Source organism: Akebia trifoliata, chromosome 11 (assembly GCF_017979445.1).
Source record: "Akebia trifoliata isolate Shusen 1 chromosome 11, ASM1797944v1, whole genome shotgun sequence".
NCBI classification, from domain to species: domain Eukaryota; kingdom Viridiplantae; phylum Streptophyta; class Magnoliopsida; order Ranunculales; family Lardizabalaceae; genus Akebia; species Akebia trifoliata.
This window is the reverse complement of record NC_141385.1, coordinates 18,816,035-18,888,123: the sequence shown is the minus strand read 5'-3', so window position 1 is coordinate 18,888,123 and position 72,089 is coordinate 18,816,035. Positions and strand designations below refer to the sequence as shown.

Genomic DNA, 72,089 nt, shown 5'->3' with positions numbered 1-72,089 from the left:
AATGAAAATAATATATATAAGTAGCTATTTTGTGAGCTGTTAAAGAGTTTGTGAATGCCTGAAGGGATAGTGCATCATATCATCCGGAGTGGTGTACTATCCTGGGATGTACGGTAGGGACCACCAAGCTCATACGTGGTATGGGACGCGTATGAGAGTGGAGTCACAACTGGAATCCGGGTTTATTCCTCTCTATCTTTACCAGTGAACTTGTAATGTAAAGGTGGTCGTATACGAATGGTTTGTATATTTGGGAATCACATGTACGCCTGATAGGCATAGACGAAGATGATTAGTCAGTGATCACTAACAATCTATAGTAGTCGAACGTTCTGACACATCGAAAAGAGACCCATTGCTTACGGTCACGTCAAACGGTCAGCCTGAGCCGGATAAATGGTCAACCAAGCGTGGTAAACAGCGACCAGCCACAAAATCAGGAACTAAAAGCCCGAGAAGAATTGTAACATCATGTCCCGACTGGGAGCGATCCAGTCGTGAATCCCAACTCTCTAATTCCAATACTCCACCATTGTGTATTATGTATCTATTGCTTATTTTGATATATAAGATGAAATGAATGTTTATTATTTCCATTTGATCAATTAGATTTGTATAAAAAGAGAATGTTATAGTGAGTACTGCTGATCGATGTAATGTGAGTTTTAAAATGTTTAGTTGCTCATCCCTGGCTATATGTACCAGTTAATCGTAGTTTTCTTCTGTAAAATTTTGTTTATTTTAAAATGATTTCAGTATGTTTATTCGTTCATGTTAGGAGAGGTTATTGGCAGAAATTGTTGCTTCCTTACTGGGTAACCCTTGTTACTCACCCTTTCCTTCTCTATTTTTTTAGTTTCAGATCTAAAGCTTGGCGAGACAAGTATAGAGCACGAGTGAGAATCATCTGGTGGGTCAAATAGATAGCCAGACTTTGTCACTTGGTAAGTATTGGAGTTATACTCCATTTGTCTAGGAGTATTATAGATTTGTATTGAGCGTTAGGATTCTTGTTAGAGTGAGAAAATTTTGTATAATCCCGTAAATTTTCTTCTTCCGCACTCTGATAATTCGTACGTTATTAGACTTATATAGGCTTTCGCTAGTATTATATTTTGTATATGTATGCAGGATTGTATGTCGTTTATCAGGTGCAGGTTGAACGCCTTGGAATGCTAACATAAACAGAGGAGACCATGCCGAAATTTCGAGGTGCTACATAATACCTCGAGATCTGACATGGGGATTTGTGTTAGCGTTCGGCGGGGCGCCACAGATGCCAAAATTTTGATGGGACTATCGTTGTCCTTCTGATAGAAGTTAATATAAATGTAAATTCTCTTGACTTGTGGGGCAAGTAAGGGATCGTATCCAAGAGAAAAGGGGTAGAATCAAGCTAAGATTATAAAATTAACTAAGTCAATAAATAAATCTATTTTTATATTTTTGAAGTAACGGAAAGAAAATAAAAGTTGCTGAAAAGTTAAACTAATAGAAATAAAATTACATAAAAAAGTTATGGAGGGAAATACCACTAGAAAAGAATCCACCTAGAGTAAATTATTAAGCCAAAATCTAGTTTCTAACCTCTTTAATAACTCAATCATAAGGATTTGGTATTAGCTCCTTAGATCGAAAGATTTAACAAGATAAAAGTCATATTTAAAGAACACTACTGTAGAATTCTCACTCTCTAATATGTGAATCTCTTACTACAAAATATCTATATTAAACATATTACATCTTGATCTTATTTAAGTATGAAGCATCATGGTTAAACATAAAAGGTGTAAGAATTCATTTCTAACCTTAATCCATATGAGTAGACAAGTCTTGAAGAAAACTCATGAACATTAAAGGAAATTAAGAGGTTAAAAAATTAAATATAGTAAAGTAATCTTGTTCTAGTCTTCTCCACTCTCCAATGGAGAGGAGATTAACCTAAAATCATTGCAAGTGATAAAAAAGATAAGTGGAGAAGAACAAGCTTTGTTTCTTTAAATAAAATAATTACAATTTCTTCTCATTCTCTTACTTACAAGAATTATAAAATTTTAATGAAAAACCTAAGTTAGAAAAAGATAAATAAAAGAAAAAAAATCAAAGGTTTTAGGTTAAAGGAAGAGGGGCAAAAAGTCAAGAGGGACCCAAGAATGGGGCCAAATAAAGGGCCCAAAGAAGGGACCAAAAAAGGGGCCCAATGATAGTCTGATATTTGATTTGCATAATGAACACGGTAATTAGAATTTTTCAACAAATATAATTATTTATGCATAATTAAGCTTAATCAGCATGAAAAAACATGTAACATGATATTTCGAGGCTTACATGATTATTTACTTAATATAGAAAAATAGGAATAAAAATTGAGATAAATGCTACGAAAAAATGTGGATAAATCAGTGTTTTGAAACACTGCTCATCATGTTGAGGACATGGTCTTGTATTCATCATACCCCATTATACTCCATAGTCGCCAACTCAGCCATTAGAGTATATGTAAATGAATTATCAATAAACTTAAACTTTTCTTCCACATTTTTCAAATACTCTTGTACACTGTCAATCGGAGGTAGGGAGGTCTTGATGTTCTTAGTGATTATCATCCTCATACACATCAAACTAAGCTTATTCGATTTTTCTCAAGTGAGAAGCAAGTTCTCTTGCTCTATCGTACTACTTTCAATTAGGTCTGCATGTTTTGTAGAAATAAGTGCTGGGTCAAAATTCTTAACACTTAGAGTGAATTGGACGTGCTTATACCATCTCAAAAATTGATTTGATAAGGATTGGGACGGTGGATGCATGAGAAGGTAATGAATCGGGAATTGAAATAAAATAAAGACAATGTTTTAATAAGTACTTTGAGTTTTATTTAATAAAGATGAACTTATTAATATCACCTGAATTTATCCTTTGGGTTAAACTAAGTATATTTATTGTTCACTCATGTTAGGGTAATCACTAATTTATTTACCTTACTTTAGGGTAAGGCTAACATAATTTATTCCGTCAGTTTTATTACCTATGGGTATTCAAACCTAGTTCTGTTAAATTTATGTAAATAATATTACCTTACCCAAAGTTCAATTAGTTAAATAAAATTCTCATTTGGATTAATCCCGTTTACATAATTGAGTCTGTAATTGTAAATATTATTGTTATTTAATGTCACCCAGATGATCAAATTTAATATAATTAGATATTCTATAAATTTTTCTAATTAAGGCTACTTTGACGACTACAAAATTAATAGAATTTATGTTCCTTTAAATTATTTAATAATATTTACTTGATCCTTGGATTGTTCTTTAATGTTCCAATAACATGATATGGTGCAAAACTTTAGCCAATAAACCAAAATCTAAAACCAAGACTGAAATTCAATGAATCGAAATCCATAACAAAATTTGAAATTCAATTAGACCAAAATTTTGAAAAAATCTGAAATTCAATTGGACTGTAATCTAAAAACAAAAATCGAAATTCGATTAAATCATAATCCAGAAACAAAATGAAATTCAATTGGATAATAATCTAGAAACAAAATCGAAATTCAATCTATAAACAAAATATGAATTCAATTGACTAGAATCTATAACCAAAATCTGAAATTCGATTAGGCCTAAATTTAAAATGGAAATTCATAAAATTGATAATTTGGATGTTTAAACGAAAAATATTGAAATTGAATTTCAATCATAACAATCATGGTTATATATATAACGAGATAAAAAAAAATTGGAAAGAGAATTTTTTAAATCATAGCAACCTCATGCATGAATAGTTCGTAACTAAGATATGAAGATTCATAAAACCTAGTGCTCTGATATCACATGTTAGATTTTATGCATTCAAAATATTAAACATAACTTTAATAAATTATAATTTTTTCCCAATAAGATATGAAGATTCATAAAACCTAGTGCTCTGATACCACATGTTAGATTTTACGCATTAAAAATATTAAAAATAACTTTAATACAATATAATTTTTTCCCAATAGGATTTAATCTATCACATACCTCAAGCATACCATTCATACAATTTAAATCAATTTGATGGTACTTACCTTGTGTCATCATAAAGTCGATGATTCAAAATCATTACAGGTGTGGCTTGCAGTTCATGTGTTCCTTGAAGTTTTCGAAACCCCAATCGAGTTGATCTTTGCATTTTAGACTTACCTTCTCCCTTCTCTCTATATAAAACAAATAGAGTACTAGTGATTGATAGATATCACTGATGTTAGAACTCTTTTCTTATGTGCTTCTTCCACACTTTTATTCGTTTTCTCTCTTACTTGTCAATATGGGGTTGCCAATCCTCTTTTATAGATAAAGGTTGAGGGTCTAGAGTTATTCTTTTAATGAGATTATTTATCCATCAAGATTTTTATCCATTGGTTGGTTATCATTTAGGAAACACAACTTTTTGGGGAATTATTTGTTATAGATCTTATTCAATTATTCCCCATTAGTACAGAGAAAGTCTAGTTCCTTGCAACTTCAGTGACAGGAATAATGGTATTTTATAAGTCTTATGGCATCTTATTTTTTTCCAAATGGTGAATGTATGCTTTTTTTATTCATAGACTTTGGGGTCATTGCTTATTAAGTTTATAAGATATAGGGAAGCGTTCGGAGGCCCTAAAAAAAGAGCCAAACATTGTGCCAAGCATTTTTTAAATAGGGTTTAGAAGTTTCGGAACGAGTTGATTGTTTGTGAGGATGATCTCTATGGTGAAAAGATCAACCTAACAAAAAATCAGCTCTTTCTGAAACTTCTAACCCTATTTTACAAGTTGAAGAATTGTGGACCGTCCGATTTTTGTAAACCACTTTTGATAGGGTTAGAAGTTTTGTAATTGGATGATTTTTTGTAAGGATGATCTCCTTAGCATAAAGATAATTCTCACAAAACATCAGCCCATTTTGAAACTTCTAACCTATACATTGAAAAAATGTTTGGCATAATGTTTGGCTCTCTTTATAGAAGGATGGGGCTCTAAAGAGAACCAAACATTGTGCCAAACATTTTTTCAATGTATGGGTTATAAGTTTCGGAATTGATTAATTTTTTGTGAGGATGATCTTTGTGATGAGAAAATCATCTTTACCAAAAATAAGCCAAATATGAAACTTCTAAACCCATCAAAAGTGGTTTACAAAAATTGAACGGTTCACAATTCTTCAACTTGTAAATTAGGGTAAAAAGTTTCAAAAGGAGATGATTTTTGGTGAGGTTGATCTCTTAACCATAGAGATCATCCTCACAAAATTTCAGCCCATTCTGAAACTTTTAACCCCTATTTTGAAAAATATTTGGCACAATGTTTGGCTTTCTTCAAGGTCTCTGAACACTTCCCATATATATATATGGGAGTGGTTCGGCAGCCCTAAAGTTTGCCAAACATTGTGCAAAACATTTTTTGTAAATCACTTTTTATGGGGTTAGAAGTTTTGGAATAGGCTGTTTTTTTTGTGAGGATGATCTCTACGGTAAAGAGATCATCCACACCAAAAATCAGCTCATTTTGAAACTTCTAACCCTAGTTTACAAGTTGAAGAATCGTGGACCGTCCAATTTTTGTAAATCATTTTTGATGGGGTTAGAAGTTTTGAAATAGGCTGATTTTTGGTGAGGATGATCTCCTCATCATAGACATCATCCTCACAAAAAAACAGCTCATTCCAAAGCTTCTAACCCATGTTTTGAAAAATGTTTGGCAAACTTTAGGGCTGCTGAACTGCCCCTATATATATATAGGTTAGAGGTTTAGGATTAAGCTGATTTTTTTTCTTTAGATTGATCTCTATGATGAGAAGATCATCCTCACAAAAAATCAGCTCAATTTGAAACTTCTAAGTCCATCAAAAGTGGTTTACGAATTATTGGTAAAAAATCGATGTTCCACATTCTAAATCACTTTTGATGGGGTTAAAAGTTTCATATTGGACTGATATTTTTTTAGGATTATATATATATTGTGTATGTGTGTGAATGTTATTTGATTCAAATGGTGAATATGCTTTCCTACATTCATAGTGTTATATATGTTTAATTGAAATGGGTTGATTATGTATCAGGAAAGTGATATGTACTTGCACATTTATCAAGTTTTTTAATCTAATTAGGTTTGCTTTATTGTCATCCAATTATTGAGTATAATTAAGTTAGTTTAATTGTAAAAAAGTTATTGGGAAATGGAGTCCTACTAGGTTGCTTGGATTGCAAGGAAAGTCTTATAAATGTAGGAAAAAAGTTTGTTTAATCAAGAATTCCCCTTGAAATGAGAATTTATCTTGTAAATTGTTTTTTTAAAAATTGTGATATGACCATTATTAGTGTTGCAAAAATGATTATTCTCATCATAAAGTTGTAGACACCCCAATTTGCACGAACCCATTAGGAATTTTCAAAAATTTTAAGTTGATTTCGATTAAAAGTCCAAAACCATTCAACGAGCCCACATCGCATAAGAATTGTCACTTGACACATTTCTTTATGCATACATGCACCCATGCATCATCTCATATTATATTTGCATACTTAAACTTTATCCTATCCCATCCAATTACATATCCAATCCCCCAACCTATGAACCAATTCATTATCTATATCTTAACCCAACACCAAGCTCATTTTCAAACCTTACCCAAAAATCCAAACCTAAGTCCATGCCAAGCCCATTCTTTTAAAGATGACACATGTTGGTCTCTCATAAGTCCCCAATGCCCAATATTCCAACCTAATTGGAGAGTCAACTCCCCTTGAGAAAACTAAATAATACTCTTCTCAAAAAGTGTAGTCAAATAAAAAATGTATTTTAATCTTTGGTAAAAAAATATAAAAGTTGAGATAACTCCCAATCCTACCATTAAAAGATAAGAATCTTCAAGTACATACATGAAGTGCTTCAATTAGTCTATTTCAAAAATATACATCCACCTTTATTTTATGAGTTATTTACAAGTGACCTAAGATCTACTTTTTACCCACCATTTCACTTTTCATACATGTCACTCCCCTACCCACCCTTCCAAAAGTACTTTTATTCTCTTACATCTATTTACCAAAAAATTAAAGACCAAAAATGCTTTTAAAATTTTATCTCACAAATTTTACATTTATCCTCATAAAAATAAAAAACCCTAAAAGAAACAATCAAAACATCATTTTCATTCTTTTTATTTTGAAGGTTGGACCATTTTACCCCTAAAAGTTCTCTAAAAATACTATAAATAACCTCATTTCCTATGAGCAATTCATGCTCTTAAGCCCTCATCTCTTAACCCCAAACTCTATCAAAATCCCTACTCAACTCCTTCAACCATCTCTTAACATTTAACCTTTCAAATAAAAAAAATCATACCTCATCTCTTACCTTCAACATTAGCTAAAACTCACAATATCAAGCTTTTTACTCAAGATAACCTTATTCAAGACTATCAAGGGACAATGTGGGTTAAGATCTAGTTTATTTTTAAACTTGCATCTTCTTCTTTTATCCTTCTTTATTTTTATTTTTAGAAACCTTTAGGATGTAATGGAGAACCCTCATTCATCCCTAGTAAGTCGAACCTCAACCTTATGCATGGAATGCTTGAGGCGGTTTGGCTGAAAGGATAGAGGATAGAGTCTTTCTTAACCCACAAATCTTTCATGCATCATAATGTACACTATACACACACTACACATGCTTGGCCATAATGAAGAAATATATAACTCTTATAGTAGGGCTGGAACACTAAATTTCTAATCAATATGCATGCATCAAGGTTATGAATCTAAGGGAACTCCATCCATGGGATATCTTCTTCCATAGAATATTCCCCATATCAACACTAATATTAAATCATCTTTCAAAGAGGTGCATACCCACCATGTGCACATACTCACTTCTTGCATCTCATGCATTTGTATTATTTTATTAACTATTCAAAAAGGTCAAGTTTAAAAGGTAACCACCCTAGGTGGAGAAAATAAGGTGCTTAACACCTTCCCCATTCTCCAACTAAATTCTCTTACCTAGATCTTAGGTAGACCATACATTTTCAATGAAAGAAAATTACTAAAATGCCATGAAAATAAATTTTCTAAAAAATTGATTCGGGTGCCTATTCACACCCATTTCTAAAAAGAATGGTGGTGAATCCAAACAATATAACATTGAGGTTCAAAGATTAACATCACATGTCTATATAAATTTTCACCTTTTTCACAATATTTTTTATACAATTCCTTTGTAAAACACAATATTTGTTTTGTTGGGAATATATATATATATATATATATGGGGAGCGTTTGGAGGCCTTAAAGAAAACCAAACATTGTGCCAAACATTTTTCAAAACATGGGTTCGAAGTTTCGGAATGGGCTATTTTTTTGTGAGGATCATTTCTACTGTAAAGAGATCATCCTCACAAAAAATCAGCTCATTCCAAAACTTCTAACCTTAGTTTACAAGTTGAAGAATCGTGGACCATCAGATTTTTGTGAACCACTTTTGATGGGGTTAAAAGTTTTGGAATGGGCCGATTTTTAGTGAGGGTGATCTCCTCATCATAGAGATCATCCTCAAGAAAAAAAATCAGCCCATTCCAAAACTTCTAACCCATACATTGAAAACATGTTTGGCACAATGTTTGGCTCATTTTAGGGCCTCCGAACGCCACCCTATATATATATATATATATATGTATACCAAATTATGGTAGAATACACTATGTGAAAAAAGCTCATATTTGACAGTCTTAGCCCGTCAAATTTTGAAAAATTTGACGGACCCTCCCGTCAAATATTCTCTTGTAGAATTTTTTTTTGACGGCCCTAGACTATCAAATTATTGGAGAATGGGTTTAAAAAAAATCCATAAGAGTATGACCATCGAATTTGGAGGTTTAACAAACAATAGCACGATTATCTAATTCATCAATCACAATGAACGAAATAACAGTAAAAAAAATCAGAAAAATAAAAAACAAAATAAAAATCATAAAACAAGAATATGATGGGCATCCATATTGATTGAAGAACAAAGAAGAGAAAACTGAATCCAAATACCCGTCCATTCCGACCACCCCGTTGGAACAATGACATCACTTATAGTCGTCTGCATCACAATTGTCCTTGAATACTCCTTCCTTGGTCTCCCAAGATAAGACGGGAAACTACTTTGAACGGGTTTCAAATCGGAAGTTGCACCGATTCTACATTTCTGAATTACAATTCTTGTGTTCTGGTTTGGATCAGTTCGTCCCAGGGCTGTGAACATGTTCTTCTGCCCTGAATTCGGACGTCGTGCATGGAGATTGCAATCTTGTAATACCACTGCTGTATTTCCAAATATAAAGTCCACTGTACCGGCTACTAGGCAATTTATGTAGAATTGACGAAGGGAGTGTACGTAGAGGGTATCTTGGTACGCTAACATGTCACATTGGTAGAATGCTGACTTATCGGATCCAACACGGAGTGCCACGACCTGGTGCTTGGAGGGCCTTGCTGTGTTTTGGAAGGTTACGCCCCGAGCTAAGAACCCTTCCCCTACCACAACTGCAACATATAGAGTAATGAAGAATTATTATTAGAGAAGAGATATTGTAATAAAATGTATATAGAATCAATAGGTACATTATATCTTTCATGTTCAAATGGAGTTTAGATCAGCTTAAATGATCTGGTGAACTTTAATTAATTAAAATTTCTTTAAAATTCATATTAAGTTATGTGATACAAAATCCACATTGATCAGAGATATCTTCTAATAAGGTTGGTAGATGAGACTTAATAAACATTTATAATAGTGAGACTGATTTTCAAAGAAAAGGAGCAATCTGCATCAATAAAAGTATTGTATCCAATCTAAAATCCCAAGGTGATATATATATAAAGAATAAACAAATCATCTAATATAAAATGATAGGAGTTACTAAAAATTATCTGAAGTGTTAATATGCCAAAAATAACTAGAGAAGTATCAAATAACCAACCTTCTTTGACACAGCAAATGCATCCTGCACAAGAGTCATCCCTTGAAATGGAAGTAGAGCTGTCGTGAGCTCCCAAAGCTATACACATCGACTTTCCTTGTATAAATAGGAATTCGAGAATCAGAGAGTGCAAGAATGCTAAAGGCCATACATTATGATCAAGAATATTTCTCTAGTTCAGTCAGTAGTAAGGTAGCTATCACAAAGAAGGCAAAACACTGGATATGGTACTAACACGTGATACCCACAATTGCTACCAATGTTGATGCCACTGATTACCTATGAGCACACATAGGACAACATATTAGCAACTCAAAAAAATCAAAACAAATTTATGAGCATGATATAAGGATGATAAGAAAAAATATAAAATTATCGCTTAAAGTGAATAACATCTTGCAATTTAAAATGACATAATCAGAAAGTGATCAAACAAGTATTCACAATTAAGTAAACATGTTTATAACATCATTAAAAGTGTCTGGAGAGTTACCAGGTCAGGAATTGTAGGAAAAAAGTGCTTGTGACAAATCAACACCCAAGTTTTGCAGTGCTTGCATCAAATTATTCAACAACCTATTCCAAACTCATCTATTATTAGGCAGGTCTTCTCGACTTCATTTTCCTTTCTTTCATAATACATATTATATTCATCGAGAAAATAAAATTAAAAAACTTACATGTGGTTCAGAATATATATATTTTTGTGATGAATTTATCCATAACCAAGGGAGTTTCACCACTTGAATAAGAACTAAACAAACCAACGAAACTGTAAAGTTCCATGACTAACTCTTGAGAGTAAACACCCGGAATGCTTACGGTGTCTCTCTCAATTGTGTAGCGCCCCGCCAAACGCTAACACAAATCCCAATACTGCCTCGAGGCACTAGGTGGCGCCTCGAAATTTCGGCATGGTCTCCTCTGTTTATGTTAGCGTTTCACGGAACTCAAACCTGATAAACAATACCAAACAATCCTGTATAAAGCAACGAATCCACAATGACTAATGAACGAAAGACAATAGATTTTATGAACAACAAAATAAGCAAGATCAGAGTTGCGCAAAAAGGTATAAAGTTATACAGGATTACAAAGTCTATCCTCACTCTAACATAGACCTAGCACTCGGTCCCAAAATACTATGTACACTTCCTAGGATGAACAGACTCCTAGTAGAAGTAGTCGTGTTGCTCACCGGGCAACGGACTCTGGTCGTCGATCTGACCGACCAGGCGTTCCTCGGCTAATAGCTCAGCACCCGCTGCGCCCACTGAAGGCTCTGCAACTAAAAAAAATGGAAGGAAAGGGTGAGTAACAATGGTTACCCAGTAGGTCCACAAACAATTCCTACTAATAACCTCCCCTAACGTGATCGAATAATCATACTGCGTTATTTCAAAACATGCAGGTTTTACAATAGAAACTACGATTTAACTGGTACATATAGCCAGGGATGAGCAACTAAACAATTTAAGAGTAACACATAGTATCAATCATCCATACTCGTTATACAAATTTCATTTTATGCAAATACAGTTGGTAACATTAAAATAATAACCATGCTTTTCAGTCTATAGTTCGAAATATAACAGCAGATACATAATACAAGTGGTGGAGTAATGGAATTTGAACGTTGGGATTCACGACTGGATCGCTCCCAGTCGGGACATGATGTTACAACATAAATCTGGTTTTTAGTTCCTGATTTTGTGGTCGGTCGCTGCACTTACCACATAGGTGACCATTTATCTGGCTCAGGCTGGCCGTTTGACGTGACCGTAAGCAATGGGTCTCTTTTCGATGTATCAGAACGTTCGACTACTACTAGATTGTTAGTGATCACTGACCAATCATCTTCGTCTATGCCTATCAGGCGTACATGTGATTCCCAAATGACACTCCACTCGTATACGACCACCTTTACAATACACGTTCACTGGTAAAGATAAGTAAGGAATGAACTCGGATTCCAGTTGTGACTCCACTCTCATACGCGTCCCATACCACGTATGAGTTTGGTGGTCCCTACCGTACATCCCAGGATAGTGCACCCCTCTGGATGATGTGACACACTATCCTTTCAGGCATTCACAAACCCTTTAACAGCTCACAAAATAGTTACGCATATATATAGTTTTTCATTTAAAACAAAAGAGAAATTAATAGAACAGGGTTGAGAATGGATATCCAGTTCCTACCATGCAACTGTGGCCACCCGGCCTAAAATAAACAACAGTACTCAGCGCACGCGCTAACATAATCGGAAATAAACTGCAATCCTTTCATTAATAACCTGGATATCCTTTCACCAACCTACACACAACATACAATGTAAAATGTAGACATCACCCCTCGGGTGTGATTCTGATATTTTACCGTTCATTCCCTTTTCCCATTCTCTCGACATTCTCACTTTTCATCTTTTCACATCGACCATCCATTTTCAATATTTCAAAGTCATTCTTTTGGTCTTTCCATTAAAAACCATCAAAGTTTATAAAAATAAAGTCCCAGCAATGCTCGGGACCAAGGCTGTTAAAAATAGAGAAAGCTGGTGAAAATTTGGCTAAGTGTCAGAAACTCAACTTTTCAAAGTTTTCGAAATTGAAAACGGGTTTTTCGAAATGAAAGTCTCGATCATGAGATTCGACACCATATAGTTTTTGTAATCTAATTCAAAGAAACGCGAAAGTTATTTCATTTTGAAAACTTGCCGAAAACGTCGAAAATTACGTTTTGTTCTTTAAACCAAAATTCGGATTTTGATCCTTTGAGATTTGGATCTTAAAACCATTCTCATTGTTCCAAAATGGGGGGTAAAACCTTAATTTCATTAAAGAACTTAAAGTAAATGGACATTTACTTAAATGTTTTTAATGAAATAAAGGGTGACAAATAGTGTATAAGGTGTGAGGAGGTCAAGCCAAGAGTTAGAACACTGTTCTGATCAAAACTGTGTCTGTCGGTGGCAGAACCAGGATTCTGTCGGTGGAACCGACAGATTGGTCATCGGCAGATGTCGGTGGGACCAACGGTCCTGCCGCCAGAACAAAATTTTCTCGCGTTATTTTGTTTCGTCGGTGGCAGAAACCTCATTCTGTCGGTGGGACCGACAGGATGCCTTCGGTAGGTGCCGGTGGCACCGACCCTTCCCACCTACAGCCTGAACCTCACTCGCGATTTTTTTTTTGGGTTTTTCGATCCCTTTCTCGATTTCTTCTTCCACTCTTCGAACCATTCGACCCACCCACAATTTTGTTATCAAAATTCGATAAAACATAAACAAAACACCTACTTCTATCATGAATTTGAAATCAAACAACAAGCATCTATGATTCAAGAGCAAACAATAAGTTTTGTTAAAATAACCTAAATGCACATTTTGAGAAATCTAAAGTTATCAATAGGAATTGAAAGTCCCATACTTGTTTGTGGACGCCGAAAGCAATGAGCTCGTATAAAGATCAAAGTTGGTGGTGAAGGAGTTGGTGTTGAGTTGAGTTTGATGCAAGGTGAGCTAGGGTTTGCAATCCCCTTTGACGACGACACTCCTTTACTTCTACAATGAATGGTGGGCCTAACTCTCACTCGATGGAACCCTCGATGAAGATGTGTTAGGATTCACTCGAACCACATGGCTGGGTTTTGATGGAGGATGGGGAAAAAATGAGAATGGGTTAACAAGGAGGGTGAGGTTGTAGCTATCGTTGTAGCTATCGTTGTAGCCGACAACTTTGTCTTCTTCGTCGAAGTTCAACGGTCATTCATTCTTAACAGATCTTGAGGAGAAGAGAGGAGAACCCTAGGTTTTTGGGAAAATCTGAGCTTTGGATGCTTTGGAGAAGAAAGAAAGTGATTTAAAAGAAAATAAATTTTCTTTTATAACAAGGGCGAAGGCATACTTGTAATTTCCTTATTATTTCTAGTTTCGATCGTAACTTGACTATCCGGACTCGAAAAATGACAAACGAGTATTCCATTTTGAATAATTTTTTGCTACGAATCTAATGGAAATGTCGAATTTTCCTGATTCACCCTCTAACGAAAATTTTCTATATGGGTCCCACTCGACGCGAAATTCGAGGATTTGTTAACTTTTTCACCCGAACTTGATTTCAAACTTGCTTATAGGCTAAAGTATATATTTCGATCATTTTGAAATTAATGGCGAATTCGATCTTCAATAAAAACGAACATAGCATAATCCGGGTACTTGACTCTAAGTTTCCTTTCTAAAATATTCTTCAAATAAATACTATCTGATTTTCTCGAGATACGAGTTAAAAATACGGGGTGTTACAATTGTGTGCTCTGCCTGCTCATTAAACTCGTCATTCGTGCCAAGACGCTCGGTTGCACTTGGTCTACCATGCCATAATTGGGTTTGAGGATGGAGTGCCATGTCTGCATTAGAGATAGCTCTCTGTAGAGGTTCAGCCACCCCACTGCTCCTTCCAACAGTAGGGAATGTATGTGTCCAAAGAGATACAAGCAGAGGCATGGCCTTGTTTCTAGTCCAGGGTAGTCATCCATTTCCTTGTAGGTGACACCAGTGCTCAGGTTAGATTATACTGGGTTATGTGTGTTTGCAAACATGGTAGCTATGTTATTGACATCAAACTTTCTAGTAAACATCGTTGTTGGACCAGGGTCATTGTTTACCGCATGTTTTACACCCCTAAATACTACCCTTTAATAATACTTCTGTTCAGTACTAACCACATAATACTTCTAAAGATGTAAGTATATTAAGTACATCATGAATGTGTAGTTGACTGACAAAAGAAAATGAAACAAAGAATTTACAGTTTGTTTTGGGGTCTTTAGGTCTCCTTAGCAACATTGATGGTCTTTTATTGAAGAAATACCGAAGATATACAGTTAGGATCACATTGACATACTACAATGCATAAAGCTGAAAATGGGACTACGGGAAAATATTTCTCCAATATCAAACTTTTCGAGTTTTTTTATAAGGATATTCATGTTGGCATTCAGTTGGAACTCATGACCTCATAGAAAGTGATGGTAACAATCATAATCAACATTGAACAAAGTTGAAAAACAAATAGCCAAGATGTGGCAAGTTCAATTCATGGTCAATTTGCCGGATTAAACCAAACTCGTTCAATTCAAGTTTGGGGCCTCCCAAACAGAAAAATTATTAACAATGACTAAACTAAATCGGCCTAGTGAGCATTGGAAAGAGAGACCTTGTGAATTCAATATAAGGTAAATGTGGAATTACTAAGAAATTAGAATTGAATTTCTAGTACATCAAGTAACACAGATTGAATTATAGTTACCATTTACGTGAGCTAAAAGTACAATTTTGTTCACTACAATAAAATATCAGAACATTTAACTATGAACTTTGAAGAAAGAAAGAATGAATTAGAGTTTAAAAAATAGTTATCTAAAAATGAGATAAAAAGGAACCAAGTAGAAATATAAAAAAACTATATCAAAAACCAAATCACACGTAAAAGAAGTTAATAACTCAAACAACTTACATTTCCATCACCAATGGCACTTGAGCCACCAATGACTATACAAGATTGGGCTTTGGCACAAATATAACAAGCAGGTCAATATGATGGCGATCATTACTGAAAAAACCCAAGTTCCACATATTCTCTATTAAATACTTTATTCGGGAATGATAATCAAGTATAAAGTGATTTCATGCAATATATATACACGATGTGACATGAATTTAGCTCTGAGTTGCAGCAATAAGCTATTTGGTAAGTAGCGATTATATTGTCATAGTACCTATTTGGTAAGCAGCAACTTTCATCTTTTCAAGAGTTGCAGTAATAAGCTCGTAAGTTCTTGCTAAGAAAAAATCTTTGCATTTCTCCATTACTTCTGAGTTGGAACTCGTATGACTCTCGCCCCTTTTATTAAAATTACATTCCTGTAAATTCAATTCTTTTCAGAATACATATAATTGTAAGATTCTCTCTCACACATATGCATGATGAATGGAGAAAAGGAAAAACATTAAGTTCAATTCTTATGCTTCTATTAGCAATGGGCCACCAAGATAATGGCAAAAATTGCATCATGCCCACTGCTACAGTCCCATGACTAGAGAAATCAATATTAATAAAGCACAGCTCGATACAAGAGATTAAGCCCAATTGGACCACATGATCAGCTAACATGCTTTGCTTTGGTTCAACTAACTCAGGTAGTTTCAGGCACGTTATCCATATGGACATCTGGGTCCATCTAATCCTACTTTGAATTCCTTTAATTTTTTCATTAAAGTTTCTATTAATTTCCTTTGCAGTTAATTCATGAAACTCCAACGTAATAAAAGGGGAGAGATTTGAAGAGAAACCCTTTTAAAATATTTTATAATTCCTACTCTGCCTAGATCTCTTTTCAGACATTTCAAATTCTAAAGCCTTCCCAATGTCTCTCCTATCAATTCAAACATGGTAGAGAGAAACCGAGTTTCTTTTCGCTCCACTTCTATCAATCCAAACATAGTGTTAGAATTTTGTAGAACTCTACTTTTAGTCCATTATTTGGTTACCTAAGAAATGGATTTGTTTGGAAGCTTTCTTCAAGATTTTTCGATTGAGTTAAAAGGAGAGTTAAACCTTAAATTCACAGGATCCCTGAAAAGAAATAAAGAAGGGATTGCACAAATAGCATTCCCTAGAAAACTCAATTTTCAAGTGCATGATTTTGTTTGGAAGCTTTCTTCAAGATCTTTGGGATAAGACTTTGTTGTTGTTGTAGAATTATTATGAACCATTTTCCTACCATCCTCATTTGGAACACTCCATTTTAGGAGTCTTAAGAAAATCTTGTTCTGCATTACTTACCACCAAACTTATCTTTAAAAAAAAAAAACTCACGAAATGCTTTTTGCAGCAAAGCAAACTTATAGAACCATGAATGACCAAGACCTACACAGCATTTGCATGTCCTATACTCCTGTAAACACTTCTCTCAAAGAATTCCACTTCTCTTTGGCACAACGTTAACAATAAGTGGACCTTCCATCACTCATTTTAAATGAGGGACCACGGGCATTGGCTTAGTACTAGATGATGGCATCACAGACCCACTACTCGGCAATAAAACTGAGCAAAAGAGTGATCAACAGGTAAACAGGTCTAGATGTAGTGATTTTACCTGATTTTGGCAAGATTTTGGTGAGTCATAGTAGAATTGGTCAATGATAATGGGGTTTGTAACATTATCCCTTGATCTTGGTCTTTCATTGGAGACTAATGGAAAATGACCTAAATGTTGTTCTAGACCTTCTGATAAGGTACGTAACTTTTAAACCCCATAAATGTTCTTACTTTAGTTTCTGAGAGAGTATGGTCCTAGGATTATGTCAGGTTGGGTGACAGGTGTAAAAAATTAACCACCTCCAAACATGAATCGTGATAAGACCTAAATGTTCGAGATAAGGCTTTGATGATGATGATGATGATGGACTAAGCCAAATACTTGGTCTAGAACAATTTTATGAACTTGAGTTTCGATGTAAGGAAAGAAAAGAGAATTAGTTATGGAGAAAATGCAATTGGGATTTGAGGAAAACCTGTTCCAATTTTGGAATCTTGGACCATAACATTGGCTGATTTAGTGACATGGATCCCATCGGTGTTTGGACTGGTTTCTAGAGCAGAGATCTTAACATCAACCACTTGAATAGAATCGCAGTTGGAGATGAACTACAACTATCTCAAATGAGACAATCTTCAAAGTGCAACCCCTCCTACAACCATAGAACAAACCTCACCAAGGTTATGAATTACAAGCATGTTATACCCAACTAATTTACTTTCATATACAACCTATGTCAGTTTGGTTCCAATTTGGTCTCAAACAGAGCTAAATTGCACCTCTATACATGACCAAACCGTCTCAATAGTATTCATTTTTCACGAATATATTCCTTTTTGAATTTATCTTTCTTAGTATTTCCATTTATCAATCTGACATCCTCAACTTAAGTAGCTTCATCGTAAGAACATGGTTTTTGTTGCCCAACATCATATAGCTCATTAAGCACAAAAGATCCAACATCATTCACACAGCATTTCAAAAGCATCTCTCCATCTTAGTCACCGAGTTTTAACTTCAAGGAGGCTCATTTCCTTCCCCATATCCCCACGAACTACATACTAGGCACTTTAATTCTCAAGGTCAAAAATGACAATATGGAGCTTCTACCTCTTTTCTTTGTTCATCATCATGACTATCATGGTACAGCCTCAATGGATGACTTGCCCAACACAAAACAATATCATATTGTTTCCTGATATTCCTATTTTTTCATATATCAAAATCATTTTTCAATAACCTTATTCTCAATAGGACTAGCACAACCCATATATGATTTTTCCACACCTAGAGACAAAATCATAAACTTGGTAAGAAAAAAGATATACTCAAAAAACAATAGGGTGCAGATACTTCCAACTTACCTAATTATGATGGATTGGTTTGTTTTGTCTGCAGAATCCACAAAATAGGGAAAGAAAAAGAGCATAAAAACTCATAAACAAGTCATGCACTCCTTCATAAACAACAGGTAGTCCACCAAATAATCAAATTATCTTCAAATATGTATGGTTATGTTCAGCTCTCATCAGCTCACTGAAGGCAGCATCTGTTATAGCAAAAACTATGACTAGATGATATAGTATAGAAGATTAAAACTAAAGTAAACTTATATAGCATCAAACATAGTTTCAAAGTATATAAATTTACTAGAAGGGTAGCATAATGTACCATCTTCGGAAAATAGTTTGCATTGTCATCGTAATTAGACTTGATAAATGGTGGCAAACAGAGTTCACTAGTATGAATAGTTTGCTTTCCAATGTCAAACTTTTCGAAAAGCTCTAAAATGAAGACATAATTGATCTTTTAACGAATTCGAGTTTGTTTATAAGGATATCCGTGTTGGCATTCAATTGGAATTCACGACCTCATACAAAGTGATGGTAACAACCATAATCAACATTAAATGAAGTTGAAAAACAAATAGCCAAGACAAATAACAGTATGATGCACCAAACAGAAAGTGATGGTAACGACCATAATTTATATATGGCACCCACTGAGAACCAAAAAACATATAATAAAAATTTAAATACGTAAAACATCACATAAATGATCTATTTTTATATAAAATATTAACTAGAGAAATGCAATTAATTTCTAGAAAATCAACAAATCTGAGAGCAATGTTAAAAGAATAAACACACACACACACACACACACACACACACACACACACACACACACACACATATATATATATATATATATGAAAATTAAATAACGAATCGAATAACCCTACAACATCCAATTCAAAATCATCGACAGATCACCAAAATATTTAGATCAAGCATCGAAACAAAATCTCAAGTTCTAAAAATTTTATGAAACAACTTACCTGATCTCCTAAGCTTATAATGTTTAATAAAACCCTAAAAAATGATAACGAAGTAATCGAATCAATCTTTTTTAGAGATTAAGAACACCAACAGATTATCAAAATCTCGTAGATTTCAAAAAACTCTGAAACAGATTAAAAGGAGAAGAAATAGTGTTGATGTGCATGTGTCTCGCTTTTGTAAATCAAGTTAAAATGACATGAAATCCTAATCAGTGGGAAAAAAAATCAAATAACAAAATTACCTTTCAACTTGAAGGTAAATACATTTGTGAAATAGAAACCAAAATTAATGTATTTTGTGGGATTACAAATCCCTGATCTCATCGTCAACAACCTGAGTGACTGAGTGAGTGAGAGAAAGAGAGAGAGAGAGACTCACCTTAAAAAACAACAGAGGACTTCACCTTCTCTCCATCATTTCTAATGTTGAGAGATCGAGAGATCAGAGATCGAGCAATCGCATAAAGAAAGATTAAGCAATCAAATAGAGGGAGAGATGAGATCGATCAAGAGATCGAGGAAGACAAGGAGGGAGAGGGATAGAGAGAGATCGATACATTTGAGAGAGATCAGTGAAAGAGAGACAGAGAGTGATTTTGATTTTGTTCTCGATTTGTAGAGAGAGAATGCGGGGAAAGACGAAAGGAAAGAGATTTCGTTGCAGGTTTTGTTAGGATTTAAGCGTAGAACGAGTTGAGACGATGAGTTTAGCAACTGTGGACACGAAATTCGTGGTCCATTGACCGCGGAATTTGAGTATTAAAATTTGACGGGCTAGGCCCAACAATTTTTTTCGCTAAAATTTGGGATTTTCACGTAGTGATAGCTTGTCAAGGATTAATTAGAATGGCATGGATGATGCTCTAGAGCCAATTCCCATCGTAGTCCAATTAGTTAGCTTCCTTCAAGTTGTTATGAAGGTTTAATTAAAACTTCAAATGCTATTCATCAATACTAAAAAGCATTTACAAGTGATTTGGAAAGAAAACTTGTATTACTCTCAAATCTTAGTGATCTTTGATGGATAGATCTAAAAACGAAAATCTCATACATAGAGTTTGTTAGGATGGATCTACGGGTAAGCTCATACGAAATCATGACAATCCAATGATTAAAGAATTTTCAATAAATTAAACATACTTTTGGTACACATTTACAAAATTCCTAGGCTTAATTATATTCATTCGAGAAACACAATAAGACCTTTTTAGATAGTACACATAAGTACAAGTTAGACATTTTGGAATCCCTTACGTTTATCGACCTCTCGTGATGCTAAAATTTTTCTCCATATATATATAAAACTTAGGTGAACATTTGATCCAAAAGTATTACTATTGCCATGGAAAATCCAGGATCAAACCCTGGTCGTACCATCAAAACAAAAACCTCTACTCCAAATGAGATTCCTCTGATCATTGCTTCCTTCCTTCTAATCTCTGCTACCACCCCCCTTGATTCATCGAACACTTTGCATGATCTTTCCATATATGATCCTTCAATCTTATAAGCCAATCTCTCATTGGAGGACCCATGAAACACGTGAGCAAGAACATTTGCATTGGTGTGTAGTATATTAATGTGTTTCTTTATGCAGCATATCGGCTTCTTCAAAGGTCTATCATCGTCGTTGCCTTGGAAGACAAGCCATTTATCCACCAAGCTAAGTTTCTGGTACACAATGAGCAACTTAATTATTACGAATTTCATAAAAGGAAAAAAAAAAAAAAAATTAATTATATTACCTTACGAAAAAGTAAACAGTGTTGTTAATTTAAATTACTATAAATATCATAAGGTTAGTAAGTGGTGTAGATCATATCCTCCATTCTTTAAATATCACAGATCCAGCCATTTCAATTAATGAACCCAATTTGTATCAATAGATGTTGGACTGGACTAATTTAATTTTTAAGGTGATGATCATCATTATGCCAACAAACACTTGTGTACAAGGGAAATTCAAGTACATTGCACTTGTTTAATAAATAATGGCATTGTTTGGTTTCTTTGTTATACTAATTAATGTAGTTATTTCATTAAATAAGAGATGCTATTGGCACCCAACTTTTACTTATTATACCCCAATTAAAAATAAAGAGAATTGGTGAATGGTTGAGAATAAGTAAAAGTTGGGGTGCCAATAGAAGCACTCTCTTCTTTTTTTTTTTTTTTTTTTCTTCTTTTAGATTTAGGATTTTATATGAGCCTAATCGTACATAAATTGTTAGAACAAGTGTTATAATGTTTTGAAATATTGATATTATAATTTGCGTCTAACCTTTGTAATGTTGGAAGACTGTTTTAATCTTTAATTGGGGTATGATAAATAATTTAAGCAATTTAGATGTAATAAGTAATAATTGGGGTTCCAATGGTAGCTCAAAAACAAAAAAATGACATTAATTTAGAAAGTATTTGATTGGTTAAAAATAATTATATCATCACGGTTGATATAAAAAAGCCCACCAAAACATGATTTCCACTTTCCCACTCATATGGATGGGAAAGTGAAATCAACTCATATTTTTAATCCCCAAAATATCATCTTCTTCCTTACCACCACCACCACTGCCACCACTTTAGCCACCAACACACTAACCTCGTCGTCGTTGTTGCTATCATCACCATCTTCCGCCATATTCTCTCTCTCTCTCTCTCTCTCTCTCTTCATCTTCTTCTTCTTCTTCTTCTCTTTCCCTCACCTTTACCGTCCCCACCATCATATTCTTCCCTCTTCTTCCTCACTTACCTCTGTTGCCACCATCGCTACCACGTCCTCCCCTCTCTCTCTTATCATTTCACAAGCCTCTTCTTCTCCGTCCCAAGTCTCTCCCTCTCCTCTCATCTCATCTCATTTTTTTTCTTCTCCTCCTCTCCTTCTTCTTCTTCATCTTCCTTAGATTTTTTTTCCATGATTTTATTCAAGTAAAATCAAATAATGGAATTTGATTTTCCAACTCAACCTATTTTTCATCATTATTTTTTCATGAATTTTAAATTTCATGAAATCGAACGTACCCTAAAACTATTATAATTTTTTTTTTATGTAATAAATATATGTGTAAGTTAAATGCATAGTAATTAGTATCACTGAAAAGATCTGAATGAGTGTTTTCTAAAATATTTTATTGTAGATGAACTTACAGAAAAAAAAAAAAACAAAAAAACAAAAAAACGTTATTTTCAAAATCTAAATAAATTCAAAATAATTCTTTAAGATATAAAAAGTAGCGGTGCAACTTGGTCTGATTCAAATCAAGAACTGAACCAAACCAATAGCTTTGGGTTGGTTTGGTTCGATTCGGAACAAATTGTGAATTTAAGCGACCAATGTTTGGATCGAACATATATATATATATAATTTGAAATTAAAAATATTTCTCATGAACAGTAGTACTGAAGTGTGGTCTTTTATAATTAAATGCAAATGGGCAATTGATTTTACCTTGCGACGCATAGTGAGTAGGGGTTTTCCTGAACCGTCCATCAATAAGACTTCCTCTTTTTGATGATGACCCATGTAATTGTCGACTCTGTAAACTAGATTTCCGTCCGAATCAAACACTGAGAATCGATTACAACCGATTATAAGTGATTTCCTCCACACTGTTAGTGACGTGGACGGCCCATTATCGTTTTGATGCTCCTTCTCAACATCATAAGCACTGTCACTTAGAGGGATTGCTCTTGTTTTACATCTACATAGAAAACCCATCTCTCTCTCTCTCTCTCTCATTTGTTTGGGCCTTTTGGGACACAGGCAAATATTTATAGTAGAGAAACAGAACTGAAGTGTCTCCACATACGGAAGTGGAGATCGTGACGTGGCAGAGACCAAAATCCTAACCCCTTAAAAAAAAAAAAAAAAAAAAAAAGAGAATCATTTTGAGGAGTTGGGGACTGGAGTCTTGGATCATTATGTGGGTCCCACAGCTATTTTCTTTGGATGGGGCCCATGGGATTGTTAGGTACAACATCTTTTTGCCACGTAGCGGAGAATGAAATGGGGACGGTTCCCTATTAACCCATCATGCTTCTCTTTTGTATATTTAAAAATAGATATATATTTTTTTTATTGATCGAGCCTGTGGTCCTACGCTGGATGGAATTGGTTCAGCTATGTGGCGTAATCAATTGGAGGAGTAGGATAAGCACCACAGCGGTCAGTAGATCGCATCAGACCCAATATTATATGAGTAAGTATGGATTGGATAAATTTGGATGTAGATCAAGGATTTCGCGTTTGATAAGAATTTGATTTGATAACCTCCGCAATCCTCTGCCTTCTCAAAAAGCAATTATATAGAGAGAGACCTCCTGATTAGGCTGGTGAAGAGTGGAGACAATGGAAGAGGTTGATAACTTAAGAACATCTTTTTTTTTAGCTGAATATTACATTATACGTTTTAAAAATAAAATCATTCATTTTTTTATTAAATTAAGTGAATTTTTTTTAATCATTTAAATTTTGTAGAAGAATAATACTTTTATTGAAAAATATTTAAAAGAAAGTCATGTATTTTTTGCCAATAAAATAACAACTTGCTCACAAGACTTTCTATTAGAAGTGAATTCGACTAGCTTTAATAACTTAGAAAGATTTCAATTCTAAGGATCATTGAGCCCACCTTGTGGCATCAAAAACATATGTTAATGCCAAAGGGTTGTAGGGAAAAAAATTCTATGAATTTAAAAAAAAATCAAAAAAATGTTAATTTTCACAGTTGACTTATAATGTTAAACTTTAGAGTTCCATGCAAGTTTTCTAACCGGTCATTTTCAAGATGACACACATAATTCACATATCACTCAAACTGGGATCCATGCTACCTGTGCTCCTCATTGAGCTTAGGAAGGGAGCTACATGGGGCCGAGTGGGGGCTGTAACCCCCAGTGAACTTTGGAAAGAAAACTACTGGAGCTCAACCAACCGTATGCAAAACAACTGATAAAAAAAATCGAATGAAAAAATAAACTTTATAGTGGTGGATTTTTTCTGCTCCATATTGACCTCTACAATATTCCACAACATATATTTATTGTCAGCCTTTGCTCATCAAATATTTTAAAAAAAAATTAAAATAATGCTATGGAGGCGGATTTTTCTGCTGCTATAGACCTTATATATTTTCAAAAAAAAAAAAAAAAAAAATTTATAAACTATATAGAAGTATAGCTATAAAATAAAAATTTTAAAAAGTAAATAGAATATGAAGTATAATTTTTTTTATTTATTAAACATCAATGTTTCTACTTGGCCTACCTCCATATTGGTGGTCTTCAATTGGCTAATGATTCTTCATTTTTTAAGGTTCAATTTGTTAAAAATCTATGATTTTGTCAAGCTGTTGAGGATGAACTTTAAGAAAATCTAGAAGTCTTTATCAACGAATACAACCGTCACTATTATCCATTGGTCAACCATTATTTGCAGTAACAAGATCAACATTGGCATAGAAGTAAAATTCACATTGTCGGTCAACCATAGTAAGTACTTAGCCCCCACTAACAGAAAATCCTAACTCCGTCCCTGATCGAGGCCAATGGGTTTGCTCAAAGTGTAATGTCAAGAAAATATCAATATTATAAAAAGAGGCTAATGGCGAATCATATCATTTCTCTCTACTTAAATGATCTTTAATATCTTTCTAATATATATATATATGTGTTTTCATTCTTTTAAGAACCAAATTCTTGGGACAAGACCTGTTTCCATTAATCCGATTTGTTGGTTTAAACAACCAAAATTGCAAATCCCTCAAAAATAAGAGAAAATCCTTATGAAGCACGAATGGACCTGTACGTACATCGAAAAGGGCCCATTGACTGGGAATAAGTTTCCAACGGCTTGAGTTTGGTTTTTGTTGATAAAGTCGGTGATCCAAATAAGTCCAATCAATCCATGTCAGGACTCAAACACCCAATAAGACCAACTACCCCTTTAACTTTACAAAATCCATCAAAATGGATCAGCCCAGCCCAATATTCAAATAGTCCGGATATGAGCGATACATCAAGATAGATGGATGAAACCTACCAACTCATTAAAATTTGAGTCAAACCTGGGTTGCGGGATTCACTTTTGAAGAATCAAACCGTGAGCCTGTTAGAACTGAACCAATTCACCGTACGATTTGCTTTTGGTTAGTGAAAAGCAGCAAACCAAGGCCCTTTCTAGATACACCTCTCCGCGTAAGAATAAAAAAATCTCTCCGTGGAAGAATAGATTCTTGGAGCTTTTCAATAAAAAGCAAAAAACATTTTTCCGCAAGAGCAAAAATCTCTTCATGTAAGAGTAAAAACCTATCCAAATATTTGCTAGCTTCCCACAGGAGCAGAAGTCGTCAAGAAGTTCTATCCATACGCATAACAAGCTACTTCAATATTTATCCTTTTTAAAATCCCCCTCCACTTTTTAATAATATTTGAAACATCCCCTAATTTTTCAAAGCGATAGCATGAACCCTTTGACCTTAGTATATATTAATTGACTAATGAAAATTGACCAAATACCCTCATCTTCAACCTTTAAATAAGAAATCTGGAATTTTTTCCCCTAAGATCTACTATCTTCAATATATTTTTCACCTCATTCATCACTTCAACCTTCAAAGACCCTCATCTCCGTCTACCCCTACGAATTGGGTTCATTCTTGAGTGGCGAAATGCAAATTACGAACTCGAATTCAAACCAAGCAAACCCACGAATCAGGTAACATAGAGTTGAACCAATTTGAATTTTATATCAATTAGCAACGTCCATCAAGTTAGGGATATAATTGAAAAATAAATCTATCCTAAGCTAAAAATATCAATTCTTAGTCCATTTAGGGGATATCTGGATCATTTCTTTTAAGAAGAGCTTGGACTCAAGCCTCCAAAGAATACCAAACTTACTAATCCATTTCTAAAGATAAAGCAAATTCTCGAAAAGAACAAACTTATAAGTCCTTATTTAAAGGAAAAACATTATCCAAAGGAAGAACAATCATAGCAAGATCTTCCTAGAATCAAAATATCCTTGTTAGCTTATCAAGTACCAAATTCAGGGAGAAGAAAATCAATACAAAGCCTTTGCCTAAAATCAAGCCTAACGGTCGTAATAAATTAGTCAAGCAGTCGAATAATCGTAAAGTCCTAGAGAGAATAAAATCCATATAAAGCCTTTTCAGAAGATCAAGCCTTGCAGTCTACTATCTACAATGCCAATAAACTATTCTTAGCTTATCAAACTCAAAGCCCAAAGAGAATAAAGCTATACATCATCATTTTTGTTTATATTTTATTGTTATTCAAAAGAGATTACTCCATTGAATGAATATCTATATCATAATAATCATTGTAATTGAAATCTATAAAATAATTTGCAATCTTGTTTCAGGTAATCTCGAGTTAGAAAACATAATTTGTTATAGACAAATAAATAGATACAATGTAAGTCAGTCGGGTCAAGTCCTCTCAATTTAGTTCAAATTAATTGATAACTATATTTTTATATTTCAAAAGTACCTGACTTTTCTATTTTAATTAAGTTAATAGAGAAGGTGCCAACCCTATTTATTTTTTTTTATTTTTTTCTTTTGGTGATAAGCAAAGAAGTTTATTGATATAAATCTTGGTCGGTTGAGATGACCAATCAAGTGCAAAACAGATACAGTTGCTTAATTATTGGAAATGCAACATACCCCTTCCTCATGCGTCTAAACACAAAGTCCTCAAACATTGAACCTCTAAACTCATTATACAATTTTGATTACAAGAGCAATAGTCCTAAAATTGAAAACACAAGAGACTGAAAATCTAAAGTTTTGTCCTCGAATAAGCATCCATTACGCTCCAACCAAAGGCCCCAACAGATTGCAATGTGTGTAAAACTCCAAAGGATTCTTTTGGGATAAGAGAAAGTACTCCCCACATTCATTCATGACTCAATCAACATCGTCACCGACCTTAAGAAGCAACCAGATATGCCAAACAAATTGAAAAAATGGTTCCACACCTTAGTTGCCACTCGGCAATGCATACACACATGATTCTACATCTCGAAGGCACATAGAGAAGGTGCCAACTTAGCTAAGTTGTTAAAGGCGTGTGGAGAGTTGATCCCAGACCTAGGTTCAAAACCCATTGAATTCACTTTCACGTTGAGTTGTTAACAACTAACCACCTTGCTTGCCTAGCAAAAAAAAAAAGGTAATTAGGTTAATAGAAATTAATACAACTAATTCTTCTAGTAGCAAAATGATTAAAACGTTTCTCAGTTAATCGTCAACAATTTCTCACTTAGGCAAATTTCAAGTCGGTGAAAATAATGTAAAAAGGAGGAAATATGTATAATCGATTGATCATTAGTTGAAATCATTATTTGATATATTTGAAAAGCTCAACTGGATGGTACGGAAAAGAAGCAATAGATTGGCAAGAGAGGCTGCTAGAAGAATATCTCATACAAATTTTCCAAGTTTTTGGATGTAATTATTCTACAACATGAGAATGACCCTAAAGCTCATGTAAAATTTCTTTATTAATATTATATTTTCATGCTTAGTAAATAAATAAAAATAATACAATCGCAAAACATCATTTAATATTAATAATAAATATTTAAATATTTTTAGAAATCTGGTATATATTGGAAAAAGAACATAATACGGACTTCGCTCACTACGTGAAAATCTCAAATTTTAGCGAAAAAAATTGTTGGGCCTGGCCCGTCAAATTTTAATACTCAAATTCCGCGGTCAATGGACCATGAATTTCATGTCCATAGTTGCCAAACTCATCGTCTCAACTCGTTCTATGCTTAAATCCTAACAAAACCTGCAGCGAAATCTCTTTCCACTACAAAAATGGCATTTTTTTGCGGCGGAACGTTAACGGCGTTTTCTAAAAATCGCCTCTAATTATTGACCAACAACGGCGTTTTCAATAAAGTGCTGGGAATACAATACAACTAACGGCATTTCTATAAAAACGCCGTTAATTAATTCGATGAATTTGAACAAATGAGTTAACGGCGGTTATTAAGTGCCGTTAATACATAGGAAACAACGGCCGTTTCTTGATAACCGCTAGGAATACAATAGAATTAACGACGTTTTTATAGAAATGCCGCTAATTAATTCGATAAATTTTGAAATACATAACGAATGCTTTTACGGCGGTTATAAAGTGCCATTAATACATAGGAAACAACGGCCATTTCTCAATAACCGCTAGGAATACAATAGAATTAACGGCGTTTCTATAGAAATGCCGCTAATTAATTCGATAAATTTTTAAATACCTAACGAATGCTTTTACGGCGGTTATTAAGTGCCGTTAATATAGAAGAAACAACGGCAATTTCTGGATAACCGCTAGGAATACAGTAGAATTAATGGCGTTTCTATAGAAATGCCGCTAATTAATTCGATAAATTTTTAAATGCATAACGAATGCTTTTACGGCGGTTATAAAGTGCCGTTAATACATAGGAAACAACGGCCATTTCTCGATAACCGCTAGGAATACAATAGAATTAACGGCGTTTCTATAGAAATGCCGCTAATTAATTCGATAAATTTTTAAATACATAACGAATGCTTGTACGGCGGTTATGAAGTGCCGTTAATACAGTGGAAACAACGGCAATTTCTATAGAAACGCCGTTAATTAATTCGATAAATTTTTAACTGTACACACCGATTTAACGGGCGTTATTATGTGCTGCTAATATGCATGAAACAACGACATTGTTTATTAAACCGCTGGTAATACCATACGAATAACAATTTGTTTATAAAAACATTGTTAATTAATTCGATTAATTTTTAATGCATGAAAACGATATAACATCGATTATTATATGCCGTTAATACACATGAAACAACGTCATTGTTTTATTAAAGCGCTGGTAATACCATACGAATAACGGCGTGTTTATAAAAACGTCGTTAATTAATTCGATTAATTTTTTATGCATAAAACGATATAATATCGGTTAACTCAGCAGATCAACTGACTCAACTCCTCATCTCGATCGGGTCATCTCAAAAAATGAACCACATTGGGTCAAAAACTCAACCAATTTAATCGACTATATATGATATTTTTTAGGAGATGTATCTTAAAAACTATTTATGTTAATATATTTATTTATTTTATCTGAGTAGACTTGCAAATTTTTATCCTTTTGAATTAGTGGACATTTGATTCGATTCAAGCTCTCGAGTTAAAAAACTGTGTAAAATTTCATGTTGATTAAATACACTTGAAAACCTGACTCGGTTTAGATTTTCATAGTTGAAAATTCGAATTCAAATTCGAAAAATCGAATATTATCAGAAATTTTTTGATATCGAATTCAAATTCGGATATTAACATTTTGAATCTGATAATATCCAATTTGAAGTAATATATAATATATTTATTTTATTTGATTAATTTTTTATATAAATACTATAATATATATTATTTTATTTATTTATTTATTATATAAATAATATAATATATAATAATTATTTTTAGGGGACGATTCAGCAGCCCTAAAGTTTGCCAAGTTTGGTGCCAAACATTTTTTAAAATATGGGTTAGAAGCTTTGGAATGAGCTGATTTTTGGTGTGGATGATCTCTATGATGGGGAGATCATCCTCACCAAAAATCAGCCTATTCCAAACCTTCTAACCCCATCAAAAGTGATTTACAAAAATTGGACGGTCCACGATTCTTCAACTTGTAAACTAGGGTTAGAAGTTTCAAAATGAGCTGATTTTTTTTAAGGATGATCTCTACGGTGTAGAGATCATCCTCACAAAAAATCAGTATATTCCAAAACTTCTGACCCCATCAAAAGTGATTTACAAAAAATGTTTGGCACCAAATTTGGTAAACTTTAGGACTGCCAAACCGCTCCCTTATTTTTAATAATGAAAAATTAATTGGATAAGGAAAAGTTATGTTTTTTTTTATATACAAATAATTCAAATTTGAATAGGATATTATCTTATATCCGATACGATAATCGGATTTGAATTTGGATAGAGTTTTAGAATATCCGTCAGATTCGAATCTGAATTCGGATTCGGATATTATTGCATCCGATCCAATAATCATCTGTTGACAGCCTTACATAGAGTTGAGTCTCAACTCATTTAAATGGAGTAAAACAAGAGAATTTCTATCACCACACCAACTTTTGCTAACGTCACCCAATTCATATGTAAATCAGCCAAAGATTTTGCTAATAGAGAGTTTGTATTAGAGGCGATTTTGTTGCAAAGCGCTGCCAAAAAGATGAAACTATTAGAGGCGATTTGCAAACCGCTGCCAAAAAGATGAAATCAGTGGCGTTTTTTGCGAAATCGACGACGAATCACCATTTGTTTTTGGCGCCAAGCTTCGATTTTATTTCTTTTCTCCCTCTTACACTGTACGTCTCCTCTGTTTCATTCCATCTTCCTCTCTCACTCTCTCTCTGTCTATATCGCACTCTTTCTATTTCACTCTCTCACTCTAACTCCCAATATCTCCTTCTCATACCCTCGTCATCTTTGTTACAGTTTTCATCGCTACAAAAGACGTAGTAGCTCAACTTGTTGCTGTTTTTTTACCAAGGCTCTGCAGATTTGAGGTTTGTGAAGATTTTGTTTTTTAAATCTCATTTATTTTGATAAATCTCATTTAAATCTCATTTATTTCGTCTTGAATGTTTTTTTTCATGAATGTTGGAGAGTTTTGGTTCTTTTTCTTTATAGAACTATGAATTTTTTTCTTAATAGAACTATGTCCACAAGTATGTTATACTATTTATGATTTCAATCATCCAAAATATTTTAACAAATTATTAGATAAAAATAAATATTAAATTTATCAAATCCTGTAGGAATGTAGTGACCAATTTGCATGTTTTAATTTTTATTTTAAATCTATGTTTAGTTTATTTGGAGAGATAATAAAACCCTTAGTACAGGGACATCATTAATGGAGATGAAATATTTAACGATGTGTTCAAGGAAGAAAAGATTATAGAAATGGAGGTACATAGGGACCATTGGACTCCAATCATGAAGGTCATATTCTTTTAATGGAATTGCATGTCTTGGATACCATTAATGAAGTATTTCGGGGATATTACAATAAAAATAAATTGATCGTGTTCCATTCGTTTTAAAAAGTAGTCCAATATCACAGACTTCTAGCATATCTTTTGTACATCATTATAACTTCAAATAACTATCTCTAACAACTATAATGATCATTTTAAATATTTTTGATGTATTGTTAACACCACATTCAATTGATCGTAAAATAAGGAGATTTTGATTATTTATGTCAATCAGTAGATAGAATCGTCCTTTTACTCAACAAGTTGAAAATGTGTGTATTCTGATCATTTAAAAATAAATGGTGTTATGGAGCCCATGACAATGTATAAAATGTGACCAATTTTGAAAATGTACAGTTTGAGAGAGTTTGCTCGAATTTAGGAGAGAAATGCAAGATCGACAAAAGACTTATTTAGTTTTCGAGGTACCATTTAGACACTCTAAAATAATAAATAGATTATGAATAGGAAAATGATGGACTGCCTGCATTGGACACTACGCTGAAGTGGCAATGCATAGAGAATCATTGATTTTTAAACTTGTATCTCAAGAAAATAAATCTATGCTTATCAGTATACTTCCAATGTAGGCAATGTATCACGACTCTGATGAATATTCCATTTGATAATATGTTTTAAATGCAATAGAATTCAAGGCGATATTTGATTCGCCTTACTTTGCATCTTTGATCAATAGAGTGTGGGGTAGCAACAATTAAGGGTTAAGTTTTATGGGATTTGTTCTGTTATTGGTAATTTGATATTTAAAGATACCCAACTTCTAGTGGGTATTATTGAACTAGTTTTTTTCATGAATTTTGAAGTTTTTGTTCCTTTATCTTTATAGAATTATGTATTTCATTGGTAAAATTGTTACTTGGATGTTGGGTTTTGTGTAGAATCTTGAATTAGGTATGTTTATACAGGTTTTAGGAAATTTATGGAGGAATTTTTTGATTTTTGATTAATAATTAAGGGTTAAGTTTTATGGGTTTTGTTCTGTTTATGGTAATTTGATATTTAAAGATACTCAACTTGTATTGGGTATTATTGTTTACTAGTTCATGTTATAGCGTAAACTTGGATCTATTTCTTGAGGGTTGGAATTTTCTTATTTGTTTGGTAATCTAAGTTATTGAAATTAATTTGGAGGGTTAACAAGATTAATAAACCTATTGCCTCATTAGATGAAAGTGTAGATTATGCAATAGTGGATCAAAGAAGGATAACTTTATGTAAGCACCTAATCAGATTGTAAACTTTTTTTTTGGATAGATTGTAATCTTATTTCTCTTAATTCTAGATCTACTCGATAAATCTAGAATATATATAAACTTCATATTTTATTACACTTTCGTGCCCTATTGATTGCTTATAGAGCATAACCAATGACTTGTCAGATGGCCTGTCCAATGGCATGTCGGATGGCCTGCCTAATGGCTTGTCGGATGGCCTGTCAGATGGCCTACCAAATGGCCTGTCCAATGGCCTGTCGGATGACTTGCCTAATGGCATGTCGGATGGCCTGCCAAATGGCCTGGTCGGATGGCCTGCCTAATGGCTTGTCCAATGGCATGTTGGATGGCCTACCAAATGGCCTGTCAGATGACTTGCCTAATGGCATGCGGATGGCCTGTCGGATGGCTTATTGGATGGCCTGTCGGATGGCCTGCAAATAACCTTACGGATGACTTGCCAATATTACCTATTTTTGAAAATTTTAAAAATAATTAAGACAAAATTGGAATGTAAAACTTCATTCTCTTCTCTTTCCTTCTCGTCTCTCCACTTTTGGAGAGAACCAAATTTTACATTTTTTCATTCTCTTCCCCCCACTTAACAATCCAAACAGGAGAAAGGAAGAGAAAGTTGCATATTTTCTCTTCTCTTCTTTTTTCTCAATTCAAACAGACTGTCAATCACAATCTTCTGTAAGAGACTAATAAAATATAACTGACTTACCATTTTCTTTAACTTCTTGTCAATTTTTTTCCTAAAAACCTTTCGATCATGTTAAGTTATACACTTTACTTATGGTTAGAGGATAAGAACAAAATATATATAATTTTTTTATAATAAATAAACAGAAAGAATATATCGTACATACATGGATGGAGTCACACCATACATGAAACTTAATACATTCGATCTTACCCCCATTTTTTTATGAATTTCTTATTTCTGCGTTTCAGTGTTAATTTCTTTTACGGACAATGGATAAGAGTTGGATTCGAAAGTCAAGGTATGTTGATATTTCATATCATGATTGATTTGATGTCACCATATCATAATGTTGATGTATTGTTCGCATGAACTTGTTGAATGTGTTAGGATTAGTCAAGAATATATCGAAGGGGTAAAAAGATTCATTCAGTTTGCTTTTGAACGTGGAGCCACTGTTGACGAGAAGTTGAAGTGTCCATGTTCTAAAAGCAATAACGTGTACTACCAGAGCAAACAAAATGCATATGACCATATGATCTGTTACGGGTTCGACAAGAATTACACTAGATGGTTATTCCACGGTGAAGATATTGAGTCGTCATCATCTAGAGGCCAGAATTTAGATTCATATGATCGGTCAAACAATGCAATGAGAAATGAAAGTGGGGATGGAATGGAAGATCTATTGGATGATATTTTCAGAATGCCAAATGTAGAATGTAATGTAACTGGTAATCGTACAGAAATACCAAATAGTGAGGTAAATGTAGAAATTGAGAAATTTTACAAGTTGATAAACGATATGGAGAAAGAGTTGTATCCTGGTTGTACAAAATTCAACAAATTATCGTTCATAGTTAAACTATTTCACATCAAGTGCCTTAGTGGATGGAGCAACAAGTCATTTACAATGTTGCTTGACTTGTTGAGGGAGGTGCTCCCGAATGGGTCGACGTTGCCAGAAAATTTCAGTCAGACAAAAAAGATTATCTCAGATTTAGGTCTTGACTATAATAAGATACATGCGTGCCCTAACGATTGCATGATATATTGGAGAGAGACTAGCGAGAAACAAGTTTGTGACACATGTGGTGCTTCTAGATGGAAAATGGATGAAGATCAATCGAGAGGGAAAAGGAAAAAAAGTCCAGCTAAGATACTACATTATTTTCCATTAAAACCAAGGCTACAAAGATTTTTTATGTCATCAAAGACAGCTTCTGACATGAGGTGGCATGATGAGTGTCGAACCAAATATGGTCTTTTAAGGCATCCAGCAGACTCAATAGCATGGAGCCATTTTGATAATTGCAATCCGTCATTCGCTTTAGATGTTCGTAATGTTAGACTTGGGTTAGCTAGTGACAGTTTCAATCCGTTCAGAACTATGAGTATTAGTCACAGCACATGGCCTGTGATATTGATTCCATATAACTTGCCCCCATGGATGTGTATGAAACAGTCAAACATGATTTTGTCCATGTTAATCCCTGGTCCTACTGGTCCTAGAAACAACATAGATGTATATATGAGGCCTTTAGTGGAAGAATTGAAAGAATTATGGGAAAGTGGATTAATGACATATGACGCATCAAGAAATGAGACATTTCAGATGCGTGCAGCTTTGCTATGGACGATTAGTGACTTTCCTGGGTATGCGATGCTATCAGGTTGGAGTACAAAAGGAAAACTTGCATGTCCGATTTGCAATAAAGACACATGCAGTCGTTATTTGCGAAAAGGAAAAAAACATTGTTACATGGGACATCGTAAATTTTTACCACTACACACAGGTTTCGAAGAGATAAAAAATCATTCGATGGTACGATAGAAGATAGGTCCCGACCAGACTATGTGGCTGGATATGACATTGTAAACCTTTTGGATGGAATTGTATTCAAGTATGGAAAACACACTGCGAGAAAATGACAGAGACAAGCAAGAGAGGACATCATGCCATTTAATTGGAAGAAGTTGAGCATATTATTCAAATTACCATACTGGAGTACTAATTTCTACAAATTCTATCTCTAATAAAAATTTACATTTTTAGCTCAATATGACCCTAAAATTGATGTCGTTTTCGTTTTTTATGATAATTATACTTTCTAGTATCAAAAAATGATAAGTAGTCCATGTTCAATAATTTTTCGTTACGAACCTAATGGTATGATCGAATTTTAAAAAAAAATTCTCTAGTAAAAAGTCATTATTTTAGTCTGATCCGACTCGGTAATCGAGGATTTTGCAACTTTTATTTTCGGACCCGCATTTGAGTGTGCTTATAGGCTAAAGTATATTTTTTAATCATTTTAAATCCAATTGTGAGGTCAAATTCCATTAAAATGATTAAAAATATTCTAAAGTTTTACCCTTAAGTCCCAATTTTAGGATTTTATCAAAATTTCATTATTTATTTTTCCTCAAGATACGAAATGAAAACTCAAGATTTTACTATTGATGAAGTAAGGGAAGTAGAAGAGAGTTGAGAGAATTCTTTTTTTCTTTTTTCATTTTTTAGACTTAGACTTGGTACCCATTTTGGAAGGTGATGAGGGGTATTTATAGGTGTTGGAAATTATTTTTGAGGGGGTGAAAAGGTAGGAAAGTAAATAATGACAAGGGGTTTGAAGATGATGGGTATGAACTTTTAGGTAGAGAATAGGGTATTTGTGGAATGGAAGCAAATGGATAGTTTTTTATCCAAATGATTTTGATCCTACCTAATCTATTTGGGTGGAGTGTTGGTGTGGTGAGGTGATGGGAGATTTGGTTGAAATAATGGAGTTGAGTGTTAGTTGGGATGAGGAGATGATGTGTTTGATTAAAAGAATGAGTTGTGTAAGAAGTTAGGTGTTTAGGTTTTTGAGAGGGTTAAGAAGATGATGACATGTGTCGAAAAGAGTATGAAGATGGCGTATTTAGGTGAGTTGATTAGAAGGAAGGGGTGTGGGAATGATTTGTGAGAATAGTTTGAGGGTGAATAATGAAGGGAGATGTGGGTTGACAATTGTGTTAGAGAAAAAGTGATGGATTAGATTTTTGACTTAGAGTATAGGGGGTATGGGTTGTGATGTGTGTTGGTAGTTGTGTTAGAGAAAAAGTGATGGGTTAAGTTTAGTAGAATGATTTTTTGGGAGATGAGTTGTGTGGATATGTGTCCATTTGATGATCAAAGTTTGATTGGTTGATTTGGATAATGGTTTGTAGATTATGGATATGGATTTGAATTGATTTGGGCTTTAATGTGTTGGGCTTGGGTTTTATGAAAGGTTTTAGGTTATTTGGGATTGGTTTGGGTATATTTTAGAATGAATTTTTTAGGGTAGATGAGTTTGATGATTTGGGTAATATGGAATTAAGTTTAGTCTAAGTTGGATGAGATGAAAATGTTTTTTTTTAGGAATTAAAGGTTGGTGGGTTTTAAGCGGGCTTGGGGTAGTTTCGGTTCCGAAAGTGGAACGATGAAAAGTAAAGGAGATGATGGCTATGCCAAGTCTTTATTGTGGTTTCCTTTGACATTTAAGGGTCTTAGGAGCCCTCAAATCGATAAAAATGTCATGTTTAGACGATTTGAGCTTTTTAGGCCCATTGGTGAATTTAGAAAATCTGATTTTTAGGTATTTTTGAGGGGGGCCCGTTCAAATTGGGGTGTCTACATCATCTTTGAAGTAGGTGGGACCATTTGGCGTGAGAGATGTTCAACCGAGACATCCCTTTCTTGGATTAAGCTACTCATAAAGGGACTCAACTTGACCAGCATGTGTACAAATCCTAAGCACTCTCTTAACAAGGGCGAGAGCCTAGTTTATGGTGGAAAGATAAAAAATTTTAAAAGATATTAAGAGCAGACCTAAAATGTAAGATTTCCTAAGATCTACAAGATCTTAATTAGAACAAGATAATTAGATGGAAAGTTAACTATAGAAGAAGAATAACTTAAGAAATAATATTGATTTACCAAGAAATCATCAAGATAAAGATGGAAAGTTCTTAATCCAAGGAGAATAGAATGACATGCGTAAGAATTTCAAGAAGAAAATTACCAATACGAGAAGATCTCTGTACATCTATCAACACATGCATTAATGTGCAGGGTAAATGACTTTTTTTTTTCTTGAGCTCTAGTTCAACCTTTTTTGTTTTTCTATTACCTTAATCGTCTGAGGGGTCTTAATCTAGGAAACCATCCCAGATTGAAATTTTTTTTGTAGGGTATAAGAAGGAGATCATCCTTGAGATACAGGTTTAAGGAGGTAAGATAATTTCTTTTACCTACACTTGTAACTCATATTCAACTGCACATGCCACCTTTTAGTATTTTTTATTCGGAAAGACCAATTTGACCATTATTATTAGAAACAAAAGAGTTTCTTTTATTTTTAATATTAAATATTTCAAATAGATATAAATATGCTTATCATTTATTTAATTTGTGACAATCATATTCCTTTCTTTGATGATACATTTTTAATTATCTATATAATAAAATACAACGGTTGTCTTCCCAATCTTTATCCCCAAGAGAGGTTCAAATTCAATTTTACATGCATCTTGATGATAATTTTCACCTATATTATTTCTTCGAACTCTTTTCCCCATTTCCATGTATATCCTTCCAACTTTATTTTCTTACCACTTGTATCCCCTTTTTAGGAATATCCCTTTACTTTTAAAGAGAGAGTTTTGATTGCCATACCTACCTTTGCTTATGCCACCCCAAGATGTGTGCTAATTCTTTGGTGATTTGCTTATGAATTGGAGTGGCATTAGCAAAAGTTAGTGTGACAAAAGAATCTCATTAAATATTGTCTTTCCACTTCTCTTCCTTTTTCAATAGGATGATGTTGATGTGACATTAACATGTACATCGTGGGCGACCTTTAAGAGATTACAGAGTTCAAACTATTATTGTAAGCATTGATATCATAAGATATAAAAAATGGATGCTTTTTCAAACACCCCCCCCCCCCCTTTTGCGGTGTTTTTGAAATAAAATACTCCAGGGGTTAAAAACTTTTGTTCCCTCACATTTGACTCCAGACTAGAGAGTGCGGAAGAGAAATGGTTAGGTTCTGACACACATCCACGTCAAAAATAGCCCCCATGATGTACATTTCAATTTTACTCCAGCACTACTCTTTTCAATAATAACTTAAGGGGCCTTTTTAACGTGTGCCCTAAGGGCACATGTTAAAGTTTAATAAATACACTTTGGAAATTGAATTTTGTACTGAAAATACTCTTAATTTTTTTTTTTTTTTTTCCAAAATACTCTCACATTCTAATTTCCAAAGTTTATTTATTACACTTTAACGTGTGCCCTAAGGGCACACATTAACAAAATCTTAAGTTAATAACCCTACAATTTTATTCCTCTTTCTTTTTTTCTAATAATACCCTTCTAGCTTCATTGTCTTACCAACTCTACCCTCTTTTCAAGAATACCTTTCAATTTAATGATTTTACTCTTCTTTCTCTTTTTCAATAATAAATTATTAACTCTAAAAGTTTATTATTTTTCATCTTTTTCATTACTATCTCTTTAATTTGATTGTCTTTATTATTGTGCCCTTTAATTTGAAAGAGGATGTTCATGCCAAATAAATATGGACAAACTCTAATATAAGAGTCTTAATGATGATAAATTTTCATATATTTTTATATTAAAAGTGAACTTTTAAAGTTTAAAATCATACAGTTTTTTCATTATTTGATTATCTACCGTTTCTTATATTTATTTCTCACGTAACCTCCCATCTCTTCTTATCAAGCACTGCCAACAAAACCACGTGTACATGCCCTGTATGAACACGTCTTCTCTGAGTAGTTAGGACCCCCACGAAGGATATTCCTTGAAATCGATGGACAATGTGTCCAAATTTGGTCCCATGTTTGACACAACGGCACATTCTTGAAGAGATTTGTGTCTCTCGCCAATTGGTTGGATGGTATGGTGTGTTCCACCTAAAGTGCTTCATATGGTTTCGGTACAACCAAAGATATGGGCGGCCGACCAATTTATCCTCTCACTTTCCCATTTTTTTTTTTTTTAAATATTTAAATTCCAATTTTCTTCGTTGGGGGAGGAATTTGGTCTTAGTCTTCTAGAACACACAGGCGGCCTAAAAAAGGGGCCCCACACACTCAATAGGGAAATACCTACCATTCCATCAACCCCTGGTAGAAAAATAGGTCCCACCAAGAGGGTCAAGAATCAACACTCTATCATGTTATTTTAGTTCCTAAATTTTGCAAGCTAGGTCACATGTTTGAAAGATTATCATTAAAGAAGTTTTAATTAAGCCTTAGTTTTCCTTGTAATTTTAGAAGAAAAAAAATAAAATCCATGTTACACATTATTGATGAGAGTGGAAGCTTACATATAAAAATCTAAAAATTGGATTATTTTAAGATCAAAGATTGTTGATGAGAGTGGAAGCAATACAATATGGAGAAGATTTCTTATTGGGTTAGATGCCGTGAAATAAATTCTCAATTATTGTTTATCAAATATTCAACAAGTGATTCACAAAAGGTGCAAAGCTGTCTTCTATCAGAGGATTGTAGGTTGGGGCAGAGCCAGGATTTTTGTCCAATGGGGGTTAAGTGCTAATGATGGCTAATTGATAATCTTGGTTTCCTTCAATGGAAATTTTGCACTCATAACAACAAACGATGGAATTGGTTAATAATTGTCATAATATTGACAAAAGATTCTCACTACAACCAAAGATTAGGACTTGTAAAAAAGTTTGGTTTAGACTTAATGTCTTAAAATTTTATTTTCTTCAATATTCAAGCTTCAAGAATTATAAAGGATTTTTAGGGAGTTAAAGATGATGGATTTTGGAAAAAAACCTTCAAAATATCCTTTTTTATGTTTTTCAAAACTTTCAGAATTTTTTACAAAAAATGTTTTCTTCAAATTAATCCGAATTGAATCTCTTTCAAATAATTAAAGAAACCAAACTTTGTTACTATGTTTCTTGAAAGTGAATAACGGTTGAAAGTAGTGACCCTTAAATAATTTTTATTAGTTTGGAGAGATTGACGCCAATGAACGAACGTTGTCAATTTGCAAAATACAAGGGATATCTCTGATATCCATCAAAACATGAGAGACTAAATCACCAAGTTTTTTTCCTTAAATTCTATGGGATCCCACAATGATGTAAACATAGGCTTATTGTAATATTCATCAAAACGTTGGGCTTTAACTTACTAATGTTTTCTCTAAACAGTTGGATAGAGATTGAAGGTGAGGATCCTTAAATCATTTTTCATGAATCCTAGTAACAAAGTTCAGATTTGGTAGTTATTTGGTAGGGGGTTCAATTCGATTAAATCAGATGAGTTTGGAAAAGTTTTGTTTAAAAACTAGGAAATTTACAAAAAAATATGCAAATGTTGTTTTCAAATTTCTTAACAAAATGCAACATCTTCAATCTCCCTTAAATACCTATCTTGTTTTTTAGATTTGAATGTTGAAAAAAAAAAAGATTTTGAGATTGAAGGATAAATTTTTTACCATATTCAATGATTAATTGATAAATCATCGATCAATTTGTTACTTTTTTGATTTAATTAACTAATCCCTATTTTGGAGAATTTTACAAAATTTTGAAAAAATTCAAAGAATTTTGAATACGGCATGAGTTTGAGAAGATCGAAGCCTAGGGTACACATCATCAATTTGAAAAGATCAGGTTTCTCTAATATGGATAAAAAAATGTAAGGAGCTAGTATCACCTCATTTTACTTTTCTTTTCTTTTTTGTAATAAAAAAGTAAAGTTCAATGGGAATTAGAAAATGATGTATTTATATTTTTCAATAATAAGTACAGTGGGGGCTATACATATAGCATATGTACCATCAATTTGAAAAAAATCAGGGGGTATATCTAACATAGATAAAACATAGGGGTTTAAAATGAATTTTTTCTTCAAAATTTCAGGCCCAATGAAAGAATTTTGGGATATTTGATTATAAGGGAAAATATGAAATTTTTGATCTCAGATCTCAAACTATGAGGTTATTTAATTTAGAAAAACATTTTTCTTACTAACTTAATAAAATTTTGAATCTTGTAAGGGTCATCTTGCTCAAATGGAATACCACATCAACAATCCAACACACAACCCTCTAAGTTTCTTCGAACAACTCATATGAAAAAGAAAAAAAAACAAGTTCTTTTAAACTTGACTGAATATTTTGAAAATGGATGGTTATTGAACTTTCACATAACTTCTAAACTTAAAATTAAAGATTCAACGGTGAAAAATAAATTTTTTTCGTCTTTTTTAGAGTTCATAGAATTTTGTCCTCTACAACCTTGAATCTTCAAATCATATTTTTGGATACCACAAGACGAGCCCAAGAACCCTTAATGAGGGGGAAATCCTTACTTAGTAAGATTATAATTTATTAATTTAATCATTCTTGATTATAGTGATTTTGTACATCCTATATCTAAGGATATAGAGTCACAATCTTGCTACTAGGACTCAACTTCTAGTTGATTAACATCTTTTCAATCTTTGATGAAAGCAAGTAAGAAGATGAGAGAGTCCGTTGAATTGAGTTGGATGCAATATTTTATATATAGTACAAACTTTTGTGAATTTTTAATCTTCTATGATGATAAGTTTTATTAGATTTTTAAAGAAAATCACGTGTGCATATAAAACTTTAGAAGATTCTCGTGGTCCAACAATGAGAACAGCCAACATATATATTTATGATCATTTGTAGACCAAGGCCAAGTTTTGAAGACTGCAAAATTTTGTTTGACCTTTACGGGGATTTGCAATCATACCAAACAGTGTATTATGTCATTGTTGCTTGAAGAGATTTGCTTTTCAACCATGTGAGTGGGTGTGCAAACTCCAAAAAACATCACATTCTCATTCTTGTACTCTTTAAAAGGAAAGATTCGCACAAAGATCTTGCCATGTTTAGCCAAGCAAAATTCCGTAAACTCGACAAATCCTTCTTCAAATACATGGCATGGTGATCTATTTCTTTATCAAAATATTATAAAAGCGCTCTAGGACTGGGGCTTGGGTTTGTCCTACTATATGATAAACATATATCTCATATATATCATGCATGGACACGCGTCACCTTCATGCTAACCTAATTTTTGTAATTTTTTTTTTTTTATACATATTTTATTTTATGAAAAAGGGGTAACCATTGTAAGCAATTATTAGTGCACTTAAAAAAATTCGAAATGGGAATTGTAAAATTCTAATTTGGATTGAAATCGATCTTAACGAATAATAAAAGTAAGATAGAAAATAATTCTAGTAATACAGGCGCGATTATGAAGTTAATCATATTAGCCAAGGTTTTTAATGAAGAATGTTGATCATTTCAAATACAAATGGAAAGCTAGTGTATTAAATTTGTTTTGAACTTTATCTCTTGCAGTATTTCTTTAGGTATACAGAACAAGTTTCAAATTGTGCAAGGGTTTGCATGATTGCATGGAAAAATCAAAGGTGAAATAGTTTTAAAGAAAAAAATAATACAATTTGTTAGTATATAGTTGCATTTTATATTTTTGAAACTCAATTTTCGTATTTTGTTTATATATTTTATTTTATGAAAAAAGGCGAGGGTGGAACCATTGTAAGCAATTATGAGTGCACCTAAAAAAATTGGAAATGGGAATTGTACGACTACAAGAAAATTGATTTATACCGATGGGATTTAGCGACGGTCAAATTTCATCTGTCGGTGTAGAGGACTATAGCGACGGATTGAAATACATTTCGTCGGTATAGAGTTTATTTTCCCATTTTTTTCCCCTCTCCTTTCGTTTTCCTTAGTTTTCTATTTCCCTCCAACCAAACGAGCTCTTTGTTTAAGGAAAAAAGTATATTTCCCTCCAACCAAATGAACTTTCTGTTTAAGGAAATCAAACGAACTCTCGATTTCGACATCGATGTGTACTCTCGATCTCTGTTTTTTATCCGAAGAAAGAGTTGATTAGGGACGAAGATTTGATCTAAAGAGAGAGCTGATTAGGGACGAAGAGATCTATTCGTTCAACAATTTCAGATTTTCGACTAGAGGTCTAGGGTTTTTCATCGATCAAATCAAGGTAAATCTATATTTGTGTTTTATTTTATTTTCCTAGTTGATTCCACAAAACCTAATCGAAATTTGCTTCTTCAACAGGTGCTGTTGCTGCGAGAGTTTTTTATTTCGATCATCAGGTAGATATCGATTAACTTTCTACCTTTTTGTATTTGAGCATTATTATATGGCTTCTACAATGGCTAGATTATTTGTTTATGACATTTCAAATTGCACAACATGCTTAGATCTATGATGGAGTTAGCTATCGACTTCGTCCGATTAGAAATTAGTCTCTAATACGATCCATGGTATTGAAGTAGGGCTTGGACTGCTTGAACAAATATCAATACTTTGAGTCCCCACTTTCTTCTCTAATTTCATCAAAACCCATATAACAAAGTGATTCAAGCAAAAAAAAAAAAAATAGTTAGATGAATAAGAAAAAAAAGCCTGTTTTTCCACTTTGAATGGGAAGTTGATCAGTTTTTTCCTCTTATGTTATTGTAGTCTTTGTTTAAATGAGTCTTGAATGGGAGGAATGACCAAGAGGTCTAGACATTGTAATTCTACTTATTAAAGAATGGATAGAAGACCTTCCACGTAGTGGTTTTGAAGATAAACACTTTATTGGAACTTCTCCTGAAAGTGGATTGCAAATATTCCTCTCTGCTTCATTCCACTTAGAATTTAAAACAAACCAAGATGATGAGAGTTTGTGAAGATTTTTTTTTTTTTTTTTTTCATCATTTATTTTAATGTTATTTGCTGAATTTTTGTTAGTGTATCCATGCTTGGATTAGGTTGGGATATGTCCATTAATAATGAATATATAGGTGGTTGGGAGGTCAATGTTTTTTTCTTAGGCAAAAGGAAAGATTTGTATTGAAATAAAACAAGAGAGATAGAGCTACAAAAGTCAAGATGAACTCAAGCAATATAAGAAAAAGAGGAATAAGGTTCCCCCTAAATAGAAACTGGTCAAAACTCCCCTTAATTTCGTTAGTACATCAGCATCAATAAAATAGAAAGCTTACTTTCTAATAGATTGCTCACTTCCTTCAAAGATTCGATCCAATAAAATTCATTTCCTTCTAGATGTTCTAACACACAGTAGAATAGATTAGCTTCTTTTAACAAACTACAAGTACTTCCACATCAAAATGATCATCTCCAAATATAACGCCCAATATATCCAAAAATTAAAGCAATTCTCTTTTTAGAACTTAAAAAGCAGTACTTTGGATATACCTATGAACATCTAGTATGAGAGAATGATGAGAGTGCATTGGTCATAGATAAACATAAATATGAGGTTAGCATCCTATGATGTTTTTAGCAATCTTTAATCACCATAATTATAATTAGAAAAGATTAATTAACAAGTAGCTGAAACAGAGTTCAGCTCTCTCATTCCGGTTGCTGAACATCACATGTGGGTATTTCAGATTAACACCACATCATGATGATGAAAGAAGAAAAAAAATTAAATCTAGTTTGGTGGATTGATGGTCCTGATCTACTTATTTATGATTAAGGTATTGGCTTTGTGGGCCAATGCAAGATAAAAAGAAGCCAAATGGGCTAAGTTTTGATATAATCATGAACACATTATGTCCTGAGTTATTAAGAACATAGATGTTAGTGAACTACAGTATGTAAATGTTAGATAGATGGTCCTGACCTGATTTAGAGATTTATGAGTCAGTGCAGTTGATCAAAAATGTTGTGTTGAGTAATCCGAGTTTAATTTTAGCTTTGGTTATTAGTTTTGTTGGTTTTTTATTTTTCTTCCTATAGTTCATTTGTATTATCTGGTTTGATGATATAAAATCTTGAAATTTTTAAAAAAGAAAAAAATAGGAAGCATAAGGGAAAAGGGGGTTATCAGATGTTTTCTTTGTGGTATATCTACTCCCGATATACTCTCACAAGTTTGTTGTTCCAAATCCATTGTAGTGGTCATGATGGCCGGCTATAGAGAGGGTCCTCTATAATTGGATTGGATCCCAAGACTTGTATTGTTTTTCTTCTTCTCAACTGCTTACATACATTTTTATCTATGTCTTAAAACCATGATAAGATGAGCTGGATGTATGCTTATTTATGAGTAAATTTATTCAAATCATATAGAATGACTTGTAAATATGGTACAAATAAGGATTCTCATTTATAAGCTGAATTTTCAACATTTTTCTTATCCCATATACCACAAAGGATTCTCTTTTTCGTTTCAAATTAACATTCTTGTGATATGTTCTTTTGTATGTGTGATCATGTGTTATTGGTTTAAAGGTGACGTCATCGTAAAGTGGACATACCAATAGATAGAAATTGGATTCAGTTGCCTAGAAGTATCCCTGAGTATGAAGAATGAGTTATTAAATTATTAGATTTTGCATTTTCTCGTTCAAGGTTTGATAACATGATTAAGTGTCCATGCATCAAATGTCTCAATGCGATTTTAAAGGATTGAGATAATGTGCATGGTGACTTATTATGGTATGGGATGAATAAACATTACACTTGTTGGACGTACTATGGAGAGAAATTTGAAGATGAAGATAATAGTGATGAGTCTGAAAAGGGTAATGATATGCAAAGGATGTTACAAGATGCATTTAGAATCCTTAATTTTGATGATGGAGAGGTTAATGAGTCAAATGATGATGGTCCAGATGAGCCAAATGATGATGCAAATAAGTTTTTTCAACAGTTATTTACGTTTATTTTATTTTATTTTTTATTTACAAAACAAAGGAAATTCCATAAATGCAGATGTGTCTGCACCCTTTGACTCTTCTGTTCAAGCAAAGAACTGCATCCTTCTGGATGGTAACTTGCTCTGGTTGCTACTCCAAGCGGCAACATTTCTTCAGTTAATGAAAGACAATTGGTTGGTCCATCTTTCATTTCTACTTTATATTTCTATTATTATTATTATTATTATTATTATTTCATAACCAAAATTTGTTTCTGTTGTGTTGATTGTGGTTGAAATTTAAGAAAACTTTTTTCTTGTTGAACATGGCATGGTTATATAATTAGTGTACATGTTTCAGTTCATAATCATGCTGTATGATCTTTTGTATGTTGAATTAACTTCCTTTCACCATTTTATCCGAAAGCCCAAATTACATTGTACCCAAGGTTCAAAATATCGTACCATCTCAAAATGTATCATCCAAGATGTATCGGTTTTGAACATTCCGAGACGGTACAAGCCGTGAATTGAATGTTTTGTTCAATATTTCATTTTGTATAGATTGTATTGTGATGTCTCAATTTGTTTTAGAATGTCTCAAACAAAATTACAGGCACAAGTCAAAACCTTTTAAGAAATAATAATTCTAATTAGTTTTTTTTTTATGGGTAATTGTGACATCAATTATTCATTTGACCAATAATTCATTGAAAAATCAACTGTTCATTTTGGATAAAAAAAAATTGATAGTTTTAGTTGTTAATGTTCTTACTACTTTACTACTGCAAAAGAATTGATGCGGATCAATGGCACAACTAAATCTATATTAGCAAACCATCTTGCCGAAGCCATAGCAGGATCAACGACAATCAGAGCTTTTGAGGAGGAAGATCGATTCTTCGATAAGAATTTGGAGCTCATCTACACAAATGCTAGTCCTTTTTTCCACAATTTTCTAGCAAATGAGTGGTTGATACAACGTTTAGAAATACTGAGTGCCATTGTCATTTCCTCTTCTGGACTTGCCATGGTTTTGCTTCCATGGGGAACTATTGGTGCTGGTGGGTTATGTTGTTTCTACTACAACTGTTAAAGTTCTTATCACTAGTGCCATTAGTAGATTTTTGTTTATTGCAAAAATGTTCTATAAGTAGAAATTGGTAGAATATAACCAACGACATATTCTTGAAAATAAGGTTGGCTAATGACCCTTTGGCTATTAATCTTCTGATGGCAAGATATGTTGGGATGGCATTTTCATATGGTCTTTCGTTAAATATGTCCCTTGTGTTTTCTATTCAAAACCAATGCACGTTAGCCAACTACATCATTTCTGTCGAAAGGCTAAACCAATACATGCACATTCCTCCTGAAGCCCCAGAAGTCATATTAGAAAAGCGTCCTGCAGCCAGTTGGCTTGCTGTTGGCAGAGTGGAGATTCATGATTTGAAGGTATGTATGTGTGCACGAATTTCACTTCCTATATCAATTTGCACATGAATTGTATGATTAATAAGGAAACTGATGTCAAACATATTAAATATAGTCCTGATACTCCACTTGTTCTTCGGGGGATCTCTTGCACATTTGAAGGAGGGCACAAGATTGGGATTATCTACCAAACGTGAGCGCCAACGGTATTCCTGCTATCCTTCCTTTGCTATATGACTCTAAACAGGAAATACGAGAAATCGCTATAAATCTTTTGTTCCCCTTTTCCCAACATGAGCCACAAGGGATTGTTGAGTCCCTTCTTGTGCAGAGGGGGCTTCAGGCATTTGTGGGATTTTTCAAGGACAATAGTAAAATCAATGCACAGATGGCAGTAGCCGGGTTATTGGCCAATCTTCCAAAATTCAAAATGGCACTCACTAAGAAGCTAATTGAGTCAGGGAAATACGGAAGCAACGGAGGTGTGCACCGATTTTAACTGTAGGAAATACAATAATTGGTGCAAACACTGCATGTATGCGCTGGGCTGGGCTGGCTTTTGTAAATTTTTTTTTTTAACAAAATAGCATATACCGACGGACTTACAAAGTCTGTTGGTATAAGATATAGCGACGGCAAAGAGTATTGTCGGTAAAGATGTAAACCACTAATGAAAAATAAATTTCCGCACAATTTTTTTTTCCAGAAAATAAGGGATAGACCGATGGTAATTTTATTACGTCGTCGCTAAAACAAATACCGACCCAACAATCTTCGACGAGTGCCGACAAAAAATCTATCCATCGGTAAAATATTTTACAACGAAATTAGGAGGATTTAGCGACAGTTCTAACCGTCGGTATAGGTCTCTTTTCTAGTAGTGTACAATTCTAATTTGGATGGAAATCAATCTTAAAGAATAATAAAAATAAGATAGAAAATAATCTTAACAAAATTTGGACAAGCCTCTAATAACAACCAGAAGTGACTGGCACGATTATGAAATTAATCATATTAGCCAAGGTTGTTAAGGAAGAATGTGGATCATTTTTCTTTAAATGATCATTTCAAATACAAAGGGAAAGCTAGTGTATTAAATTTGTTTAGAACTTTATCTGTTGCAACATTTCTTTAGGGATAAAGAACAAGTTTCAAATTGTGCAAGGGTTTGTATGATTGCATGGAAAAATCAAAGGTGAAATAGTTTTCAAGAAAAAAAATATCCAATTTACAAGTATATAGTTGCATTTTATTTTTTTGAAACTCAAATTTTATATATTTTTTTATATTTTATTTTATGAAAAAAAGGTAAGGGTGGAATCATTGTAAGAAATTATAAGTGTACCTAAAAAATTCGAAATGGGAATTATACAATTCTAGTTTGGATTGAAATCGATCTTAAAGAATAATAAAAGTAAGATAGAAAATAATTTTAGCAAAATTTGGACAAGCCCAAATAACAACCAGAAGTGAAGGGCACGATTATGAAGTTAATCATATTAGCCAAGGTTGTTAAGGAAGAATGTGGATCATTTCTCTCTAAATGATCATTTCAAATACAAATGGAAGGTTAGTGTATTAAATTTGTTTTGAACTATATCTCTTGCAGTATTTCTTTAGGTATAGAGAACAAGTTTCAAATTGTGTAAGGGTTTGTATGATTGCATGGAAAAATTAAAAGGTGAAATAGTTTTTAAGAAAAAAAAATACAATTTGTAGGTATATAGTTGCATTTTATTTTTTTGAAACTCAATTTTCTTATTTGTTTTTATATTTTATTTTATAAAAAAGAGTAAGGGTGGAATCATTGTAAGCAATTATGAGTGCACCTGAAAAAAATTGAAAATGGGAATTGTACAATATTAGTTTGGATTGAAATCAATTTTAAAGAATAATAAAAATAAGATAGAAAATAATTCTAGCAAAAATTGGACAAGCCCCTAATAACAACCAGAAGTGAAGGGTACGATTATGAAGTTAATCATATTAGTCAAGGTTGTTAAGGAAGAATGTGGATCATTTCTCTCTAAATGATCATTTGAAATACAAATGGAAAGCTAGTGTGTTAAATTTGTTTCAAACTTTATTTCTTGCAGCATTTATTTAGGTATAGAGAACAAGTTTCAAACTGTGCAAGGATTTGTATGATTGCATGGAAAAATCAAAGGTGAAATAGTTTTCAAGAAAAAAATAGTACAATTTGCAGGTATATAGTTGCATTTTATTTTTTTGAGACTTTTTTCTCTAGGTATAAGAAATCTATATGGCAAATCTATTTGGTAGATAAGTAGATAATGCATCATTCGAAAGGCAAAGTGAGTGATATTGCATTTTGCAGTCTGATTCGTTAATTATTTAGGACGACCAGATCCTTGAGGGTAAAGTTCACCCTGGACTAAAAAAATTCAGGTCTTTGAGTGTGAGCTCTCGTTAACAAAAAAATGATAAAACTTCGTAAGATAAAATCAAAGTCCAGTGTGTTCTTGTGTAATGCTTTGAGTAGTGATCCAGTCCTCGAGTGTAAATTTTCATTGCTTAAAGGTGTCAGGTCCCAGAGTTTCGAAACTCTCACTGAAAAAAGATGATAAAACTTGATAAAGCATCAATTTTTTTGTAAATAGTGCATGTATGCGTTGTATGCCTGCAATGATAAAAGGATATAAGTAATTTTGTTGAGTAGAAATGAACAAAGTTTCAGTATTTTTGAACTCTGTATGGTGAACCTCCGTATCTCTAGGCTGCAACTTGATGAAATCTTGGTTTGTGAATATGATTGATTAGAGCCACAATATTGTTAAGCTCAAGATGGTTGGAGTCATGGTATTTTCGGACTTAAGATGATTGGGAGTCCCGGTATTGTCAGACTTAAGATGATTGGATGGAGTCACGATATTTTCGAACTCAGAGCCACTATATTTTCGGGTTTGTGAAATGGTTAGAGTTATGGAATTTTTGGACTTAGGATGAGGAGAGTCACGGTATTTTCGAACTCAAGGTTGAAATTACAGTATTTTTGGGCTTGCAAAATGATGGGAGTAACGGTATTTTTGAATAGAAGATGGATAGAAGTCGCGATATTTTTGGACTCTAGGTAGAAGCCACGATATTTTCGAATTTGTGAAATGATGGAAGTCACGATATTTTTGGACTCAAGGTAGAAAATAAATATAAACCTTAAAGGATAAAATTTTCGGAAAGTCAATGCCTTAATGGTCTTACACCAACGAGTTTGATTTTTGAAAATAAAATAAAATCTTAAAGGATTCATACCAAAAATTTCAAAAAGTCGAATGCCTTAGAAGTCTTACACCAACGAATTTGATTTTATTAGAGTCATAGTGTTGTCGGGCTCGGATCAATTGGGCCTTTATATTGGCTTGTCATATATCTAGATTCATAATTAGCATTGGGCTCCACCAGACTTTTAGAATTTTTTGAGTAATATTTTTTTGATCATTTGATTAAGAATGAAATTTTTGAATAATGATGACTGTTCGAAAATGCCTCAAGTTTAAGGTTAACTTCTAACTGGAGCTTGACTATGAAGTTGATGAACTTAATTGCATTGGAAAGTATGAATGAGAGACTATCAACTTTGGCAAATGACAAATGGAGGAATTGACATTTCTTTAAATTTTTAGGATTCTTAAGATTATTATATGCGTAATAAGGAATTGACCATTTTCCTTTTTTAAGAAATGCTTGAAGTGGACTTAAAATTTTGATAATAATTGGAATAGAAGATCATCTCCTTCAAAATGGGTCAATGGTTCTAGTTTTTCCCTTTCGAAATACTTGGACAAGTAAAATTACTTTTAAAAATCCAAAACGTTTGAGATGGCTTTAAAGTTTCTTTCGACTTCAATATTGTCCTAGTTGGACACAAGTTCTTTAGTGGAGGATTAATGTTTCTACTTAAACACGTTATGATGCTTGCTATTGCCTTTCCTTAGGCAGTTCTCACGGATTTTCCTTTTGATGCCTTAGCTTTTACCTAGGTCACCTTTTTAGGTTTTTAACCTAACGAACTTTTGTTTTCTTTTTTTGGGACGTCTTCATTTTTTTTGAGATCGCCTTTCCAAGTTTTCTAGTTAGCAAACTTTTCTTTTTTATAGTTATGCCACAACTTTTGCGTAAATCACCCTTTCGAATTTTCAACTTAACGGACTATCTTTTTTATCTTGATGATCTTGAAGATTTTGCTTGACAGCTTTTGGCTTTTGCTCTTTAACCAACTCAACTAGTGTTCAGGGGGGCTCAATAGTTGGGCCTGGGACAAAGTGTAGAATGAAGAGGTGTAAGGCTTATATTCCCAAAATGCCCTTAGTTTGGTATTGTTGTTTTTGTTTTGTTTTGTTTGTACCCCTTTTTTTGTACGTTTGATAAGAAATTCTTTTTAATGAAATTTTTCTTGAAAGAATATTTTTTTGTACCTAGGCCTGAAGTAACTTCCTAGGTTGCTTACGTACCCCAATTTTTCTCGGGATCAGGTTAAAACATAGTTCAAAATAGAAGGCCACCCTCGCAGGGTTGGTGGGTGTGGTTTAGAAAGAAAAGATTATTGATTTTTTATATAAGCTGGAAAGATTTAAGAAAGCTTTTTAAAAAAAAAAAAATTGTGGGTAAGAAAGAAAAAATGGTTCCACCAAAGAAGGTTTCCTCAAGTGAAATGTCATTTGATCTGGTTAAGGTTTTAAGAACTTGATGTCTTGATTGGTATGTCGATTTAAGCCTCTTTGTAATACCCGAGTTTCTAATTCATATCTCGAGGAAATCAAGTATTGAAATTTTGAGAAATTTTTTTGATAGAGTGGCTTAGGATAAAATACTCATATCCTATTCGATTAATTTTCAATGAAATCTAACTTCGCCATTGGACTTAAAATGGTTGAAAAACATATTTTAGCCTGTAAGCACGCTCGAATTCGAGTTTGAATGGAAAAGTTATAAAAATCCTCGAATTTCATGTTAAGTGGGACCCAAAAATAATGAATTCTTATAGAGCGAGAATTATAAAATTTTGAATATACCATTAGATCCGTAACGAAAAATTATGGAAAATGAAATATTCATTCGTCGATTTCTGAGTTCAGAAAGTCGAGTTATCATTGAAAATAGAAATAAAGAAGAAATACCAACTTTACCCCTCTAGTCCTTAAATAAAAGAAATCTGATTTCTTTTACTTCACTTTTCCTTCTCTCTAATAATGTGGCGCCCCGCCGAACACTAACACAAATCCCCATGTCAGATCTCGAGGTATTATGTAGCACCTCGAAATTTCGACATGGTCTCCTCTGTTTATGTTAGCATTCCAAGGCGTTCAACCTACACCTGATAAACGACATACAATCCTGCATATAACAAATAAAATATAATACTAGCGGAAGCTTACATACGTCTAATAACGTACGAAAGATCAGAGTGCGAAAGAATAATTAGAATACAGGATTATACAAAATTCCTCACTCTAACAGAAATCCTAGCACTCAAAACAACACGTATAATACTCTCGGATAAATTGACACCACTAGAGGTAATAACCCCAATACTCACCAAGTGACGAACTCTGGCTGTCTATCTGACCTACCAGATGATTCTCACTCGTGCTCTATACCTGTCTCGTCAAACTTCAGATCTGAAACTAAAAAATAGAGAAGGAAAGGGTGAGTAACAATGGTTACCCAGTAAGGAGGCAACAATTTCTGCCAATAACCTCTCCTAACATGAACGAATAAATATACTGAATCATTTTTAAAATAAACAGAGTTTTTACAGAAGAAAATTACGATTAACTGGTACATATAGCCAGGGATGAACAACTAAACATTTTAAAACTCACATTACATCGATCATCATTACTCACTATAACATTCTCTTTTTATACAAATCTAATTGATCAAATGGGAATATTAAACATGCATTTCATTTTATATATCAAAATAAGCAACAGATAAATAATACACAATGGTGGAGTATTGGAATTAGAGAGTTGGGATTCACGACTAGATCGCTCCCAGTCGGGACATGATATTACAATTTCTCTCTGGTTTTTTAGTTCCTGATTTTGTGGCTGGTCGCTGTTTACCACGTTTGGTTGACCATTTATCCGGCTCAGGCTGGCCGTTTGACGTGACCGTAAGCAATGGGTCTCTTTTTGATGTGTCAGAACGTTCGACTACTATAGATTGTTAGTGATCACTGACTAATCATCTTCGTCTATGCCTATCAGGCGTACATGTGATTCCCAAAGATACAAACCATTCGTATACGACCACCTTTACATTAGAAGTTCACTGGTAAAGATAGAAAGGAATAAACCCGGATTCCAGTTGTGACTCCACTCTCATACGCGTCCCATACCACGTATGAGCTTGGTGGTCCCTACCGTACATCCCAGAATAGTACACCACTCCAGATGATATGACGCACTATCCCTTCAGGCATTCACAAACTCTTTAATAGCTCACAAAATAGCTACATATGTATATTATTTTCATTTGAAAAAAAAAGAGAAATTAACAATACAAGGTTGAGAATAGATATCCAGTTTCCTACCATGCAAGTGTGGCCACCCGGCCTAAAATAAATAACATAACGGAGCGCCTCGCGCTAACAGAAATTTAAATAAACATGCAACCAACAATATTATACCTGGATATCTGTTCACCAACCTGCACACAACACAACAACGTAAAATGCAGACATCACCCCTCGGGTGTGACTCTGACATTTTACCGTTTCATACCCTTTTTCCCTTTTTTCGATTTTTACAATTTTCAATCTCTTCAATAAAACATCCATTTTCTGATATTCATCAACTCAATATGAGTTCATTGAATATTAAATCACATTTTCCAACTAACGAATTTATTTTTTTATCAATAATATTGAAAAAGAAAATAAATTTTATATCAAAACGAGGTCCGAGCAGTGCACAAGACCCAATTGATGGAAATAACTCGTTAAAATACCTTACTCACGTATAATTTGTTAAAAATACAATTAAACATATCAATCATGCAATTTTTGACATGAATTTTTGAAATGACAAAAGAATTCTACATTTCGGAAATACATCCAAATTTTTTTTTTTTAAAATGTTATTTAAATAAAATGTGGGACGAATTCGGTATTTTGTTAATTGTTTCGATCGATGATAATTTGATCATCCGGATTCCAAAACTGACAAATGAATACTCTATTTCATCTAATTTTTCGTTCCGGATCTAATGGTATAGTCAATTTCTACAAATTATGTCTCCATCAAAAGTTTACATTTTTGGCCTGAGGTGACCCATAAACTTGATGTCGTTTTCGTTTTTGACGATAATTCGACTTTCTGGTCTCCAAATTTGACAAATAAATAGTCCATGTTGAATAATTTTTTGTTATGAATCCAATGGTATAATCGAATTTTAAAAATTCTTTCTCTAACAAAAAGTCACTATTTTAGCCTGGTCCGACCCGGTAATCGAGGATTTTGCAACTTTCATATTCGGACTCGCATTTGAGCGTGCTTATAGGCTAAATTATATTTTTCGATCATTTTGAATCTAATGGTGAGGTCAGATTCCATTAAAAATGATCAGAAACATCCTAAAATTTTTACCCTAAATCCCACTTTCAAGATTTTCTTAAAATTTCACTATTTATTTTTTCCTCGAGATACGAATTAAAAATTCGGGGTGTTACAAATAACCCCCAAACTTAAGCTCTTAGAGAATCAAAGGTTTCCACTCTTTTCTCTTCTAGATCCGTCAAAGTGGAGCGATCGTTGAACTTCGACAACAAAGAAGAAGTTGAAGACGGCATCGAACTCGACAATCTCACGATATTTGAACTTATTTTCCTTTTTATTCTCTCCATCCCTCACCAAAAATCAGCAAGTGGATTTCAATATATCCCACTCGAGGTTTTATTTAGCTGGGAGAAGATCCGTCCTTTTTCATAGGAAATAAATGGAGCGTTGTCACTAAGAGTAGCGCAACCACCCGAACATCTCGCATCCAAGATCACCAACCTTGACCTTCGTGCCACTCTTTGCCTCTGATCAATCGTCGAAAGCCATACATGTAGAATGCCTTCCCTTCTACCCTCAAGTTATATGATATTTTCTATAGGGTATAATTTTGATTATTTATGTTATTCTCATTTTAACATTTATCAATGAATCGACGTAGCTCACGTAGTTTCGATTTGATTGAGCATAGTTTTAGGTTTGCTATCGATTAGATTTCATTCTATTGAAATATAGATGATGTTCTAAGTATTTAAAGTCTCAAATTTTCATTAACTTTCATGTATTTATCGAAAAACTAAAAAGGGATTTCAACCCAATGGCAAAAACACCAAAAATCATGAAAAATGTGCAATTTTCAAGTTTCCAACAGTTCCATCGTGAAAGACCATGGTGCCACCTGTAAACACCCCATTTTTGCATTCGCCTGATTAATCAACTCGTCAACCCGATTGCAACGGTTCCCAATGATAGATGATTATTCCAATATTTTATTTTGTCACTAGATATGTTTCAGAATCCGGATGAGGTATCTTGAATTGACAAAACTGTAGAAACCACGCTACACTAGGAAAATATGACCCCAGAAACATAGAAATCATCATCTTGCAAACAAAAAGAAGCTTTACGATAAAAATCACTAAAAAATGATAAAATTATCAAAATACCCCTAATCTTAAAATATCCCTAGAGCCTATGTTACGCTTAGGAAAACCTATTCAAACACATAAAATAACAAATCGAAATCAAATAAACCATTTCTCCAATTTTCACAGAATTCGACAAAATTACGAAAATGCCCCTCATAAAGTTCACGACCATTCCACACAAAAATTTTCATAAATGACACAAAATAATATTTTCATTGAATTCCTTACAAAAAATTGATTCTAAAACATCCTAGAACATCAAAAATCAACTTAAAACACAAAAAGTTATCTCCGAGGGCAAAATGGTAATTTTATAATTTTTATAATTAAATTTTTTTAAATTAGTAAATAAAATATTAAATAATTAAAGTGAAACATTAATAAAATTAATTTAAAAATTTAAACAGAAAAAATCAATCAGGCTCTCAGGCAAAATTGTTGATGGTTGCCAAGATATTTATTCAAGGACCCCCCCATTTGGGGGTCCAAAGAATTAAAGATATAATAGAGGGGGGTTCTCCAAAAAATTAAATTCAATCAAGTAAGACTAAAGTCGAGATATTAAAAGTCAATCAAGTAAGACTAAAGTCAAAATTAAAGTCAGACAAGTAAGACTAAAATCAAGATATTAAAAGTCAATCAAGTAAGACTAAAATCAAAATCTTAAAGTCAATTAAAAAAAATCAAAAATCAAAATCCTAATAGAGTTCTACTTAAATAATAATTCTATTTAACAATCTTAATTAAATAATAACTCTATTTAATAGAATTCTTAGTAAAATATAACTCTACCTAAAATAATTCTAATTAAAATATAACTCTAACTAAAAGAATTATTATTAAACATTAATTCTATCTAAACAAACACTTAAAAAATCTATAAATAGGGATCCTCACAACCTATTTTCTTATCCAAAAATAAACCTTAAGAGAAGTAGGTCAAAAAGCTTCCCTAGCCTCTCATAAACCCTAATTTTGAAGCCCCAACTCCTTACTTAACACCCACAATTCGATTTTAGCTTGAAAAACACCTAGAAGTCCTTCAAAAACACTTAGAAATCCGTAAACAAATCCGAAGAATCTAGATCTAAGAAAGAGATACCTTACCTCGGAGATCAAAAATCAGATCCGGAGATAGAATGAAGCGAGGAGTACTGTACAAGGAGCGGTTTTATCAGATCTGAGGGAATATAATCGTTGCGTTCGAAGGTGAAATTCTTTTTTTTTATCTAGGTTTTTTTGTTAGCAATATAGTTTTATTTGGGATAAGTAGAGACTGGCATTGACTAGGCGGGGTTGGTGCCTAACACCTTCCAACCCCGTAACGTGATCTCCAGATCTATATTTTTTGTAATAGATTAGTTGATTTATCCGTTTCGAGTCTATATTTGGTTCCTAGACCGTAATAATAGGTGGCGACTCTCAAACCTTAAAGGTCAAAATCGGATCCGCGCACCAAGCGGATCGAGGACGCCTTCAGTGGCAACTCCATTGGGGACCTTTGAGGATCAAACTTGAAAAATTCCAAGTAAGGGAGCATTGCTAGAATAACCTAGACTGTTTTTAGTTGTTAGTTTACTGTTTTTATTTTATTTTTATCATCTTTTTCAGTTCAATCATTGATCGTATGTTTGGATTATGAATATTCCGCTCTTGCATGTTTGTATTATTTTTGTTTATTTTATTTTATTATTATGGCTCACTCGAGGGTTATTTAGAATGACCCTAAGTAATTAAAGAGATCATGAGTTTCATTTGAGGAGGAAATGATGATTAATGAATGTTGAAAATTTATTTTTTTTCTTTTTGTTTTAGGATTCTATTTTTAAGTATCGTTGTTTAAAAATAAAAAATAAAAAATAAAATTTTTTGTTTAAAGGTGCGATGCATCCTTCGACAACATTTTTTATATTTTAAAAAAAATTTAGTATGCTGTCCATTGACAGTAAGAAGAAAATTAACGAAATAAAAAAAAAACATATATATATTATATATATATATATATATATATATAATATATATATATATATATATAAATGTTTGATTTGTTGATTATCAATGTTTTCTTATTTGTCCTTTTTATATGTACAGTTTTTTAAGCAGGTTATGATGTCCGTTGACAGCAAATAAAAATCTGAAATTTTTTTAAAGGGTACTGTAAGTGTGAACATCACTTACCCTTTGTTTTAAATCGATTATACGGTGGGGTTCCCCTAGTAGAAATCCGTTTTTAATCAACAATACTTTAATGTAGTGATGGGTGTGCCGATAGTAGAAGAACGTTTTTTCTATTTCCTATCTCCTTCTTAAAAGAGAAAGATGAAACATCAAAGAGGAAAGGACGTCTCTCTCTCTCTTTCTCAATCGAAATTGATAAGAAAAGAAAAAATTGAAAAGGAGATGAGTTGTGTGTTGATGGTAGCAATGTAGATAAATTAAAAAAAAAAACATTTTTGCTATGAGTTGTGCTGGCTGCAACACTTATGTTTACAAAAAAAAAAAAAACACAGCACATGTTTTTATCATGAGAGTTGTGATAGAAGCAACATTAAAAAAATTTAAAAGATGCTTGTTTCTTCCCTTTTTGGAACTGTGGGGGAAAATTCTTGAGCACAGACACGTGGCTCAAATAAGGGCCAGAGATTAATGATTTTAAGGTCGGACGAACCGCGACTCATGCTCGGTTTATTAACCCCGACGAATGCATGGATTCTAAGCTCGAAACTAAGCCATCAGCCGGTGAAGTGGTCCGGGCAACTGTCTCATAGGTCGGTAGGACAGATTTGACAGGTGTGCCAGTGATAGACAGTCAGTCCTGACAACCCACGTCATGTCAGACCAACTCCGATTTTCTCAGAAGTGATAGGGCAGTTGCAACAACTCCTACAGCTGACATGTCAGAGAGTAGGCTAACTACCCTAGGTCACCTCAAGGGGTGGCACAGAAAACGATCAAGTTGAACGCCTATATAAAGAAGAAAACTGTGAGTAAAAGGGGTTGGAATTCTTCTTCTCAAAAAACATTACACTGATCAATTTGTCTAACTTGATCGTCGGAGTGGGCTGATTTGCAGGTCCTCCCGAGCTTAAAGAGAAGGAAAGTGTAGAGCCAATTCGTGCATCTACAGGAACTCTCTGGCAGCTATACACTCACTTTTATACATGATTGAGGTGGAGGTGATTTAATGGTCAGTTGATGGGTTTGTAAGGTGGTGTTAGTCGTTCAAAGAAACATCCAAATTGGATAATTTTGCTTGGAGTCACGGATTCTTCTACTTCTGTGAGTGGAATAGAGAGGATGGCCACTACTTCAACGGAGATTGACAGAACATAGTGGATGGATTCTGTTGTTTTTGTGACAAATATTAGTAAAGTGGGCACTTAACATGGAAAACTGAGGTGTTAATGGTGAACACCTCTCTCTCGCATGTTGATCACTCCTAATATTGTCAATTGGCACCTTATTTTTTTTTTTTTTCAAAAAAACGATATTTGAAAGTTTGTTACACAACAAACCAACTTGGTTTGGAACCCACTTTATGGGTCACGCTAGCATGACTAAGTTAGTAAGATATTACATCTTACTCAATGTTGTTGGACCCACTTGGATTGACAAGTAAAACAATTTGACGTAGTCTTCTAGAGTTTGAAAAAAAATCTGTTTTTTCAAATAAAAAGAAAAATCTGTTTTCTTAAATAAATAAAAAAAAAATCTGTTTTTTTTTAACATAAAAAATAATATGTTTTTTTTAACATAAAAAATTTGTTTTTTTCAATAAAAAAAATCTGTTTTTTCTAAATGATAGAAATTTGTTTTTTTAATAAAAGAAATCTGTTTTTTTTAAATAAAAAATTCTGTTTTTTTTAATAAATAAAAAAAATAGCATTTTGGATCTTGATCATTGGTAAAAACCTCAATTTCTTTCTTTATTATCCAATGCAATCAAGGTTCTAATCGCTGAATTTTAATTCTAAATATGGAATTTCAAGTGTCATTTTATTTTATTTATTCTTTATAAAACTTGTGGCATTGGATAGTTGTTATGGTGTTGGCCCAACGACTCTTAGTAAGATCGAAAATCTTAATGGATTAGTCAGGCTAGCCAGATTCTTACCCCAAAGTTTCTTAAGTAACAAACTTAAGAGAATTTTTGAACAAAAAAAGGTTTGCTATGCATGTTCCTCAAAAAAAAAATTTGTTGTGGACCTTGCCACGTGGAAAAAAATAAAAATAAAAAAAATCATAACTCCTTATGTTCACAACAATCATTCTATCCTCAATCTAATATTTGTTAAAATCTTAATTTATTTAGGGTCACCCAAAATAATCCCCGACTGGACCTTAAAAATTAACAAAATTGTGCCTATCTCAATGTTGAATCTAATCAATTATTCAGTGATTGATTTGCCATGAATTTAATCGATGATATGCATGCTTCAACTATGAATTGTATATAATGGATGTTGGTGTGTATATTTTGTTCGATATTTGAAATCAAGGTTGTAACGATATGATCAGGCCCATGGGCCCATGTGTTTGAAAAGGCCCCGGGCATACCCCACCCTATTTTGCACACACCACTAGCACGTTTATATTATTGCATTGCACGTTGCATGTCCCTTATAGCCAACGTGGCACTAGTGCGTGGTCCGGTCTCTTCGGAGATGCGATGTCATTCATGAAAACCACAACTCCAGTCACGTACCTTAGGGTATATCAAACTGGGGCATCAGTACCGTCTAATCAGGTGACTCTGAAAGGTATATCGATGCACTCAGGATGGAAAGACATGAGCCTTTGACCTATTGTGAGCCTCACAGTCACATGTCCCGTTTACCAACTTAGTACTAGTACGTGGTCGGTCCCCTGATGGGATGCCTAACCATTTATAAAAGCTACAACTCTTGACCCATACCTATAGGTATATCAAAGATGATCCAAGTACATCAATTGCACTTCTTGGTCAAAACCAGTGCCTAAGCGAGATCTTGCTCCGATGTACTACGGTACTAGGAGGATAGACTATGTCTATTCTAGAAAAGAGGTGATTTAAGAGTGCCTTTGCTCAAGCATCGCGCGCCACCTCTGATCTGGGGATTAAACTGGCTATTTTTAGCTTCAGAGAAGTGAATTTAAATTTTAAATTATCACCTATATGGTATATCAAACCAAGTCACCACGTGCCGTCTGATTAAGTACACTTGAGAAGTATATAGGTATACTTGGGCAAGGGTGGCCAGATAAAAATGCATTACACGTAGTAAGCTTAGAGTCTAGAAACCTCCCATTTAGGTCACAACTTGAATTTATCATGGGTGTTCCCGGGTTGCTTATTGGCATCGGACCTCATGAATGATGAGATTAGGAATGTGTGTTTTGTCCTCAATGATAAATATTTTTGTTTAACCTGATTTGAAACTACTGTATTACTAGGTGTACCAACCCAATAAAAAATCCATTTTAAAACTTGGCAATGATTCATAATGACCCAGTCCATCTCGATCTAATGATCATAATGAGTCGGGCCATTTAAATCAAAATAGAATTCAAAGCCTTTTCCAATTCGATTTTCAACCCATCTTAAATGAAGAAAAGTATTTTTCCAAAAAAAAAAATATTTCATTAGAAAGAAATTTCCAAAAGAAATTATTTCCCAAAAAGAAAATATTTTTCAAAATAAATTATTTCCCAAAAAGAAAAGATTCTTCAAAAGAAAATACTTTCCAAAAGAAAATAAAATAAAGACTTACAAAGATATATTTTGCATGAACCTTGGAAACGTACTAAAATACCTATGGATCTAGTTAGTTCGTAGTTAATCGATTGACCTATTTGGAATAAACTTTTTGATCAACTTTTACATGATCAAATGGATCAATTGATTACAAGCAAAGAAGTCTAATTTAGTCAATTCGGTTAGATAGTTCTAAATAGAACTAACGACTTGATTGGACGCGTGGTTTCATTTATGGAACTAGTTAAATCAACGGGTTCCTATTATTTCATTATGCTTGCATCTGATGAAATGAATTGGTCACATCACTTTGCCCATCGGACTGTAGGTCATTGTATTAATTTCTTATTTTGGTAAACCTGGTAATGATAAATGATGCATCTAGATTCAATAAAGAAGGAAATATTTTATTTGGTCGAAAGTGCTCTAAGACATTCTACATCAACCTACTTTGTGTCTTTACCCTGTAGACACCCCATTTTTGCACTCGCCTGATTAATCAACTCGTCAATTCGATTGCAATGATTCCCAATGATGGATGTGTATTCCATTGCTTTATTTTGTTACCAGATATGTTTCAGAAATCCGGATGAGGTATCTCGAACTGACAAAACCTTAGAAACCACGCTACGCTAGGAAAATACGACCCCAGAAACATAGAAATCATCATCTTGCAGACCAAAAAGAAACTTCACGATAAAAATCACTAAAAAATTATCAAATTACCAAAATACCCCTAACCTCAAAACAACCCTAGAGCCTACGTTACGCTTAGGAAAACTCTCTCGAACACATAAAATAATAAATCGGAACCAAATAAATCATTTCACCAATTTTAAAAGAATTCGACAAAATTACGAAAATGCCCCTCATAAAGTTCACAACCATTTCACACAAAAACTTCATAAATGACACAAAATAATATTTCCATTGAATTCCTTACGAAAAATCGATTCTAAAACATCCTAGAACATTAAAAACCGACTTAAAACGTGAAAAGTCCTCTCCGGGGGCAAAACGGTAATTTCACAATTTTCATAATTAAAAAATTCGAAATTAATAAATAAAACATTAAATAATTAAAGTGAAACATTAATTAATTTAATATTTTGAACCTAAAAAATCGATTAATCGGACTCTCAGGCAAAATTGTTGAGGGTTCGTGGGATATTTCTTTAAGGACCCCTCCATTTGGGGGTCCAAAGAATTAAAGAAATAATGGAGGGGGGTTCTCCAAAAATTAAAAGTAAATCAAGAAAGACTGAAGTCAAGGTATTAAAGTCAATCAAGTGAAACTGAAGTCAAAATTAAAGTCAATTAAGCAAGACTGAAGTCAAGATATTAAAAGTCAATCAATTAAGACTAAAGTCAAAACATTAAAAGTCAATCAAATAAGACCAAAAGTCATAATAGAGTTCTAATTAAATAATAACTCAATCTAATAGAGTTTTAACTTAAAAACTTAAAACAATTCTAATTAAAACACAATTCTACCTAAAATAAGTCTAACCAAAACACAACTCTAATTAAAAGATCTCTAATTAAACACTAACTCTATCCAAATCAACCCCTAAAAACATCTATAAATAGAGGTGCTCACACCCTATTTTCAAAAAAAATCAAATGATAAACCCTAAGAGAAGTAGGTCTAGAAGCTCCCCTAGCCCCCCATAAACCCTAGTTTTGGAGCCCCAACTCCTTACCTAACATCCCTCCTTCAATTTTAGTCTAGAAAACACCTAAAATCCCTCCAAAAACACCCCCAAATCCACAACAAACTTGAAGAGTTCAGATCCAAAAACAAGGAGATACCTTGATCTAGGAGATTCGAAGTCAAATCCGGAGACAGAACGAAGCAAGGGAGTACAGTACAAAGAGCTCTTTTTGTCAGATCTGAGGGAACAAAACCCTTGCTATCGGAAAGGTATGTAATTTTTTTATTTTTATCTAGGTTTTTAGCAATGTGATATATTTGGAAAGTTAGTAGAGACCGGCTTTGGCCGGGCGGGGTTGGTGCCTAACACCTTCCAACCCCGTAACATGATCCCTGAATTCAGATTTTTTGTGGTAGATTAGTTCTTTTTATCCATGTTAGAGTCAGTTTGGTTCCTAGACCACAATAACTAGGTGGCGACTCCCAAACCTCAAGGGTCAAAAGCGGATCCGCGCACCCCGCGGATCGAGGGCGCTTTCATACCCCGGTCATTCTATCAAGTCAACTAACTTGCTGTTTAAGCATAGTCTCTATTGTTTGGTCAAATCCTTTGCCCTTGTTGATCGTGATCTCTAATTTGTTTTCGAAGGATCATCAATTTTCAGCACGACTAATCTACGTCAAATCATGCAAGATTTTGTGAACAAAATGAATCATGCTTGCCAATGCCATCCGATGGGGGCATACCAAGATAACGAAGATAGACATAGATTGGATTCAACAACTAGAATCGATACTTCAAAAAAATATGAATTACTAAGCATGCTTAAATACGACGGAATTTCTTGTCCAAGAACTCACCTATGCTCGTATGTTGGGGACATGTATCTTCGAGGTCTAGGGAATGAACAAATTGCACAATTATTTTGCACCACTCTCAAAGGACCCGCTCCTGAATGGCTTACATTGCTAATACAGTTTCGACTTCATACTTGGGAAGAAATCATGGAAGAGTTTATGAAGCATTTTAGTCTGAAGGTCACTAACTCAAATCCAACACAATCGATAGTTAATGTTGTTAAGCGATCCAAACCTAGAAGAAAGTTTGATAATCTCGGGATGACCTTGAGTATCGCCTTGAGGATGTTAATAAAGAAAGGATTATTACAGCCTAAATCCGTACCCAATGCCCTTCAAAGTAATGACGAAAGTCACTAATCCTATGAGTTTCACCAAGTTACAAGTCATTACACCGACAAATGTATATCTCTCCGCCATGCTATTCAAGACCTCATCGATGCAGGCAAGATAACCTTTAAGTGAAATGTTGAATCTGTTGGATAAAACACCATCTAATTATCCTAGTATTTCTATTATTTTCAAGTTGTGTCAAGTTTCAAATAGTATTTCTTTTTACAAAGGTCATTGTTCTAGGTTAATAATGGAATCCTTCCATTCCAATGAAATAAAAAGATTCTTTCGATTATCATGTGTGCAACAAGTCTTCAAATTTTAAAAATGAATTTGATTAAAAATTGAATCTAAGGATAATTCTTGAGAAGTGCGAATCAAAACTGTCCAATCCCTAGAGGAACATGAGAAAATAATGGATTTACTTAAGGAGTTCAGAGATGTTTTTGCACGATCCTATGAGGATACGCCTAATGTGAGCATTCAACAATGAATCTTTGGTCTTATGATATGGGCACGACCTATATCTCTAGAATCAGAGGTTATTCTGACAGTTCAAAGACACATCGCACCTCGAGGGAGTCATAGTCAAGAGATAGAAAATTTGGAGCATGAATTACACTCAGAAAAATCAAATGTCACCAATGAGTTCAAATACTAAAAGTAATCCATCAAATTAGATTAAACACTTTAAGATCACAGCGTTCTGAATTTACTATCCCAGGTATCAAGGAAAGGAACATTATATAATGCCAAAAAGGGGCATCAACTAAGGGGCAAAATTTTTTCTTTAGAGAAAATACTATCTCTAAGAGCCAGAATTGAAAATCAATACTATAAAAGAAGACCAGCTCAGGTACTTAATGTTAAAAATGAAATCACTTGTTCAGAAGTGTGAGCCCAACTAGGGCAGATCAGTTATCATCAAAGAGAACTTACAAGGCAAAGCATTAACTAACCTCAATCAAATTATGTGATACCCCATTTAAGGAGACCTTTCTTTGATCGATGCACTTTTCCCAATCTCACCCTTTTTCAAAAAAAATTTTCCTTAGTAGCCCCTCTATCCAATATAAAAAGATAACCATTTTTTTTCTAAACCACATCAACCAACCAGCCTAGGGGAGGGTATTTTGAACTACGTTTAGACCCGATCCCAAACTAAATTGGGGTATGTAGGCAACCTGAAAAGTTACTTCGGGCCTGGTTCAAAAAAAAAAAAAGATTTCTACTCCTAGAATAAACACAAAGAAAAAAATGAATAAAGAAGAGAGTATTTTTCAAAGAAAAATCTTTCATCCAAAGTATAGAAGAAAGAAAATCAAGAATGCCAAACTAGGGGCATTTTTTTTAAATAAAAAAAATCAAAGAAAAAAGATACTTAGAAATGGAAAGTACAATAGACTAGGGGCAATTTTTTGGGGATTTTGAACCATATATCATTTCTTTCTAAACCCTCCTAAGCCCACCTAAAAATTCTTCTTAGGTATTACATAGAATGGTCAATGAAAGTTCGTGCTATCGCTAATAAGGATCTCTTAATGAAGAAAAGTAAAAGTCTACTAGGTTGTTGAAACCCGTAAGGGTGACTTAGGCAAAATTCAAGGTAAAAAGAAAAAAATGAAAGCTTGTTAGGTTGAAAACCTGAAAGGGCGACCTAAGCAAAAAGAAGAGTATATAAAAAATAAAAAAAATCCTAGCCTGCTAGATTGAAAATTCAGAAGGGCAATCTAGGCAAAAGTTAAGACACCATCAAAGAAGAGTCTGAGGGGAGAATCTCTGAAACTTCTTTCAAGGTTCATGCCGCAGTAGAAAGATCAGACGAAGGACAATATCAAAATCAAAGTTGATAAAACTCAAAAGACATCGTGATCATCTTTGATTTTAGAAGGAATGTTCATATGATTAAATGATCTGAAAGGAAGAAAGACAGATTAATTTCAAACTTCGAAAGAAAAATCCAAACTTTCAATGTTCATCAAATTTTAAGTTTTTCAAGTAATGTTCATCTATTCAAAATTGCATATATGATGCTCTTAAGAGTCTTAGAATTTCAAAGGATGAGGTCATTTGAGTCAAGCATGTTCGTCTATTCTTTGTCATCTCTAAATAAGGGCATTTTTTTTACCTCAGTCGTAGAAGTTCTTGTTATGTTTCATGTGTTCAAGTCGTCTGTTTAGCAATCTTGACCTAATAAAAATTGACCATCTTAATAAATCTAAATATTATGAAACCAGATTTATCAAAAAGAAAGAAATTCTGATTTAAAGATCATTTTAGAACATGTGCCCAAAGAGAATGAGATGCCTAATATGTTTTGAACAGAAGTTTTCAAGGTTTTCTTTTTAAATTTTCTTTTCATTAGTGTTTATTCATTTTTTTGTTCAGGGATAAAAGTATCTCCAAACTTGTTGATTTTTTCCTAGAGGTTTTCTCAACCTTCAAGTTTTATTCTACTCAAAAGTTTTTCAAATTCATTCATTCTTTCCCTAGTTTATTCATTATTTCCCAGATTTATTCCTGGATTCATTCATTATTTTCAAAATTTATTTTCGGATTCATTCATTATTTCCTTGATTCTTTCCAGGTTCATTAATTATTTCCCAGATTCGATCATTTTCTTCCAGATTCATTATCTTTCAAATTCATTCATTCATTTCCCGATTCAATCATTATTCTCCAGGTTCATTTTTACTCTCATCCAGATTCATTTTTCTCAAGATTCAGTCATGTTTTTCCGAAATTCATTCATTCCTCTGTCAATTTTGCTCAGTGCCGTCAAGGGTTATCTTGGATTTTGCTCAGTTTTCACCAAGGGTTATCTTGGATTTCGTTCAGTTGTCGACAAGGGTTATCTTGGATTTTGCTCAGTTTCCGCCAAGGGTTATCTTGGATTTTTCTCAGTTACCGCCAAGGGTTAACTTGGATTTTGCTCAGATGCTGCTAAGGGTTATCTTGGATTTTGCTCAGTTGCCGCCAAGGGCTATCTTGGATTTTGCTCAAATGCCACCAAGGGTTATCTTGGATTTTTCTCAGTTACCACTAAGGGTTATCTTGGACTTTGCTCAGTTGCCGCCAAGGGTTAACTTGGATTTTGCTCAGTTGCCGCCAAGGGTTATCTTGGATTTTGCGCAAATGCCGTCAAGGGTTATCTTGGATTTTGTTCAGTTGCCGCCAAGGGTTATCTTGGATTTTGATTAATTACCGTTGAGGGTTTTCTCGGAATTATGCTCAGTTATGCTCAAATTATACTTAGATTATGCTCAGTTATGCTCAGTTTATACTCAGTCTATGCTTAGTTTATGCTCAGTTATGCTCAGTTTATACTCAGTCTATGCTCAGTTTATGCTCAGTTTATGTTCAAATTATGCTCAGTTTATACTCAATTTATGCTCAGATTTTACACAGTTCCAACTTAAACTCTTTGAAATTTATCTCAGATTTTAAGTGCACACACTTGCACAGTTGTTATATCAGTTAAGGAGAATTTTCTAAAATTCAAGGATCTGACACTGTCAGTGAGAGCTTGCACTCAAGGACCTGACATTTTTTTTTAGTTCGGGGAAAGCTTTACCCTCAAGGATCCGAACACCCTGACGAATTGCTAAATCAGGCTGCGAAATGAATTGTCACTAGCTTTGGCATTCAGATATCGCACTATCTACGAAAATAGATTTGCTAGCTAGTTTGCTTCAACCCTCTATCAAAGAGGGGCATCTGTAGACACCCCATTTTTGCATTCGCTTGATTAATTAATTCGTCAACCCGATTGCAACGGTTCCCAATGATGGATGATTATTCCAATACTTTATTTTGTCACTAGATATATTTCAGAAATCCGGATGAGATATCTCGAACTGACAAAACTGTAGAAACCACGCTATGCTAGGAAAATATGACCCCAAAAACATAGAAATCATCATTTTGCAGATAAAAAGAAGCTTTACGATAAAAATCACTAAAAATTGACCAAATTATTGAAATACCCCTAACCTTAAAATATCCCTAGAGCCTACGATACGCTTAGGAAAATCCATTTAAGCACATAAAATAACAAATCGAAATCAAATAAATTATTTCGTCAATTTTCACAAAATTCGACAAAATTATGAAAATGCCCCTCATAAAGTTCACGACCATTCCACACAAAAAATTTCATAAATGACACAAAACAATATTTCCATTGAATTCCTTATGAAAAATCAATTCTAAAACATCCTAGAACATCAAAAACCGACTTGAAATAGAAAAAGTCCTCCGAGGGCAAAATGGTAATTTTACAATTTTTATAATTAAAAATTTTGAAATTAATAAATAAAATATTAAATAATTAAAGTGAAACATTAATAAAATTAATTTAAAAATTAAAAAAAAAATCAATCAGGCTCTCAAGCAAAATTGTTGATGGTTGCCAAGATATTTATTCAAGGACCCCTCCATTTGGGGACCAAAAAATTAAAGATATAATTGAGAGGGGGTTCTCCAAAAAATTAAAGTCAATCAAGTAAGACTAAAGTCAATCAAGTAAGACTAAAGTCAAGATATTAAAAGTCAATCTGTAGACACCCCATTTTTGCACTCTCCTGATTAATCAACTCGTCAACCCGATCGCAAAGGTTCCCAATGATGGATGTTTATTCCAATGCTTCATTTTGTTACCAGATATGTTTCAGAAATCCGGATGAGGTATCTCAAACTGACAAAACTTAGAAACCACGCTACGCTAGGTAAATACAACCCTAGAAACATAGAAATCATCATCTTGCAAACCAAAAAGAAGCTTCACGATAAAAATCACTAAAAATGACCAAATTACCAAAATACCTCTAACATCAAAACAACCCTAGAGCCTACATTACGCTTAGGAAAACCCATTCAAACACATAAAATAACAAATCGAAACCAAATAAATCATTTCACCAATTTTCACAAAATTCAACAAAATTACGAAAATACCCCTCATAAAATTCACGATCATTTCACACAAAAAATTTCATAAATGATAAAAATCAACTTTTTCATTGAATTCCTTATGAGAAACTGATTCCAAAACATCTTGGAACATTGAAAAACGACTTAAAACGTAAAAAATCCTCTCCGAGGGCAAAACGGTAATTTCATAATTTTAATAATTAAAATTTTCGAAATTAATAAATAAATCATTAAATAATGTAAACTGAAACATTAATAAAATTAATTATAAAATTTAAACCAAAAAATTGATTAATCAGGCTTTCAAGAAAAATTGTTGATGGTTCGCAAGATATTTCTTTAAGGACCCCTCAATTTGGGGGTCCAAAGAATCAAAGATATAATAGAGGGGGGTTCTCCAAAAATTTAAATTCAATCAAGCAAGACTAAAGTCAAGATATTAAAGTCAATCAAATAAGACTAAAGTCAAAATTAAAGTCAATTAAGTAAGACTAGAGTCAAGTATTAAAGTCAATCTCATAAGACTAAAGTCAAAACCCTAAATCAAAACTCTAATCTAAACTAATCGAGTCAATCTCATAAGTCTAAGGTCAAAACCCTAAATCAAAACCCTAATCTAAACTAATCGAGTCAATCTCATAAGACTAAGGTCAAAACCCTAAATCAAAACTCTAATCTAAACTAATCAAGTCAATCTCATAAGACTAAAGTCAAAACCCTAAAACCCTAAAGACTAAGTCAAAACCCTAATTGAAACCCTAAAAAAAACCCTAATCAAACCCTAATGCTTCTAAAAACTTTATAAATAGGAGCATCCACACCTTATTTTCGTATCAAAGAAAAAATCCTAGAAAAAATAGGTGAAGAAGCCTCCACAACCTCCCCAAAAATCCTAATTTTGGAGCCCCAACTCCTTCCCTAACACCCCTACTCCGATTTTAGCCTAAAAAACACCCAAAAACCTCTCAAAAACATCCCAAAAATCCACAACAAATTTGAAGCACCCAGATCCAAGAAGGAGATACCTTACCTCGGAGATCAGAAATCAGATCCGGAGATAGAACGAAGTGAGGAATACGGTACAAGGAGTCGTTTTCACCAGATCTGAGGGAATATCACTTTTGCAGATCGAAGGTAAGATTTTTCATTATTTTTTAATCTAGGTTTGTCATTAGCGATGTAGATTTATTTGGGATAAGTAGAGACCGGCAATGGCCGGGCGGGGTTGGTGCCTAACACCTTCCAACCCCGTAACATGATCCCCGGATTCAGATTTTCTATAGTAGATTAGTTCATTATCCGTTTTAGAGTCAGTTTGGTTCCTAAATCACAATAACTAGGTGGCGACTCCCAAACCTCAAGGGTCAAAAGCGGATCCACGTACCCCGCGGATCGAGGGCGCTTTCACAATCAAGTAAGACTAAAGTCAAAATCCTAAAGTCAATCAAGTAAGACTAAAGTCAAGATATTAAAAGTCAATCAAGTAAGACTAAAGTCAAAATCTTAAAGTCAATCAAATAAGACCAAAAGTCAAAATCCTAATAGAGTTCTAATTAAATAATAATTTTATTTAACAATCCTAATTAAATAATAACTATATTTAATAGAATTCTAACTAAAATATAACTCTACCTAAAACAATTCTAATTAAAATATAACTCTAGCTAAAAGAATTATAATTAAAAATTAATTCTATCTAAACAAACACTTAAAAATTCTATAAATAGGAGTCATCACAACCTATTTTCGTATCAAAAAATAAACCCTAAGAGAAGTAGGTCAAAAAGCTTCCCTAGCCTCCTATAAACCCTAATTTTGAAGCCCCAACTCCTTACCTAATACCTATACTTCGATTTTAGCTTGAAAAAACACCTAGAAGCCCTTCAAAAATACCCAGAAATCCGTAAATAAATCCGAAGAATCCAAATCTAAGAAAGAGATACCTTACCTCAGAGATCAGAAATCAGATCCGGAGATAGAACAAAGTGAGGAGTACTGTACAAGGAGCGATTTTATCAGATCTGAGGGAATATAATCGTTGCGTTCGAAGGTAAAATTCTTTTTTTTTATCTAGGTCTTTTTGTTAGCAATGTAGTTTTATTTGAGATAAGTAGAGACCGGCATTGGCCGGGCGGGGTTGGTGCCTAACACCTTCCAACCCCGTAACGTGATCCCCGGACACATATTTTTTGTAATAGATTAGTTGATTTATCCG

General features: G+C 33.5%; 3 protein-coding genes and 2 long non-coding RNA genes across 6 annotated transcripts; 2 read left to right on the top strand and 3 right to left on the bottom strand.

Moving 5' to 3' along the window:
• Nucleotides 1–8,890: 8,890 nt before the first annotated feature.
• On the bottom strand, nucleotides 8,891–14,499 carry LOC147391082 (pectinesterase-like). Its single transcript, XM_086458990.1, has 4 exons — nucleotides 14,289–14,499; nucleotides 11,194–11,283; nucleotides 9,996–10,091; nucleotides 8,891–9,558 (listed from the first exon to the last, which is right to left on the bottom strand). Exons 1-4 carry the CDS (start codon nucleotides 14,497–14,499, stop codon nucleotides 8,996–8,998), a joined length of 960 nt encoding a protein of 319 aa, XP_086315116.1. The 3' UTR covers nucleotides 8,891–8,995.
• A 6,049-nt stretch (nucleotides 14,500–20,548) lies between these two features.
• LOC147391081 (protein LURP-one-related 8-like) lies at nucleotides 20,549–23,286 on the bottom strand. The gene is made up of 2 exons (XM_086459755.1): nucleotides 22,889–23,286; nucleotides 20,549–21,111 (listed from the first exon to the last, which is right to left on the bottom strand). The coding sequence occupies exons 1-2, from the start codon at nucleotides 23,177–23,179 to the stop codon at nucleotides 20,746–20,748; spliced, it is 657 nt and encodes a 218-aa protein (XP_086315881.1). The 5' UTR covers nucleotides 23,180–23,286; the 3' UTR covers nucleotides 20,549–20,745.
• Nucleotides 23,287–23,562: 276 nt separating this feature from the next.
• LOC147391080 (uncharacterized) lies at nucleotides 23,563–24,418 on the bottom strand. The gene is made up of 2 exons (XR_015183132.1): nucleotides 24,308–24,418; nucleotides 23,563–24,273 (listed from the first exon to the last, which is right to left on the bottom strand). It is a non-coding gene; the product is annotated as an uncharacterized LOC147391080 (long non-coding RNA).
• Nucleotides 24,419–33,742: 9,324 nt separating this feature from the next.
• Nucleotides 33,743–35,402, top strand: LOC147391079 (uncharacterized). The gene is made up of 3 exons (XM_086458989.1): nucleotides 33,743–33,771; nucleotides 33,861–35,126; nucleotides 35,267–35,402. The coding sequence occupies exons 1-3, from the start codon at nucleotides 33,743–33,745 to the stop codon at nucleotides 35,400–35,402; spliced, it is 1,431 nt and encodes a 476-aa protein (XP_086315115.1).
• Nucleotides 35,403–43,429: 8,027 nt separating this feature from the next.
• LOC147391078 (uncharacterized) lies at nucleotides 43,430–48,378 on the top strand. Of its 2 annotated transcripts, XR_015182484.1 has the most exons (4): nucleotides 43,430–43,585; nucleotides 43,663–43,700; nucleotides 46,339–47,716; nucleotides 47,811–48,378. It is a non-coding gene; the product is annotated as an uncharacterized LOC147391078 (long non-coding RNA). The 2 variants fall into 2 exon arrangements; XR_015182483.1 differs by having other exon boundaries at nucleotides 46,339–48,378.
• The last annotated feature ends 23,711 nt before the right edge of the window (nucleotides 48,379–72,089 follow it).

Excerpts from the sequence above, each read along its gene's own strand:
- LOC147391079 (XM_086458989.1), top strand. The coding sequence starts at position 33,743 with ATGGATAAGAGTTGGATTCGAAAGTCAAG. Across the intron at positions 33,772-33,860 it reads AGTTGGATTCGAAAGTCAAG|GATTAGTCAAGAATATATCG; the intron begins GTATGTTGATAT and ends TGAATGTGTTAG. Across the intron at positions 35,127-35,266 it reads ACGATTAGTGACTTTCCTGG|GTTTCGAAGAGATAAAAAAT; the intron begins GTATGCGATGCT and ends CACTACACACAG.
- LOC147391082 (XM_086458990.1), bottom strand. The coding sequence starts at position 14,499 with ATGCCTCTGCTTGTATCTCTTTGGACACATACATTCCCTACTGTTGGA. Across the intron at positions 10,092-11,193 it reads CGACCAGAGTCCGTTGCCCG|GAAAGTCGATGTGTATAGCT; the intron begins GTGAGCAACACG and ends TATTTATACAAG. Across the intron at positions 9,559-9,995 it reads CATTTGCTGTGTCAAAGAAG|TTGTGGTAGGGGAAGGGTTC; the intron begins GTTGGTTATTTG and ends TATATGTTGCAG.
- LOC147391081 (XM_086459755.1), bottom strand. The coding sequence starts at position 23,179 with ATGAGAGAGAGAGAGAGAGAGATGGGTTTTCTATGTAGATGTAAAACA. Across the intron at positions 21,112-22,888 it reads TACTCACTATGCGTCGCAAG|AAACTTAGCTTGGTGGATAA; the intron begins GTAAAATCAATT and ends ATTGTGTACCAG.